The 70282-nt window shown below is 56.4% G+C and overlaps 1 protein-coding gene across 1 annotated transcript; it reads right to left on the bottom strand.

Moving 5' to 3' along the window:
• Positions 1–10316: 10316 nt before the first annotated feature.
• On the bottom strand, positions 10317–51542 carry WNT3A (Wnt family member 3A). Its single transcript, XM_046000204.1, has 4 exons — positions 51472–51542; positions 37722–37963; positions 17569–17834; positions 10317–12385 (listed from the first exon to the last, which is right to left on the bottom strand). The coding sequence occupies exons 1-4, from the start codon at positions 51540–51542 to the stop codon at positions 11906–11908; spliced, it is 1059 nt and encodes a 352-aa protein (XP_045856160.1). The 3' UTR covers positions 10317–11905.
• Between the last annotated feature and the right edge of the window lie 18740 nt (positions 51543–70282).

The following is a 70282-nucleotide window of genomic DNA, read 5'->3' as shown; positions in this document are numbered from 1 at the left end:
CTTCCCTGGCCTCCTGGGTCCCACCGTCCACAGGTCAGCTCCCCTCCTCACCCCTTAATTACCTTGTCGGGGGGCAGATGATTCTGGCCCTCCCAATGGCACCTCCTGGCACCTCTGCCTTCCCACCTTCAATAAAGTCCCAAACCTGCCTCTCTTCTTGGGGGCCCGGGAGGAGAGAGGGGCCTCTCCCACTTCCAAAAGAACTCTCCCTTGTTTGCTGCAGCTGGGGTGTGTTTGGGACACGAGGGAGTGGTCCCTGGGCCATCAGCAGGGCCCATGTCAGAGCTCCGGGCTCTGGGAACCAACCTTGCCATGACCCACCAGGGGACACAGATCTCCTGCACCCTGTGGGGCAGGCACGGGAGCCCAGACTTCCAAGCTCTCCGGGATGCCTGGGGGCCTGGGAGTGCAGCCAGGCCGGGCAGGAGGCCAGCTCAGCATTGAGCAGCTGCATGGCTTGGGATGGCATGGTGGAGCTCCCATCCTGGAGGCATGCAGGAGGAGGCCATGGGTTTTCAGCACATGGGAGCTGGTGTCAGGTAAAGCTTGCTCCAAGTGAGCTGGAGCTAAGATTCCATTATGTTGTGTGTAGAAGGAGGTCTGAGGTGGGAGAAGATCTTCCTTTTGTCCTTGGAGGAAATGGGGGCAGACCCTGTTTGGTGGGGGTCTCATCTGGACACAGTCGGCCGGGGTGGGAGACCTGAGGGGTGGCTGGGAAGGGCCCGGCACCCAGTGAGATGGTGGGGAGGGGAGGGAGGAAGGGGCCGGGACCCCACAGGTCTGGCCGGGGGACAGAGCATGGGAGGGGTACAGCCCCAGACTCCACCAGGAGGAAGCTGTTCTCTTGAGGTCCACTCCCCAGGTTGGAGGGGGCTGGTGCCTGTGCCCCGTGTCTCTGGCCCTTCTCCCCCATTTAAGCCCCAGATAGAGGGCAATGGGAGGGAGGGCCCTGCCTGCTGGGAGGCCCGGAATGCCCTCAGGATTCTGAAATCCCTGGCCACGGGCCCAGACCACCTGGCCCCATCCCCCTGGAGCTGGGAGAGACAGGAGGCACTCTCCTGATGTCTTCAGGGGAACAGGGTCCTACAACACCCTGCTGGCAGACTCCTGGTCTCTAGACCCAGGAGAGTACACAGCCTGCTGTCCTGAGTCCCCACACTGGTGGTGACTGGGCAACTACCAGCCCCAGGACCTTGGGCAGGCTTCTTCTCTTGCTCAGCTGGGACACAGGGCTGAAACGGTGGGGGCCCTTGGGATGCCCGTCTCTCTTCTCTAGGCCTGTGCACGTGGGGTCTGAAACAGGAGCTGCAGGGTGGCTGACCTCTTGCCATGGGTATTGCAAAACTGTGCTGGGAAAGACGGGCTCCCAGACCCCATCCCGGGAGCCTCAGGAGCACCTGTCGGGATGCACGAACTCTCTCGCGGACCCACACATGTCTCCCGTGCTGCCCCTCCTACAGAGCCAGGGCACAGAGACCACAAGCAGAATGGGGGGTCATGGGAGTCAGGTCCCTAGCAAGGGCCCTGTCCGAAGCCCCACGTAAAGCTGACAGCCTCTCCCTCCCTGTGCCTGTGGCTCTCTGTTGCCTGACACCCCCCAGCTCATTCCAATGTACAGGCCTCTGCACTTTGGCCCCCAGAGCTCTTCAACTCTGCCCAGGCTCCTGCCCCAGGGCCTTTGCACGGGCTGCCCACCCCCAGGAGATCTCCCTCCCTGCCTTGTGGGCCTGTGCTCCCCCACCTCCTGCCTCTGTCTGCCCCCAGCTCTGCTCTCTTCCCTTGCACACAACACACTGGATGCATTTATTTGTTTTACTTTTTGTCCCCCACTGACAGGCAGGGCCTTTGCCGTGGACATGCTATAGATGCTCGCTGAGTGCTTGTCTGCTGCCCCAGGGCAGAGGACCCAGGAACCGGGCGGGTCTCGGGGCAGCCAGCAGGCTCCGAGAGGGGCCAGACACAGCAGACAGGGCCTCAGGCCCTGGGGTGGCTGGGCAGAAGGCAGGCGGGCCTCCCTGTGCTTGGCTGCAGAAGGCCCACCCGGGCCCCTCCAGCCTGATCCCAGAGCCCCATCCCAGCGGCGGTCAGGTGGGGGCGCTCCTGCCCCAGCCACTGCCGCCTGTTCCGCCTGGGAACTCTCCACGCTTTAATTAAAACCCGCCCCTCTGCCTGACCCCACTCTGCCACCACATTCTCCACTTAATTGGGCCCCTTCGGAGCGGCCGAGGTTAATTAAAAAGCCCAGCTGAAGGCATCCCAGCTGAAGGCATCGTGGTGTCCTGGCATCAGCTGCAGTGCGGGGCCAGGCGCACACCCCACCTGGACCCCCAGAGGGCGCCCCCAACCCCCCCACCCCCGCCATCAAACCCTCCCCACCACCCACCCCCCGCCCCGCCCCCGACGCCTGTTGCCCCACCCGGGCCCTGGGGTTGCCTCCTTACAGCTCACCCCTCCAAGAAACCCTGAGACCCTGAGTTTCCGGCCTCAGCAAGAGGGCAGGGCTGGTGGGGACCCCGGCCGACCCTTACTGGCTCCTGACCCCAGCCCGGGGTCCAGATGCTGTTTCTGACTCCAGGACGGGTTGTTCTATCCTCTGCAGCCCCAACCCTCCCCTGCAGGCCCAGCTGTGCTCCTGAACATGGGGAGCCCCTTTCCTGGGAGGTGGGGGGAGTCTGAGGGCTCTTTCAGGGGACTGGGTGGCCCACGAGGGGTGCCAGACGCAGGGAGACCGGGGCCTCTGAGGCCTGCAGGTGAGGAGCCGGTGACGTCGGCATCTGGGAACCGAGCCTTGCAAGGCCTGGCTGCAGAGAGGGAGGCTGTACCGTGGGCTGAGGGAGGCCCAGTCCATGACAAACCTGGCCTTGTTTGGCCACTGGCAGGAGGACAGAAGGTCAGAGTATCACGCCGCTGCCCGCAGGATAACAACCTGCCTGCATGCCCTGAGCATGGGCCCCCAGGCAAAGTGCAGGGTCCAGGCCTGGAGGCCCCCGTGGCGCTGGGCTGGGTCTTGGGGGAGCCCGAGCAGGCATCTGGGCTCTGTTAGGAGGCCTGGTATTGCTTATGTCTGGAGAGAAATTGCCCCTCCTTGACTGGTGAGAAAAATCCAGAAGGAAGCACTAAGCATGGACCAGACCTGGAGACGGAGAGCACAGGTGTGATGAGGTCTTGTGGGGGCTGCGGCCAGATACTGCTGAGGGAGCGCTGGGGAGGTCCTGCTGGGTTTCCTGAGCTCAGGCGTGGCCCCACTCCCCTTAACCCGTGGGCTGCTCAGGGACCCCGAGCCCCCATGGGAGGGGAGGCAGGAAGTCAGCATGTCTCATCTCCACCTCACCAGTGGGCCTGGGCTAGGCTCGGCTCACAGCTGAGGGTCAGGCCATGAGAGCCGCGTGCTCCAGACTTAGGAACACATCTCAGCTTCTTCTGCCCAGCTGTGCCAGGCCGTGGGACAGGGAGAGACAGAGAGCAGGTCAGAGCCTCCCGAGCCTGTGTCCCAGTCTGAGGCCTCCCATCTGCACTCTGTGCAGCCCCACCTGTGGTGCGCTGCCTCACACTGCCCCCACCTGCCTTGTTCCTATGGGCATGGCACCTGCAGCTCCCCACCACACCTGTTACCCTCCCAGCTGTCTGCTGCTGGACGGCTCTCCTGTGGCTCAGAGAGGACGTGAAGGCCCTGGAGGGCTGAGCTGTGTGCTAGTGAAGGCCACATGCCCCGCCAGTCCAAGCTGTTTGCTGGGCCCAAGCCCCACTGGTTCCCTAACCCCGGCACCCCTCCAGGGCCAGCTGCCAAGCAAGTGCCGCAGGTCCAGCAGGTGCCCAGCACTCTGCCAGGTGGGGGACTTGGAGCTGAGGGGCTCAGGTGTTGGTCGGACCTGTTGCGGCTTGTGCGGGGGTGTCTGGGAGCCTGGGCGTGCTTCCCTGTCCCCACACTGGAGGATGTAGTCTGACCCTTCATCCTACCTGAGACTTACCCCTGACCTCTGACCCCAGGAGCCCTGGACACGACCCCTCCCTTGTGGGCTCCTAGGGCAAGAGAGACCCAGTGCGCGGACCTGTCCTTACTTTGCTGTTGCCTCTGAGGGGCTAGGACAAGGCCTGTTTCTCTGTTTGCAACGCAGCTGTCCCTCTGAGACTCGGACATCCTTCCTCAGGGCCACCCCCTAGGGAGGCTAATGGAGTAGCCACAGGGCCATTCCCCAGGAGGTGTGTGCACAGGAGACCCCCAGCATCACGGCAGGGCCAGCTCATGCTGAGACCATGCTATGCCGGTCCCCAGATAAGGGGTGTCCCTCTGCAAGGCCCCAAGGCCAGTACTGTGCCTTCATTTGGGCCCTGGCCTGCCTGGAGCTGGGGCCGGGGAGGGGGTATCTGTTGGGAGCTGGGTCTTGAGGTTGGCGGAGAACTGGGCCCCTGGAGCCAGGAAGGGTGTCTGTGGTGGAGCAGTGGAGGCAAGGCTGAAGAAAGGCTTGGTGGGGGTGGCGGGGAGGACATTGCAGGTGGGACCCAAGGTCATGACTTAAGGGCTCAGCGTTCCTTAGGACTCTGCTGAGGGCCCCTGTTGTCATGCCTTGCCTGGTGTCAGTTTCTCCACTGTGGGTCAGAGGACCCACTTCAGCTCCGGGGTGGGACGAGAATCAGACTGCAGCAGCTGTAGACTGAAACACACGCTGAACCCTGTGGGCAGTGGGGAGCTATGGAATGTTCTAGAGCAGAGGAGGTGCTGGCTCTGGGCTGTGTGAGCAGGAAGGTTGCCTGGCACACATCCTTAGTTCCTGAGGTTCTGGCCCAGACCTGGGAATTTCAAGGGTCCCCCCACCCCCCGCCCAGGCAAGGGGATTTACAGGGTTACCAAGCCGACTTCCTGCCTTGGCTCGTTGCAGGCCATGGGCTGGCAGGGCTGTGTCTAGCAGGAACCCCGTGGACCAGAGACGGGGGCGACCCCATGGATCGGACGGAGGAGGCCCCGTGGACCGTGGCAAGGGAGGGGGCTCAGATGTGCTGGGGGTTGTGCATAGGCTTGCCTACCTCTCTGTGTCCGGCTCTCCGCCGAGGGTCAGGCAGGAGGGGAAGTGCCCTTGTCTCCCAAACCTCGAATCCCACTACTCACCCTCTTACATGAAGGCTCGGGCCATCCCACGTTCCTGTCTTCCGTGGGGCAGATGGCTGCTGGGCTGAGGGGGACAGTGTGTCTGAGTGTTCACAGTCCTGACTTTGCCTTCAGCACTTGGAGGAGGCTGAAGGGGTGGGGGAGGCCTGGCCTGGGAGGGGACAGGAACTGGGGTTGGAAGCAGGGGTGCTCTGGGGAGCTGGAGGGTCAGGGAAAGACTTCAGAGTTCCTCTTTGGAGGTGCCTCTCTGTTGCGGAAGTCTCACCTCTTCCTAGAAACCCCCTAAGGTTACCTGCAATGTGCCAAGTATCAGGCAGCTCCAGGCAGCCAAGAATCCAGCTGGAAGGATGCAGTGCCAGTCCCCCACTTGGATGGGCAGCCTCCTCCTTCAGAGTAGGAGGGAGGAAGTCACCCCCAGAGTGGGGCTGCCCTGTCCCTGCCTTCCTAGGGCCTCCCCCCAGCCGGCATGTTTGGGTGGACGAGTCCTGGTCCTCACACCATAAACACCAATTTGCAGGGCCCCGAGAGGCAAATGACTGTTTACTATGTGCTCCAGAGACTCAAATAAAGCGAGCGAGAGGGAGACGTGATCGAGGTGCTGGCTTAGAGCTGAATGTCAATTAGCACCTTCTGACTTGCTCCTGTCCCAGCTGCCAGGCGGGTGGTGGCGGCTCCCTGGCTGGGGCCCTCCCAGGGCTGCCCCGGGGCCCTGGGCACCCTGCCTGGTCCTGGGGCTGCAGGGACAGACTCTCAGATGTGTAGGAGGCCTCAGGGGCCTGGATCAGGGTGCTGGAGCCCTGGAAACCACGGCCCAAGTGCGCCTTCTCCGGAAGGCCTCCCAGGTGACCCAGAAAGCAGTGAAGGGGCTGCCATCATTCAACCCTCCAAGGCCAAGGTCACCGGGCGAGGTGAGGGCAGGTCAGGTGGGAGGGTCGTCTGTCAGTGGCGGGGACAGGGAGGAAGGAAATGCGGTGGCCATCCCTTCATAAACTCACACTGGGGAGGGCAGCCTCACCCAACAGGACTCAGTTTACCCCTTGGTGCCTATGAACACAAGGGCGAGATGGGAGGGACACCATCCTGTCCTCCCCCAGCCGTGGATGGTGTCCTTGGAGGTCAGGTGCAGTCCACACTGAGCATACCCAGCTTGGGGGCAGCAGCCGGTTGGGGCCAGAGGCCAAGGGGCTTCCAAGAGGAAGGTGCTGACCACCAGGCAGAGATCCCAGAAGGCCCTGTCCTTGGGGTGGCATGAGGGTTTCAGGAAGGGAGATGGGGTTTCAACAGTGAAACAGATGGTAAGAGGGCTGAGCAGGTGAGGGAGAACCCCAGGCTTGGGGTGGAGGAGAATGGTGTAGTGGAGGGCAGAGGGAGTGGGGCCCCTCCAGGCCAAAAGACCAGACCCTAAAACAGACTGTTTCTCATTCCAGACGGCAGGGTAGGGTCCCGTCCCTCAGACCAGATCCCAGGGCAGAATCATGATACCCAGATCAGACTCCAGGGCAGAGCTATGCCCTCCAGGCCAGACCCCATAACAGAGTCATGTCTCCATACCAGACCTCAGGCAGAGCCATATCGCCAGATCTGACCCCAGGACAGAGTCATGATCCTCAGACCAGACCCCAGGACAGAATCATGTCCCCAGACTGGACCCCGGGCAGGGTCATGGTCCCCAGACCAGACCACAGGGCAGGGTCATATCCCTAGATCAGACCCCAGGGCAGGGTCATGTCCCCAGGCCAGACCCCAGGGCAGACTCATGATCCCCAGATCAGACCCCAGGACAAAGTCATGTCCCCAGACTGGACCCTGGGCAGAGTTACAATCCTCAGACCAGACCCCAGGGCAGGGCCCTGTCCCCCAGGCCAGACCCTAGGACAGAGTCATGTCCCCAGACCAGACCCCATGGTAGGACCATGGCCCACAGACAAGGGGCAAAGACCCAGCCACTGGGGTCTTGAAGCCCGTCCAGCCCAGGCTCTAATGAGGGGCTGGGGGTCATCAACATGCAGGGCCTGGGGACAGGGGTGTTTGTGGGGGAAGTGTGGGCTTAGCCCTTGGCGCCAGGCTTGGGGACCTAGAGCTGGCCCTGCACCTGCTGTTCTGGGAGGTCCCTAACCCTGGGACATTCTGGCCCTGCACAGGACAAGGAGTCAAAGGGAGGAAACTGAGGCCCCAGGACACAGAAAGTGGGAGTCTGGGGGAGGGAGAGCCAGTGGGGGCTCAGAGGAGGAGGCTGGCCACACCCCTTCCAGGACTTCAAAGCTGCTGTTCTGGGAGTGTGAGATTTGCAGGGGGCTGAGCCAAGGGGGGCCTGGTGGGGTGAGGCCCCACGACCTCCGGGCCTTTAATATGGTTATTCCTCTCCTGTGTCAACTACCTGTGAACAGGCCCACCGGGGCCCATTTCCTCCCTCTCCAGGGCAGCAGGAGGGGCTGTAAACTCCCTGGAGAGGCGAGGGGCCAGGCAGGGCGGTCCTGCTCTGCCCTCTGAGTAGAAGGCTGCGACAGGCTGCAGAGGGGTCTGGATGGGGTATCCCACAGCAGCAAAAGCCAGGAGCAGAGAAGCCCTGGGGAGAGCACATTCTTGCTCCGGAGGGAAACTGAGGCTGGATAGTAGAGTGCAGGGTTTGGGCTCCTCATTTGCTCAGGCCCTTTCCAGCCCCCCAGCCCATACAGCAGGCCAGCCCGTGGCCCCATCCCAGCCCCCTTCTGGCGGCGTTCTGCCCCTCTCCGTCCTTCAGCCATGGACAGCCGAGACCATCTCCCCGGTGATCTTGCTCCCAGGCCCTCAGGGGGCTCATGCCCGGCACCTGGTGGGCAGAGCCTGCCCAGGTCTGTCACATGCTGTGTGTCCTCAGGCCAGCTCCTGGCCTCTCTGGGCCCCTGGGGGACAGAGCCTGGATGCCAGGGGTTTGCCATCCTGTGCCACAGAGGTATGGGGCCAGACAGGCTGAATGCACCTCTGGTCAGCCCCCCAGGGTAGCACACCTGCTCTCCCTCTGTGCGTCCTCCCTTGTGGCCTCCTACCCCACCCACCTGTCTAACCCTTTCATCTGTGGCTCCCTCGGCACCTGGGTCTCAGCAGGTGCCAATTAGGGTGGCTCCTGCCTGGGCCCTGACTCAGAGGTGCTCGAGGCCACGCTGTGTGCCATGCACGGAGCCCAAGGGTGGAGTCGGCACCTGTCCCTCCGCCCCCCATCCAAGGCTTGACCCTGTGCAGTGTCCTGTCCGGCTTTGCTGCCCAGGCTGGCCTGCAGGCTGCACTTGAAGCTCCCCCAGGGCACTCAGCCAGGAGACTGGGGGCCTGGTGCTCCTGCCTCGGCCATGGCTCCTGTTCTGAACATCTGCCCACAGCCCACCTGGTCTCGCAGTCCCTGGGGCCCCAGTGCAGAGTCCCCAGCACAGGGGGCGACCCAGCCAGGAACCCAGCATGAGGTCATGGCCTTGGGGTCTGATGTGGGAGGGTCAGCCATGATTTGGGGTGTGATGGAAGGGGTACTGGAGTCCAGGGCCCAGGGTCTGGGTCCCGTTCTACTGCCCCACTGGGCCCCATCCTGCTCTGTCTTCAGTGGCTGGGAGACTCCAAGAAGGAAGGTCAGTGTGGGTGGGAGTGGATGGAGGGGAAGGCTGGGCTTTCCCAAGGAGCAAGGCCACAATCATCCCCCAACCCAGACCTGCATTTGCCTTCCTGGTCCTTCAGTGCAGACCTACTCCACACCCTCATGGATCTCCCAGCACAGGGCTCTTTTGGATTGGGTATCCATGTCCGCTCTAGGTCTGCGCTTCTTGTCCAGGATCCCCTCCCTGCCCTGGGTCTGTGCCCCCTTGTCCCCTGTCCAGGACCCCCTCTGTTCCCTACATCCATGTCCCTCTGTCCAGGATCCCCTTCCTTCCTTGGGCCTTTGCCCCCCTGTCCAGGCCCTGTCCAGCCAGCTGTGACTTTCTGTCCGCAGAGGGTGACTCTTCCTCCCTGTGCTCTTTGAGAAGCCATGGGGCCCTGACTCCCATTGCCAGTTGTCTGCGCTGGGCTTCTCTCCTTCTGCCCTGGTGAGGCCTCCTCCTGCCTGTTCCTGGCCCACTCCCTTCCAGCAAATGGCCTCTGCAGGGTGGGGGCTGGGCCTTCAGCCCTCAGCGTCCTGGTCATCTTCCTCCCCTCCCCCACGGAGCCCAGCCTGTCCGCCCCCCCCCCCCACCCCTGGCTCCTCAGCCCTCTCCCTCCCTCTAGGTTGATCTGACTGGATATCATGGCAGGGCACAGAGCTGGGGCACCGAAGGGCAGAGAGAAGAGCAGGGACCCTGCACCTGGCTTGGAGAGGTGATGGTGCGGCCTCAGTTTCCAGAGGCTGCAGTCAACCCTGTACAGTCCACATACCCCTGGATCACCATGGAGGGGCTGTGGGAGACTTCAGTCAGCAGGGCACCTTGCTTGTCCTGGAGGCTCTCCCTGCCCGGCCAGGAAAGGCAGGTAGGGGGCTCCCAAAGGCAGGGCCAGCCCATCCCCACCGTGAGGTCCTGAGCATGGTGCCCACCATACACTTAGAGGCTGCCGAGCCCTGCCAAGCCTTGCACACTAGTTATGCCCTGCCACAGAGGGAAGGCCAGGCAACCGGGCTCGGCTCTGACCCCAGGCCTGAGCTGGATGAGAACCGGGAGGAGACCCTGGGAGATCCTGGCCTCACGTGGTGGCTCTCTCCCAGTAAGGGATGTCCCTGTGGCCTTCACGCTGGATTCCACCACGAGCCGTGACTTCTGTTGGCCTTGACCAGAGGCTGGAGGAGGCCAGGCCCAGAAGAGCCCCCTGAGACCCAGGCTCTGTCTGCACTGGCAAGCCTTGGGTTGAGGGGCTGTGTCTTACCTCCCAGCCAGGCCAGGCTCTTGGAAAACCCTGGGCCAGGCCACGAGGGGGACCCCATCTCTTTCCCTGGTGACCCTCCCCCTTCCCCTGGTTTCTGGCCTCTGGGGGCCACAGGAGAGGCCCTGGGGGTCCTCCTGTCTTGGCCCATGGACATCTCCCCTCCCAGAGGGCCACCACCCATCCAGCCCCTGCATCTCACCAACACCCTGCCAAAAATCCAGTACAATCCAGTCTCGTTTCATAGTTTCTTCTTTGTTTTTTACTCCCCCCCCCATTGTTTGCAACTCACAAGCTATGACTGCAATGATTTCTTTCATAGAAAGAAAAGGAAAACAACAACACAGCTGTTTGTCTCGCTCCAGTGTATGGTGGCCGTAGCAGCATTGGAAATAACATTAAAACCACAAATGCAGAATTCCAGGCCGAGGGAGGTGGTGTCCCCAGAGGCGTGCAGGTCATGGTGCGGCACTGTTTGCTCCCCCTGCCTGGGTGAGGGCCTTCCGGCCGGGGCTGGGGGACATTTCACAGTGGCAGAGGCTGGGCAAGGAGAGGTCTCTGCCAGGCAGCCCCCGGAGGAGGTCCCTCTGCCTCCTGTTCCCAGGCAGGGTGGATGAGTCAGAAGGAGAAGAGCCGACAGCCAGAGGCTCCTGGACACCACAGCCACAGCAGCAGGCCCTGGGGGGTCAGTCCTGGCCATGGGTGGGGGATGGGAGGGAGACTACCCCTCTGGGGACCGAGGGGCCTTCGCCCGCAGCATGGGTGTGGACTCACCGGCCTAACCCTCCCCAACAACCCAACCCAAATCGAAGTGAGCCTCCGAGGCAGGGGGTAGGGCAGGCCAGGCCATGAGACTTTCCATCAGTGGCAAAGTCGAGATCTGGGCTGGTCAAGCCGAGGGCAGGGCCGGGGGAGGGGGGGGGGCACTGCACCACAGGAAGAGGGCCCAGGGGTCCTAGGGCGCACATCAGCAGGCCAGGGCCAGGCCTCGGGGTCCAGGCCCCTCTGCGACTGGGCCCCACGTGCTTTCCCCAGGCAGGACTGGTTCAACCCCGTCCAGGTTCCTGGGGCTGGGCGGGGTGACGGCTGTCTGGTCGGGCTCCTGCTCGGGGCTCCTGGTTGCGGCTCGGGCAGACGCCCGGCTGACGGAGGGGTGCCAAAAGGCCTCCAGACCCCTTAACTGTCCCGGAGCACCCGACTTGGAGGCTGGATCACAGGGCCCAGAGGAAGGGCTGGGAGGAGATAGGCCAGCCGGCCGGGGTCTCCGCTCCGCGCAGGCCAAGTGGCATGAAATCTCACAGGTGTGCTGGTGGGGAGGAGGAAGGCCTCTGGGAGCCCCGCCCCCAGAGATGACCCCTCCCCACGCGGAAGCCCCACCCACGGAACCCCGCCCCCCATCCAGAATCCCCGCACCCGTGTAGAACCCCAGAGCCCTACCACAGGGGACCCTCCTCCCTTCCAGGAGTCCCAGTCCTGGAACCCCGCCCCCAGGGAGAAGCCCCGTCCCATTCAAGGAAGAAAACAGAACCAGCCTAGGGACACGGCCCCTGTACAGGTACTCCCCCCGCCACCCCCGCCCTACTAGGGAGGAGCCCACACCCAGCCAGGAACCCCACCCGGAGGCCCGCCCCCAGAGAGGAGCCCTGCCCCATCCAGGAAGGAAATCAGAGCTTTCAGGGCGGACCCTGACCCCATCCGCGTGCCCCACTTGGGGGCTCCGCCCCTGTCAGGAGGACCGTCGCCCCTGTCCAGGGAGGATTCCCACCCCTGTCCCGGGAGGAGCCCTGCCCCTGTCCAGGACCGCAGCTGGGGAGCCCTGTCCCTGTCCCGGAGGAGCCTCTACCGCGTCCAGGACCCTAGCTAGGGACGGCGCCCCCATCCCGGCAGGAGCCCCGCCCCGCCCAGGACCCCAGCTGCTCACCCGCCGCTGTCGGGCGGCCCCGCAGCGCGCTACTTGCAGGTGTGCACGTCGTAGACGCGCGCGCACTCCTGGCAGCTCACGTAGCAGCACCAGTGGAAAACGCAGTGGCACTTCTCGCGGCGCCGCTCGGTGCGCGCGTTGTGACCTCGGCCGCAGCACAGCAGGTCGCAGCCGTCGATGCCATGCGAGCTCACGTTGCACGTGCGGTCGCGCGTGCCGAACGAGCCGGTCTCGGGGTTGGGCTCGCAGAAGTTGGGCGAGGCCTCGTAGTACACCAGGTCGCGCTCCGTGGGCACCTTGAAGTAGGTATAGCGCGGCCGCAGTGTCTCCACCCAGCCGCGCGACTCGCGGTGCTTCTCCACTACCATCTCCGAGGCGCTGTCGTACTTGTCCTTGAGGAAGTCGCCGATGGCACGGAAGTCGGGCTGCGACCACCAGCAGGTCTTCACCTCACAGCTGCCCGACAGCCCGTGGCATTTGCACTTGAGATGCATGTGGCTGGCGATGGCCTGCGGGAGCGCGTCGGGGGGCATCAGGGCGGGCCCCACGCACCCCCCCTCGCTGGCTCTCGTCATCCGTGTAGGGACCCCGCTCCCCAGGGGTGCGCTCCCTGCCTGCACCGCCCCCCCCCGCCCCGCCCCATGTGCTCCTGGCAAGCCCAAGGCAACCTGTCTCCTCCATAAAGGCCCTTCTCGCGGGTTCCCGGTGCCGCCTCTTCTCTGCGCTGCAGGTGCTCGTGTGGGTCCGCACCTTGGCCGACCCCAGATCCCCGGAGGGCAGGGCCTGGGAGCCTCCCCTGTCTCCTGGCTGGGTCTATTTCTACAGCCTGTAGGACCACGTGAAGGAAGGAAGGGACAATGACAGTAACTGATGGTCTGGTCTGGGCATGCAGGAGGGAGGACATTAATGCTGATCAGGAGAGCCTGACACCACAGCCCAGAGGACATATACCTGGCGGCAAGGCCAGGGGCTGACCTGTACCTGAACATGACTAATGGGTGTGGCTTGAGCAGCCCACCTTCAGGGTCTGGGAAGCTGGGTTTATGCGGCTGGACGGGAATTCCAAGAGGAGGGAGGTAGTGTGGAGGGACGAGGCTGGGGGACTCTGGGGCCCTGGCTGAGGAATACAGTTTTTCCCTTCTCTGTTTGAGGGAAGGGGTGGGTTGGGGAAGAAGGGGCGTGTAACTCAAACCTACCTGTCCAGTGTTGCTTAGACCACTGTGGTGGATGCCTGCCACCCACGAGCCCTGGAGATCCTCAGGCAAGAGGATATAAACTACCTCCTTCACCAGCTTAATAGTGATGGTGATCATTACTGCAACGATACCGTGTTGGTTGGTAGATCCGCCTTGATAAAATTTAATGTTAAAGCTAATGCCACACGATTCCTTCTTCATTGTGGCTATGGGGAAGTGTATAGCTGTGTGCGTGAGTCCCATTATACTCCTGTTGGCCGGTGTACAGTGGGCTCTACATCCAGATGCTGCCTCTCTTCTGTTTCTTTTATGCGTCCCTCTCATGCTGGCCCTTTCTAGGCGTCAGTACTATCTGGCATCCCTTCCCCCAGTTCATTTCCATCTCATCTCCATGTTCTCTTCTCCAGAGGACAGACCTCTTCAGTGTCTTCAGGTTGACTTTTATCAAAATTACATATGCTAATACCCTGAGGAGTCCAAGAGTCCCTGAGACTCGCTCCCACACCCACTTGCACACAGCACCCTCCTGACCAGCCAAGGCAACACTGTGCCTCTTGCACATCGAACGGAATGTTTGTCTGGATGCTTCTTGAGCACTGGGGACTCCAGTAATGTGTCCCTTCTCACCATGGAGGGTGGGAAGTCAGCTCCTCACCATCAGCCCACCGCTCCAGCACACACCTGCCCAGCCCCCTCAACCCTAAAGTGGAAGCATAATCCAGCTAGAGCGATATCCAGGACTGGCAGTATTGGGACTGTGTTAAAGTCATACCCAGCCAAACCCCATGACAGGGTAGGATTCCTTTCCTTTTTCTACAGAATTTTATTGTTGCTGTTTTTTACATACTTATTACAGATTCTGACTCAAACCCTCCCTAAATCGTCTGAATATCCTCTTTGAGATGTTCAAACATGCGGCATATTCTGCGATTTCAGCTTCTTGGAGACATCTTTTTCAGAGGCTCTCTATTAGATTTTGTGAAATATGCATGCCTGAAAACACATCTTTTCTACGTAAAAAGTGGACAAGATGGTTGAGCTGGGTATAAAATTCTTGGCTGAAAATCTTATTTTCTTTAGGACTCTGGAAGCACCTGCTCCATCTTTCTTCCAGCCTCCATTGCTATTCTTGGGAGCTTGGATGCCACTTTGATTCCTGATCCTTTCCATGAAACCCACAGCATGGAGGGCTTCCCTGTGAATTTCAGGGTGTGATAGGTCTTGATATGGGTCTCTTCTCTCACATGCCAGGGTCACTTACTGGGTCTATTTGGTCTGAAACTTGTGATCCTCAGTCCTAGGAATGTTCCTGCCTTCTTCGCCAACATTCTCTTCTTCATGTTCATCATTTTCCCTCTTGGACAGATCCTCCTTGTTCTCCATTCTTTTCCTGTTTTCCATCTCGTTGTCTTTTTCCTTCTGTTCCATGGAAGTGTGTCTCAAGTATCTGCCAACTTTTGTGTGGGGAGTTTGGTTTCTGCTATTCTACTTTTATATACAGCAGCTTTTTTTCTCTTAATAACATTTTCTTTTAATTTAACACCCTATTTCATTTTTATGGAAAGAGTATTTTATCTCTCCAGGGATAGTGGCAGTTTTTATTTTCTTTGCCTTTTTTCAATCATTTAAAAAATATTTAAGTAATCTCTGTGCCCAGTGTGAAGCTCAAACTCATGACCCTGAGTCACACACTGTACAGCTGAGCCAGCCAGGCACCTGGAATAGTGGCAGTATTTGAAGTTTTCATCTCTCCTTACAGTGTCTCTTCCTCACAAGTTCTGTTTTCATTTGTTTTGGTCTTCACCTTTGTGGTTGTGAGCGGCTTTCCTCAGATGTCCTGGGATTCTTGGCTGGCTGCTCATATTTAAAAGGAGAATGCTACACATCCTGTTGGGGGCTCATGTACTTGGTGGGGGCTTATCAGCATGGGCTCTCATTGTAGAGTGACCTGGCCCCATTACTTCATGGGGGAACCCCAGGTCAGTACGTTTGAGTCTCTTCTTGGGTTGGTCCAATCCCCAGGGGAGAGGGTCATCAAGATTCACTGTGGAATACAGAGACTAGGAAGAGAAAGATGTGTGTAGATGGAGACAACTTTCTCTTGGGAAACCTTACCTTCTCCAGGCTGTCCTTGGTGTCCCTCGGTCCAGACACACTGTGCTTTGCCCTTCCTGGAGAACAGACCTCCAGACTTCCACCATGGTAAAGTGTAGGGACTTTGCCTGGTTGCAAGGAGTTGGACAGAAGATCTGGTGGGTTATAAACTGCTTTTAAAGTGGATTATCAGCCCATCTTCCCATGTTTAGCCCCATTATTGATCTCTGATTTTCAAGATACCTGATACTAGTAAGTCCAGGGTTTGTTCTCAGAGTTCTCCTCTACTGGTTTAAGGTTCTACTTTCTTCTAAGACCCAAGTATTCATGGATTAGTTTCTTAGTCTGAAAACCTTTGCTGCCACGTTAGCCCCTGGTTTCCATTGTCAGGTGTAATTGTGTTCTTATGTGTTGTAACATTCATTCGCTGTCATTTTAGTTGAGTTCCAGGGGTGCAGAGGGATGCTTCTGTTTTGGGATTCGTCATAGCCCCTTCAGTCCTACAATGGCCATGTGATTCTTTCCCAAGTATGTTCTATGACTCAGTTTCTGGTTCCCTGCTGAGACATTCAGACTTACAGTTTGGCTTTGTAAACTTAAGGAAGCATATTTCTTTGTTTACAATCTGCTGCTCGAATTCCAGTATCTGGAGTCCCTGCAGACTTGTCCCTGTGGGTTTTGCCAATGATCACTCATTGTGTCACCAGTTCATGTGACAGGCTATCCTTCTTGATTATGTGCTGAATGCTGTGTTTGAGAAATTAGTTGTAGAAACATATTTCTGACTTGAAAAAGGCGATCCTCCTCCAAAGAGGATTTGCCTGCCTTTTCCAGGTGTGTGGGAAAACCAGCAATTTGGGATCACCATAATCTGCTCTCAGATCCTGAGATTTTTCGAGCCTGCACATGTGAGCAAGGGCTGGTCTCCTTCTGGTTTTCCTTTACTTCTCAGGGTCCCAGCCTGAACTGAGGCACGGTTTCCTAAAGATAGCACTCTTGGTGGGCCCATTGGCTCTGGGAGAGTTAGGGTTAGGGTTAGTATATATGCTGTAAGTGCAAAACCGGGCAAAAGTTCACCAATTGCCAGCCATTGAATACCTGCTCCCCAGAAACTCCCATCGTGTCCTCTTCCAGCTGCATGGAGTCCCCTGTTCAGCCTCTGACACCCTTATACACATCCTTTCATGAACCCACGTTCTTTACTTTCATGCGGTCCACATTATTGCTACATGTTTCTTTCCTTCTGAGAGATTTTTGGTCCTGTTTGGGAGACCGTTGTCGACTCCAAGGTCACAGAAATGTTCCCTAATGCTTTCTTCCTACCATGTTTCTTTGTTGGCTTTACCTTTGCCACCTGGTTTCATAATTGACCTTATATATGGGGTGAGGTAGGGGTCAAGGTTGGTTTTTCTTTCCTTCCCCCACACAGTGATCCAATGGGCCAGCACCTTCACTGAAGACCCTATTTCTTGTCAGCACTGCACTGACGTCCCTGGGATAAGTCAGGTGACGGGCAGCCCATGCTTTTAATAGGACACTTCCCGCATTGCGTCCTGTATTTGTCCTGTCTCTGACGGAAAGATGAGTCAGTCACATCGTCTTTGGCACTGGCCGTCAAACATCTCAGTGCCCTGCAGTCCCAGGTTCTAAGGCCAGCCCTATCGTTGTACTGATGAATCTGCTGGGGCCCTCTGGGCTCCATCGGCTCCCCGTGACCTTCCGAAACACGCTGGGCCCCGTGTTTCTTCTTCCTCTGCTCTCCTCTTGCTGTTCTACCAGATGACCTCACTCACAGGCAAGCACTGGGGCTGCCCAAGGGTCCTGGCTTCCCTCCACCTAGAGAACTGTGTTCCTTTGCATGCACTGTTTTCAGCACCACTGCCAGCAGAAGGCTTTTTCTTGAGATGCCAGCCTGGGGTGGGGTCCCTCTGAGGTGCCCACGTCACTTTGTGTGTGCCCTTCCTTATCACAGAATGTCCCACGCAGTGCCATATGGGCCTCGCTGTCTTTCTCCCAGGATATGCAGGCACTCCTGCAGGGCAGGCCTTGAGCCCAGCACCCTGTCACCCTGTAGGACTACCCTTGACCCTGGTGCAGCAGCTGGACTGGGCCACTTCAGACAGCCCTGGCACAGGGGAGCAGCTCCCCAGCCTGGCCACCACTGACAGCCCTCCCTTCAGGGGACCAGGGCACATGTCCAGCTCAGAGAGCTTCTGCTTCCCCAGGACCCTCAGGAATGTGGTCAGAGGGTGCACCCCAGACCCCATTGTGTCTGTGCCCCTGCAGGATGCACAGGGCCCAGAGGGATGACCCCTCTGCGCCCCAGAACATGCAGACCAGGAGCCCCAGGACAATGCCGCACTCCACACACCCCCAGAACCCGCCAGGAGCTGCTAATGTACCTGGCGGCCGGCCTCGTTGTTGTGGCGGTTCATCGCGGAGCGGGCGTCTGGCCGGTTCTCCCGCGCATCGGCAAACTCCCGAGACACCATGCCGCCAAATTCGATGTCCTCGCTGCAGCCGCCCCACTTCCAGCCCTCGCCCGGTGAGCCCTGGTGCCGGCTGCTGCAGCCACAGATGGCCGCCGAGCCCTCAGCGCACGAGCGCGTCACAGCGAAGGCCACGCCGGCAGAGGCAATGGCGTGCACAAAGGCAGACTCCCGCGTGGCTGTGGAGAGAGGCGACTGGGTTGGCAGGCCCGGCAGGGGCTGGGTGCTGGAGCCTGGCCCGGGGCATTACGGCCCCTTGCTGGGCTGGGCCTGGGACCCCGGGGTGGGCATGCATCCTGGACTCACAGTCACCAAGTGGCCAAGTAGGGCTGCCCCTGGCACAGAACACCCGTGAAGGAGGGCGAGTATCAGGAGAAAGTACCTGGGGGCCAGCCAGCCCAGGAGTCTAGGAGCAGTGCTGGACTGCGCTCCCTGAGACCCCAGCCATCCGCAGGCTACCTCCAGCCAGTGCTGGCCAGGACGTGCAGGATCTGAGCCCTGAGCACTGCTGGGTGCAAAGGGATTGGGGCTGCGCCTTTGACGGTGTGTGACCTCCTCTTACAAACAGACGTCTCCCCTGTGGCCAGGCCATGCAGCTAGGTATGTACCCCAGAGGACACCCAGGTGCTTGCGGGGCCCAGGAAGCAAATGGCACAACCACTTTATTGGTAAGAGCCCTAGTCGGGAGGCTTCAAAACATCCCTCCGCAGGTCAACGGGTAGAGATCCGTGGCCTGAAAAAAGTCCGTCCTGGGGATGTGATGTGCAGCCCCCCAGTCGGGGGGACTTCTGGGGACCTCTGTTAACACATCTGTCTCATGTGCTTGGAAGCTGCTGAGAGAACGGGGCTTTGGAACTCCCATCCCTAGACCGGCAATGGGAACCCTGCGGGGGGATGGATATCAGCCAGACCGGGTGACCATTGTGCAGTGCCCACATGTACCAGACCCTTGCGTTGTGCACCGGGAACTGAGCATCTTGGGTCAGCAGTAGCGCACTGCCAAAGGGAAACTGGAATTCGGCCCAGCAGGGACAGAATACAAAGCATGGCAGATACAACCAGTAAACCTCCTCCTTGGACCCCAGCAGTGCAGAGTGGAGAGCCCCTGACCCAACGTCCAAGCCTGAAGCATCTGGCAGCCTAATGGCCTGTTCGTGGCAGCTCTGGCCCACACACTGTGCACTGCATCTCTCGTTCTGCCTGCACACCTTCCTCTTCTCCACCCCTAGCTCCAGGAAGGGTCACCTCTTCTGGGACCTGTTCCAGACCGGTGGCCTCCACAGCACTCAGTGCCCTGTACCGGCCCCCCGCACCCGGTCCTGGAAATGCTGAGGGCCTCAGCATCCAGGCTCCTGCAGACCCCAGGGGCTGGTCTGGAGGCTGCCCAGGCCCCCAGAGGCAGGGGGGAAACTGAGGCTGGGGAAATGGTTTTGCAGAAGAGCCATGGAGAAGGGCTGGAGCTTGGGAAAGAACTAGTGAGGTGGGCCAGGAGTGGACAGAGGCATGTGGGGGGCGTTGAGGGAGGCGTGGAAGCACAGGGCATGTGGGGGCTCTGCAGAGGCTGGACCCAGGCCTCCTCAGACTCTGTGAGTGCGCTGCACCTGTGGGTCTGTACAAGTCTTCCATGCTGGGCATGGGGTGGGTGACCTGCATGTCCCCAGATTCCTCCTGGGCAGCAGCTGGGACAGTGCTGGGGCTCCCAGTGCCTCCCAACACGGGGTGCAGCTGCCTCCCCATCCACATCCGTGCCCGAGAACTTCTGTTTGGGGACGGGGGATGAGTGGGTGGGCTTCCTCCTGGAGAGGGAGGAGAGGCCGTGAGCTGCGGCTGTGGGCTCCTCCCCACGCCTCCTCAAGCTTGCGAGCCCCAAAGCCCAGGCAGGTAGAGGGAGGGGAGTAGCAAGACGGGCTCCAGACAGCAGCATGTACACACTCAGACTCACTCAACACCTGACACACCTGTCAGGGAAAAGCACACATTTACCATCCCGTGCCTCTCCCCACCACCCCCGCTCCCCTCAGGCCTTCCCTGAGTCCAGCCCTCAGCATCTGTCCCTGCACCATCAGAGGCTCCTGGAGGGAACCCAGAGCCCCAGCCTGCAGCTTCCCCCACCCACATGTCTGCAAGCACACACATACTCACAAATACACATGCACACACCAACACACCCACACACAGGCAGGTGCATGGGTGCAAACATGCGTGCACAGGTATGTGTACACACAGGCTGAGGGCACAGCCCTTTGCTTCATGACCACCTAGCCCTGCCTGGTCCCCTCTGAGTTCTTGGGGTTATGTCCTTGCTTGACCTGCACACAGGCCTGTCCCACCTGCTGCCCTCCCAGCTCTGGCAGCTGCTCCCTGGCCTCCAGCCACACTCAGCCCCCGTCTTCCCCTTAGGCAATTTCCAGCTGCTCCTCTGTTCATGTGCACCTGCCATGTCCCCTGTCTGCTCCTCAGGCTGGGGTCCAGGTCATGGCATCTGGGTGCGGTCAGTGCCTGGCCCGGGGAGTTCTTGCCTCTGTCCACTCCCGATTTGTCCTCTCCCCGGCCTGGAAGCTTGCTGAAGCGGGGACTGTGTCTTGTTCATCTTTCATTTCCAGGGGCCCTGGGCTGGGACGGAGGATCTGCGGGATCTGAGTCCATGGGGCTGGCCCTCCACCCCTCCCCACTCAGTACCCTTCACTACCCCCTTTCTCAGAGGCCAGCCAGGCAGCCATTCCCCCAGATGCTGGACTCCCTTGCCTCACTTTGCTTCTGCCACACAACCTGTCAGTTCTCAGGCAGGCATGGTCTAAGACCTCCATGAATAAATGCCCGTGTGCCCTGAACACGGACACCTTGTCCTTCTGTCCCTCCCTCCAGCAGAGCCTTGCCTTTATTTTGTCTTCCCAAGAGAATGTTCCCTTCCGGGTGGGCTTGGCGCCTTGCTTGCTCACCCTGCCAGAGTCCCGGCCTACAGCCTCCCCTGCACCCCACGCAGGGCCCTGCAGTCTCCTGGGGCAGGCTGGCATGTCCTGGGCACGGCTGGAACCCAGTACCCACACCGGTGCCTTTCTCCCTGAGCCCTCGGGCTGCGCCCAGCTGGCTGGGGCCCCTGATGGCCCTTCTCCAGGCCCTGAGTGCCTGATCCCAGCCCAGGGGGCCAGAAGCACTCCAGCTGGAGGAGGCTGCCTCTGCCTCTGCCCGCTTTCCCTCCTCTGAGATAAGGGGAGAGCCCGCGAGCCTGGGGCCTTGCCCCTTCCCCGAACAAGGGCTTGGCTGCTTATCAGCCTCAGGCAGACAAGCCAGGCCGCTAGACACACTCGAGGGGAAGGGCGTGCTTGGGGTGGAGTGGGGAGGGACCCCTTGAAATTGGAGGAAGCAGAACTTGGCCCTGCCCTGCTCTGTCACCAGCTGGCTGTGTGACCCTGCCCAGGCCTCCCTCCCCCTCAGGCCTCCATTTCCCCTTCTGCCCAGAGAGGAAAGGGCTCCTCAGACACGGAGTCCCAAAGGCTGAGGACACCTTGTCGCCTGTCTTTACCTTGCTCCAAAGGAAAAGAACCCTCTGAGGAGAGGCCCCAGGACCCATGGCCAGGAAAGTGTGCGGCAGTTTGTTCTGGCAAAGGAAGTCTGTTTCAGTGGAGCGCACAGCCTCCACACAGGTTGGGAATGCTGCTTCCTGGCGTGGCGGACGCCTGGCCTGCCCCATCTTGCTGGAGGGGTCAGGGCTGTGGACACCCCAGGGGGAAGGCGGTGGACACCAAGTGGCCTTGAGCAGATGCTCCAGGGACACCCATGGAGGCCCTCCACCAAAGAGTCAGGAAACATCAGGCCAACCCAAAAAGCCTGACCAAGCTCCTCCTAGTCTCGAAGGCATGAGAGGCAAGGGCCAGGCGGACCTAGGACGGGATCCCAGACAGGTGGTAAGATGGGTGAATCTGGGTAAAGTCCAGAGTTCACACTGGCAGAACTTTGTTCTGACGGATGTGGCTGCATCTGGGGCTTGTCAGCCCTGGGGGTGGGGGGGTGGGGGGGGGGAGGGGAGATGGACTCTGGGCACCGTGCCCGCGATGTTTCTATATGTCTACAGTTGTTGCACAACACAACATGGAAATACATGCTGGGGTCACGCAGGAGGAAGACCCCGGTGTGTCCAGGTGATGCCCCACAGTACTGGGGCCTCTGATGTAGGGTCTCTGGCAGCCCTTCCTATGAGCAGGAATCACAGGGCACGCTAGAACACTTGTGGGTTTTGTGTGTGTGTGTGTGCGTGCATGCACGTGCACATGCTTGGGTAGAGAACCCATGGCTTTTATGGGATTTTCACAGAGGGTTGAGATAAGAAGGTTATGATCAGACTGGCTGGGGCAGCCTCAGGCTTCGGAGGAGGTGGGACAGGGCTCCCCTGAGGCCGTGGATGGGGAAGGTACAGTGGGGACTCAGACCAGGGTCTGGAGCCCTGGCAGCTGCCCCAGTCACAGCAAAGTTCTTAGCCACCGACACCAGCTTTGTCAGAGGTTTCTGCTTCAGTTTACGCAACAGAGGCAGCCAGGGAGTGGGAGAGGAGCCCTGACACCGTGGGAAGGGAATCACGTCTTTGAAATGAGATTGGAAACACCCGTTGTGGTCATGGCAACGGACTCCAGCATGTCAAGAGAGGATGAGAGCACTTGGGTGCCTGGGATAGAGTCGGCCAGAGCCCTTGGAGCTGCTCAGGACTGCCCTGCTGGCTCCAGGACACGTCTTCATACTGTGAGATGGGCTTTGTCTCCCTGGGTCTCTGCACTCCAGAACTAGACCGATCTTGTCTCCAGACTTGGATGTCACAGGCTGGTCAAGTAACTGAGACCATTGGAGGACTGAACTAGAACTGCCAAGGTTGTCACTTTTCTCTGAGAGGATAAGACACATGGAAAATGACTGTCACAATTTCATAATTGAGGTCGGGGTTGGGAAAAGAAAGAAGAAAGGGAATTGGGTGACAAAGTCGTTCTGTGAGGTAAGCATCCTCCTTGGGGAGGGCCGTCTTTGCCAGAAACTTGACATGGTTTCATTACCAATTATTTATTGAGATCCTGCAAAGTATTAATGATCTATCTCTCCTTCCATTCATCTACAATCTTTCCATTTATCTTTCCTTCCAACCATCCACCAACGATCTATCCATCTACCATCTATCGTCTATCCATCCACCATCTCCCCATGCACCCATCCATGCATGCACCCATCCATCCATCTGTCCAACAATCCACCATTAATTTGTCCATCCACCTTCCATTTACCTATTCACCATCCACCATCTACCGACCATCCATCCATCCATCCATCCACCATCCATTTATCCACCCACTATCTATTAATCCATCCATCAAACCATCCATCCATTTGTCCATCCATTCATTTTTTTATCCACCATTCATTTATCCATCCACCATCCATCCACCCATCCATCCATCCACTATCCATTTATCCACCCACTAACCATTCATTCATCCATCAAACCATCCCTCCATCCATCATTCATTCATCCACCCTTCGATCCATCTATCCATCCATCATCCATCCACCCACCATCCATCCATCATCCACCCACCATCCATCCACCCTTCCACCCATTCATCCATCCATCCACCCACACCCATCCACCAACCATCCATTCACCCTTCCACCCATCCATCCATCCATCCACCATCCATCCATCCATCATCCATCCACCTACCATCTATCCATTCTTCCACCCATTCATCCATCCATCCTTCCACCCATCCATCCATCCATGATCCATTTATCCACCCACCCATCTATCCATCCACCCACCCACCATCCATCCATCCATCCTTCCATCCAGGATCTGAGAGTCTAGGCTCAGAACTAGGAATATAAGGTGGGTAAGATGTAAAGTATCCATTCTCAAGAACCTAGGTAAGAAATCTGCAAGACAATGGATTGCTGCTCTATCTGATGGAATTTCTAACAATTCCGGTTTTCAAAAGTTGAAGGAACTACCCATCCAATTGTTAATTAAGGAGAATCTGGATGACCCACTCTCCAGTGGAAAGAATCCCTGTAGTAGAAAGGAGGAGAGTGAACCAGGGGAATCCTGCCTCTAGTGAAAGGCTCTGCTGTTGTGGATCAGGTTCTTGGTTTTGAGCTGTGTCAGGTCACCTGCCTGACATTCATGAGAGATAGAGTAGGGGAAATAATGATACACAATGAAGCTTGGCAACCTGAACTTGGGCAGGATTGGAATGGATAGATGGGTAGATGAATGGATGAGTGGCTGGTTGGCTAGCTGGGTGGCTGATTGGGTGGGTGGGGGCATGGATGGGTAGGTAGATGGATGGATGTGTGGATGGGCAGATACATGGATGGATGGATGGTGGATCACAGTTAGATGGGTGGATAGATGTATATATGTATGGATGGATGGTAAGTGGATGGGTGAGTGGATGAATGGATCAATCGATGATGGATGGTGGATAGATGAATGTGTACATGAATGGATGGATGTGTGGATGGGTGGATAGATGGGGGGATGGGCAGATGGGGGATAGATGGGTGGGTGAATAGATGGATGGATGGATGAATGGATGGATGATGGATGGTGGATAGGTGAACCTGTAGATGGATGGATGGATGGGTGAGTGGGTGGTGGGTAGGTGGGGATATATGGTGGATGGACGATGGATGGATGAATGGGTGGGTGGGTGGGTGGATGCATGGTAGATGGGTGGATGAGTAAAGTCTGGGACAGCTGAGGGAATCCTGACTAGCGAGAGTGGAGTGTCTGGCAGAGGGCAGGGAGAGCAGCCCCACATTATTCCACCCCAGCTAGTCTAGTGGAATCTTAGGCGTCACCCATGAGATAGTCTTCAGCAGTAATTCTGCCTCCTTTCAGAACTTGAAAATTAGAGGGATCTTAACAAATTCCTGCTTCCAGATTTGAGTTTCATGGGCTTGTCAAGTACCAGAGAGCATTTGAGGACTGAATTAGGATCACCAAGTGTTGTTACTTTTACTTTTTTGTGGGAGAATAAGACATACAAAAATAACTATCGTAATTTCAGAAAAAAAAACCCTTTAACACACACAAAAAGATATATTTCCAGGGTACTTTGTGTTGAAGAAAGTTCATCTTTCACATTTCACCATGACGTTGGCAATTGGCAACTGTTAATTGAGCACTGACTGTGTTCTTAGTGGACAGAAGCCTGCAGCTTCTGTTCTGGTGCTGACCCTCCTGCAGAGAGGTCATCCAGGAGGCTGTTTCAGCATGGACCAACAGGTCACTCTGCCTTGGGTCTGGCGCATCCTTTATCACTGCTGCGAGAACTGACCCAGACAGGAAGACGGGCACTCCTCTCTGCCCAGCACTGCCATGGGTCCTGCAGGCCCCCTCAGCCCTAGCATGCTCAGAGTGGGTCAGTGACTGACCCACAGCTGACCACAGTAGTGAATGCTGAGCCCAGGGTCCGGGAGATGCTCCTGCACCTCCAACAAGGGGTCCTGAGACTCCATCAGGTATGTTTGGTGGCCTACCCTTCCTCTCCTGGGGGAGGACTGTGGGGTCCCACACTGGATGAGAAGGATGAGACTAAGGGGGTGCTGGAGTGGCCTTTCTGAGAAACACGTGTGACCTCGCAGCAGAAGATCCTGGAAGGAGGCTGTGGTTTGGATGTGACCACTGATCAAAGAGAAGGAGTTCCTGGGTGGACCCCTCTGGGAGCTCTGCAGAGAGGAGGGCTAGGGGCCAGCAGTCACCCCAGGCAGTGTATCACTGCATACACAAGCTGGGCCCTGGGGCCACTGTTCTTGGAGGGACACCTATTTCTCCAAAAGGTCCCCAGGTGATTCTGATGCAACCCTGAGCTGAACCCCCAGGCTCTGCTACAGCCCAGGGCACCATGACTGGCAGACCCACCCCTCCAAGATGGAGGCCAGACTCAGGAGACCCCCAAATGGTACCCAACAGGAGAGAGGAGGGAGCATGGGGAGGGGGCGAAGAGTCTCTGATACAACCTCCTTAAGATGGGTGTATGAGGTTGGTAGCATAGAGAACTTTCATAAATCCCCCATCAGAGTGACAAGGGGGAGGGTTGATATGGGGAATCTCTGACACTTCACCCATCAGAGGAACCTGGGGTCTAATATGGGGGAGCTGACCCTTCTTGCCTCAGAAGGACATAGAGTGATTATTATCGGGAAGTGAAATCTCCACATCAGTGGGGCATGGGAGCTGTGTTGGGGGATCTCTGTCATTGCCTCCTTCCTGTTAGTGGCTGCAGACCATTTGTTGGCCCCTACCTGATGGCTGGCCTCCAGTTACCAGCTTTTAGGACTTGGGGGTCTGTCTCTAGTCGGCTGGTGGGAGGCAGAGACCTAGACCCAGGGCTGGGTAAGGGGCAAGCTCTCCTGAGAGCTGCAGGTCCAGCCTACCAGAACTTTTCTTGGCTGACCAGTGGCTGTGGAAGGACTGTCCTTCCGCTGAACTTGCCTCTGGAAGGCGCCTTGGGACCCCCTGCTCAGTCTCACCTCTGGGCAGTGCTGACCTTGGGGCAAGACCTACAGGACAGTGAGGCTACTGCAGTGCAGCCCCAGGTCTTCAGAGGGCTGCCAAGGGCGGGGGTGGGGCACGCGCTACTTCCTCTGTGGAGCCCCTTCCCTGGCCTCCATGGCATTGCGGGTAACCACAGTGCCCTGGCCAGGGCAGGGGTTTCCAGTCTGCAGCTCCTTCTTCCCCAGCACCTTGCAAGGAGGCTGGCTGGACATCCGGGCTGTGGCTGCCCTCCCCCAAGGCGTGTGGGGCGAGTCCCTGGTCCGACAGGCCAGCCCTGGCGGCCCGGCCCGGAGCCTTTCTGAGCAAAGAGCACGCTCCTGTGGCAGCTGCAGTGCCTAAGGCTGGATGGGCCTTCCGGGCTCCGGGCTCCTGCGGGTACCAAGCCTCCAGGCTTCTCTGCGCGCCTGCCCACCGCGCCTAGAGCATCCTAGGGATGCTCTCAGCACGCGGCAGCCCCCCACACAGGACCCGACGACAGGGTGGCCTCGGCCTCTCTGTGGCCTCCCAGCGCACTCCCACCGGGCCGGGAGGGGCAGGGGGAGGCAGCTGCAGAAGCAGCGGCGAAGACGAGAGATGCTGGAAGCTGTCGCAGGCGCAGAGCCCCGCAGATGCTGGCCGGGGAGAAGGGGAAGGCTCTTCCAGAACATTCTGCAAGCTGGCGCGCCCTCCGCCCTCGGGGTCCCCCGCGCGGAGCGGCCGGAGGACGGCCGGAGCTCGGGCCCGGCGTCGGCGGCCCCAGAGCGGGCAGAGTCCGGGAGGGGCGGCGGCGGTGGCGGCGTCGGTCCACCCCCGGCCGCGCCCCGCACAAAGGCGGAGCCCTGGGAGCGGAATGCCGCCCGCGCCCCGCGGCGGCCGCGGCCCCTGGCACCGCGCGGCCGGCGTCCCGGTCACCCGCTGGGGCTAATGAACCCGCCTTTGTGCGGCACTGTCACGCCGCGTTAGGCCCACAATGGCCCGCGATATTCTATATGAGCTTCCCCCTGGTCGGCGATTAGGCCGTGGCCCGCCAGTCATAGCAACCGGGAGGTATGCGCGGCCGAGGGGCCCGCGGCGCGGGGGAGCGCGCTATTCACACGCGGCGGCGCGCGGCTCTCCCGAGGGCGTGTGAACCGCCCGCGGCCCCGCGCCTCCCCTGCGCTTAATCTTGTCCTGGTCGCGGGGACATTGTGCTCCGAGCCGGGCGCCGCGGGGCGCCGCCGGGGTCTCTCCTGGTCCCTTACACCCCCCCGCCGGGCAGAGTTAATGATAAGCGGGGAGGCCCGAGCCTGGCCGGCCCCCCCAGCCGCCTGGAACCGACACACTTTCGGACGGGGGTCAGGGGTCGCAACCTGGATTCGGGACGCCGCTTCCCCCGGGGCCTGCGTCCCCTTCGCCGCCCTCCCAAGCCCTGAGGCCTGCGGCCTGTGCCGTCCTGGCCCCCGCACCCCCCCCCCCACAGGGCGCCTACAGACCACCCCCCACCCCGGGAGCCCGGCCACGGGGAGGGGCTCTTCCAGGAGGGGCCCGGTGCAGCGGGTCCCAGTGACCTCCTCCGCAGGGCAGGGCCTCAAGGGGACCGACCAAGGATAGAGGCAGTGGGCTGCGAAGGAAGGCCACCGTCTGGGGGAGGGCACAGCCCTGCTGAAAGCTTGATTGACACCAGCAGACCCCGCCCCAGAGGCTCAGGGAGTCCTGCAGTAGGGACCGGGACTGGGCCCCAACTCAGCTGTCCAGTGGGTGAGGTCCAGGAGTAGACTCCCGGCAAGGGGCAGCCCATCTCTCTGCACCAGCAGTGAAGTCCCCTCTCCACATACTGCAAGGGACACCTGCTCCCTGCTGCAGAGGGAGAGGCCCAGCATCTCTCTGGCACTGAGACCCCACGGTAGCAGAGGGAGTACAGCCCTGTGGCTCCAGGCTCTGAGGGAGTGGGCAATGCAGTTGGGGGCCAGGGCCTACACTCAGTGCCCTGCCCTGCTGGGGTGCTGAGGGGAGAGGCCGCATGGATCCATTTCCCTCTTCCTGTGGCTACATGCTGCCAAAAGCCCATGGGCCTGGACCTGGGCCACGGTGGCTGCTGAGCTCCCTCAGGGGCACATCCTGGCTGGGCCTTCTCCAGGCTGGCAGTGGGCCTGTCTGCTGGGGCCTGGAGCCCTGGGACCAGTCTTGCTTGCCCTGGGTCTTCCCCACCCCCTCAGCTCCGGAGTGGGGGGGTGTCAAGAGAAGGTGTTGGCCGGCTCTTGGGGAAAGCAGGCCCTTCAGGTGCCTGGGGGCCTGCCTGGAGGGACAGATAGCTGCCATGCACTCCAAATTCTTCAAATGCTTTCTGCCCCATGATGCAAGTTACATGAGCCTGCTGCCTTTTGGAGCAAGGGCAGAGGGCCTTTCCTCCCAGCCTGGACTCACGTCTAGCACCCAGCCCTGTATTCTGCAGCAGCGGCTTCCAGAGCTCCTACCCAACGAGCCAGCCCCAAGCCCCATGCTGGCCAGCCAGCCTCTCATGCGTGCACGTGCGCGCGCGCACACACACACACACGTGTGCATACATCCACACACGGCTGGGCCCCTCTCCTCCCTTGGCTGGGCAGCATTAAGCTCTGTTCAAGAGGCCGCCTCAGCAGGGGTGGCCAGACACCCTGTGGACCCTGCCACAAAGCCGGGGTGACCTCTGACACGATTAGGGTCGCCCTGACCCTAATCCAATCAGATTGATTACCACAGGCGCAGCCCGGCGAGCAGGGGGTGGGGGGTGCTCCACAATGGCTTCCCGGAGATGGATTCTCTCTCGGGCACCTGACGGCTCCTTCCTCGAGGGCCATTCAGCCCTTGGGACACAATGAATTCTGCCATTTCTCAGCCCTGGGCAAGGGGGAGAGGGGCCCTTCTCTTCCCATTAAAGCCAAGTGGTGAGAGCCTGGGGGTTGAGACAATTTTCACCAGGCAGAAATGGGAGAAGGCTGAGGGCAGAGAGAACAGACAGGAGGGGCAGAGGCAGCAGAGGGCAGAGAAAAGAGTGTGCATACGGGGAGGCGACATGGGGGTCGTGGGGGAGTGGATGGGGGAGGGGACACAGAGGAGTGGACCTTCGGGTCACGGAGTTGTAGGGGAGGGAACATGGGGAGGGGACATGGAGGACATAGGTATAAGTGGACACCTTACAGGAGAGGGGCCAGGACTCAGGCTTCCGAGGAATGAGGAGGTGCACGGGAGGACGGGGCTCTCTGAGACCATAGCCCAGAAGACAGGGGATTGTCTGCTCCCTGAGTGCCCACTCCCTAAGTCCCGATGGGCCTGCTGTGCCCCGCAGAGAGCTCTGCTCTCCTCCTAACCCCACCAGGTATACTTGGCACCCTGTAGACCCGCACACAGGAGTGCCGGCCTCACCCCTGCACCACTCCCCAACATCCTCACTTGCAACTAGAGCAGCAGTTTGCTGGATAGGTGTTATGTCCAAGCTCCTGCTGTGTGTCAAACACTAGGCACAGCCCCAGAAAGCACCATACACATGTTCTCAAGAAAGAGAACAGCTTTGGAGATCCAGCTCAGGCATCACCTCCCCTGGGAAGGTCACCTGTCTGCTCGGCACCTCCTTCTGAAGCACCAGAGCAAACTCTTGGCAGTGCCCTTGCATCTGCCTTGCCTTCATGCTGGACACACCCACTGTGCACCTGCTGTGTGTGACAGGGGACCCCAGTGGACGTGAGGGCACCCTGCAGGGCCTGGTGCTTGTCCTGGGAGAGTGATGGTGGGCACAGAGTCAGGAAACTTGGAGCTGCTCCGGGGCCTGGGAAGGGGGCTGAATGGAGAGAACGAGGATTGCAGGAGCTGAGCCAGTTTCAGACTGGCAGTGGGGAGTCTGTGGGGAGCAGTGAGGACGGCCTGCAGAGGCAGGCAGCTCTGCATGGGCAGGGAAGTCTGTGTGCATCAGTGAGGTTTTAGGCAGGCGGGGAGTGCCTGTGGAGGGGGTGGTGGTCATGCAGAAGGGCAGAGCAGCAGGACTGGGTGCAGAGGCCAAGGGCCCTCGGAGGCTACCCTGACTGAGGAGATTGTGTCTGAGCATACCTGGAGGGTTGTGAGTTGGGCCCTGGGACGATGCGGCCCAATGTATGAACATATGGGGGAGAGGGTGAGGCTGCATCCCAGTGGGAATGATGGCTTACCCCAGCATTCTCCAAGTCAGGTCTGTGTATCCTGGGAGGGTGCATGGAAATGGGCCAGGATCCTTGGACAACATGGGTGGTTCCAAGGCACCCTCCCTTCCTCCCTGCCTGCACCCCTACACCCACCATCTCCCACTTGTCCCAGGTAGGGACAAACAGGCTTCCAGGCCATGATAATAACAACTGGGCCATGGAGCTCTGTGCAAATCAGGTCATCGCCAACTCCTTGTTTTCCACAGAGTGAAAGGAAGACCCAACTGAGACATGAGTGGACAGATTTTACAACTTTTTGATAATAGATTATTATGTGATTTTTGTCATATATAACTCAGAAAAAAATCAAAGAATTGAGAGTCACATCATATCAAAATTCTCCCGTGTCACGTATTCATTGGTATGAATGAAGATCCTGACACCTGGATCTTTAAAAGTTAAGAACTGTATACCCAGCGGTAAAAGACTGAAAGCCACTCCTGAGATCAGGAGGAAATCAGGGGTGCCCATTCTGCTCACTACCACCCAACATTGTCCTAGAGGCTCCAGCCAGGCAAGGAGCAAGAACAAGAAAGAAAGGGTATCCAGATTGGAGGGAAGAAGGAAAACTGGTCCTGTTAGCCAATGATATGAAAATCATATGGCATGCACAGAACATCCATCAGAACTGATAAACCTTCAGCAACATTACAGAGTATGAGCTTGACAATAGAAACCAATCATGCTTTTCTATGCACCAGCGATGACCAATCCAAAAGTGACATTAAGAAACAATTCCACTTATAACAGCATCAAAAAAGAGTAAAATACTTTGGAATAGATTTGGCAAATGAAGTACAAGGTTTGTATGCTGAAAATTGCCCAATGTCATTGAAAAAAGCCTAAATACATGGAAAGACACCCCATGTTCATGGATTCGGTGGCTTAATATCATAATGGCAATATTCCCCAAGGTAATCTGCATTCAACACACTCTAAACATGCGAGCTTTTGTTTTTGCAGAAACTGATGTGCTGATCCTAAAATCCACACAGAATGGTGAGGGGTCCTGGATAGTGAAGACAGTCTTGAAAAATCAGAACAAAGTCGAAGGACTCACACTTCCTGATTTCCAGCTGTACAACAGAACAGGCAGAGAACAGACATGTAGACCATGGGGCAGAATAGAGCCCAGAAGTAAGCCCATGCTTCCTTCCCTGGCTTCCAGGTGGGGCGGACCTTGCCTAACACTGCCTTCCTCCACCACCCATTTGGCAGCCTCTTCAGGTAGGTCAGGCTCCTGTGTGCTTCCTGAAGTCCCTCACACTTCTTCTCACCTGGGGGAGCAGGAAGCCTTCAGGGGTGTCTAGGGCCTGATGGACATGCCTCCTCAGGTCACAACACCACAGGCACAGCAGAGGACCTATGTGGATGGCAACCACACCACACGAGTGTGTTCACATGTGTGTACATACACCTGTGCAGATAAATGTGTATATTTGCTCACATACACTTATGCACACATATGCATATACCACACATGTACACCCACCCACCACACAGATGCACACACACATTCATGAACACCATAACACACACTCACACACACACACACACACAGGCCCTCACACAGCTGATGTACCACAGTGTCCTGTGACCCTAACTCTTCCCACATATGGCAGCAGCTGTCCTTGTGGGGACTACCATATAATTACCCCAACCAGCAGCTCTGTGAAGTCAACTCAGTGGCAATTATTCTCCCATTTTATAGACAGGGACGCTGACACTCCAGGAAGTCAACTGACTCACTAGTCAAGGTCACATGGTGTGATCCCCCTCCCTTCCCTACATGGCCTGTGGGCATGGCTATGACCACCTTAAATGGGGGAGCCTCAGACACTTGAACAAATGTAATCTGGCACTGCCAACTCTCCATGCAATGCTTGGTTTCATTCTCAAACCCCTCCTCAGCTGTCTTCCCCTCCATGCACACCACCAGTCCCAGGACCCAGTGTCTCTTCCTGCCAGACATCTCTTGCCCCTTCCTCTGCATTCTAGAGACAGCTGAACCAGTGAGTGTTCTATCCTTCATTTTTGTCTCCCTAGGGTACCTCGGTATGCCCTGAGGTCCCCTACCTTAGAACACAAGTGGGCCTTCATAACTGCCTCCTCTAACAGAATGTGGTACTGCAAGGCCTCTGAGGCCAGTTTGGAGAAGGTGGTATGGAGTGACATCGGCAAAATGGCCAAATGAGGAGCTCCAAGGGCCCATTCCTCCACAGAAACCTGGAAAGAATGGAGCAGAAACTGTCAGAGCCCTGGAGGTGAGTTCAAGGTTTTTAGAAACCAAGCAAATGGTGAATCAAGAAAAGGTGTCTCTGACAAGTTCTAAGATCTTGGAGGCATTTTCACTTGGTCACACCACCCTCCCTGGCCTAGAAAAGTCTTGAGGTGTCAGTGTGCATTTTTCCCATATGGTTGGATAGTTCCAGAGGCAGCAGAGTAAATGTTGCTCCTCAAGAAATTGTCTGTTTGACTGGAAAAACTGATGCCTACCTCAGAACTCTCTCAGGATGGAACAGTGGCTAACTGAAAGTGACACTGAAAATCAAATAAGCAAGTGCTGCCAGGTGGGACAAAAAATTATAGAGGCCATGTTGGGGAAAAGTGTTGGGGAGAGTTGCTTTGGGGGTTAAGGATTTGAAAAGCTGCTGTGTGTACCAGGAGAGTTAAAGTCATGTTCACACCAAGGGCAGAGAGCGTGCTCAGGAGACACCGTAAGCTTTCGTCCACAGCTGATCTTCAGGCCTAGTGCAGGCAGGAAGTGAGGGCTATGGCAGGGCTGTGCGCAGACTAGCTGATGCTGGAAGCCTTCACTTCATGACACAGCCAATCTGCAAAGACCAGAGGAGTTTTCTTTCTTTCCTTTGTTTCCTTTTTTCTCCCTCCAAGACATTAAGGAAATTTTTGCCAAGTCGCTCGTTGATCACAAGCTAAAGACAAGTCACTAAACAAACAAGCAACAACCACACACAGTAAGCACACCAAACTCTGAGGAGGGAAAAGATTTCGATTTCTTGCATGACCATCTTATAATGATCAAAAGGCATAGATATCAACAAAAAATTACAAGGTGGGGCACCTGGGTGGCTCAGTGGGTTAAAGCCTCTGCCTTCGGCTTGGGTCATGATCCCAGGATCGATCACTACATCGGGCTCTCTGCTCAGCAGGGAGCCTGCTTCCTCTTCTCTCTCTGCCTGCCTCTCGGTCTACTTGTGAACTCTGTCTGTCAAATGAATAAATAAAATCTTTAAAAAAAAAAAAAACCCCAAAAACAAAAAATTACAAGGTATGCAAAGACACAAAGAAGTACAGGCCATTCACAAAAGAAGGAAATTAACAGAAAGTATCCCAATGAAGTACAAATATTGGATGTACCAGACAAAGACTAAATCACTTATCCTAACTATGGTCAAAAATGATAAAAGAAACCAGGAGAAAAAAGTCTCAACAAAGAGAGAATATCAGTAAAGAGAAAGAAATTACAAAAAGTAGCCAAATAGAAATTGTGGTGCTGACAAGTATGATAACTGAAACAAAATATTTGCTAAAGGTTCTCAACAGCAGAGCTGAGCAGCAGAAGAAAGAATTGGTGACCCTGAGGATAGTTCAATTGCAATTATGCAGCCTGAGTAGCAGAAAGAAAAAGGAATGAAGAAAAATGAACAGACCTGTGGGGCACCATCAAATGTAGCAACAAACACCACACGGTAAGTGTCCCAGGAGAGAATAGAGGAGAGAGAGGCAGAAAGAATAGTTGAAGAAATAATGGCCAAAAAGGTTAAAATTTGATAAAGCACTTGAATCATTATTTCCAGGAAGCTCAATAAACTTCAAGTTGGATAAACAGAGAGAGATCCACGCTGAGACATATTTTAATTAACTCTCAAAAGACAGAGAAAAAGAGAATCTTTAAAGCAGTGAGAGAGGCAACTTGTCATGTACAAAGAATTCTGCATGAGATTAACAGACAATTTCTCATCAGAAACCAGAATCAGATGGCAGTGGGATGGTATATTCCGGGTACTGAAGGAAAACACTCTCAACCAAGAATTCTACATTTGGCAAAACTATCCTTCCAAAATGTAACATTGACCTAGATGAAATGGATACATCCCTACACACACACACACATACGCACACACATATCAGAACTGACTTAAGAAGAAATAGAACATCTGAACAGACCTATAACAAGTAATGAGATCAAACCGGTAATTTAAAACCTCCAAGGAAACCAAAACTTCACTGGTGGATCCTACCAAACAATTAAAGAAGAATCAACACCAATCCTTCTCAAGCTCTTACAAAAAGGAGAAGAGCAAGAAACATTTCCTAACTCATTCTCTGAGGCCAATGTTGTCTGATACCAAAGTGAGACAAAGACTCAACAGGGAAAGAGAACTACAGACCAATGTCCCTTGTAAATATTGATGCAGAAATCCTCAACAAAATGCTTGAAAACCAAATCCTCCAGCATGTTAAAGGGATTATTGACCATGACCAATGGGGATTTATCCCAAGAATGCAAGGGTGCTTCAGTGTAGGAAAATCAACCAATAATAACACATCAAGTTAAGAGAATGAAGGAATAAAACTACATAGGCTTCTTAATTGGAGCAGAAAAAGCATTTGATATAATCCAACATCCTTTCAGGATACAAAAATTCAACAGATGAGTTACAGAAATGAATTTCTTCAACCTGATAAAAGGCAGTTTTGGGAAACACACAGCAACCCACTTAGTTGATGGTGAAAGACTGAAACATTTCTCCCTAGGATCAGGAACAAGACAAGGGTGCCCTCTTTCACCACTGCTACTTAACATAGTGCTGGAAGCAGCAGAACAATCAGGCAAGAAGAAGATATCAAGGGTATACAAATTGGACAGGAAGAAGTAAAACTGTCACCATTCATAGGTGACATGATCCTCTATATAGAAAACCCAAAGAAACCTACAAAAAACCTCTCAGAGCTACCCCAAAATTAAACAAAGTTGAAGGATACAGGATCAAAACAAAAATTATTTGTATTTTATATAGTAGCAATGAATAGTCCAAAAAGGAAAATAAGAGAACAATTCCATTTACAATAGCATCAAGAAAGAAAAAAATACTTAGAAATGCATTAGTGAGGGAAGTACAAGACTTATATGCCGAAAACTACAAAAACATTGCTGGAAGAAACCAAGGAGGACCTCAATAAACAGAAAGTCATCCCATGTTCATAGATTAAATAAATGTAATGCCCACGACAATCCCAAAAGCCCTTTTCACAGACATGGAGAAATTGATTCTAAAATTCATACAGAATTACAAGGGTCCCAAATCACCAAAACAATCTTGTAAAGGAAACCCAGAATGGAGGATTTGATTGGCACTTCCTGACTTCAAAACATAGTATAGAGTCATCAAAATAGTGTGGAATTAGCAAGATGATGGTCATATAGACCAATGACTGGCACTGAGTCAAGAAACAAATCCACACATCCATGGCCAGTTGATTTTTGACAGGGGCACAAAGACCATTCAATGGGGAAAAAATCATCTGTTCAACAACAGATGGTGTTGAAATAACTGGATTTCCACATGCAAAAGAATAAAGTTGGACCCTGACCTCACACCATACACAAAAATGTATTCCCTATAAATCAAAGATTAAATGTAAAAGATTAAAGTATAAAACTCTTAGAAGAAAACATAGGTTCAAGTCTTTGTAACCTTAGATTAGGCAGTGCTTACTTTAATATGATGTTTCAGTAGATAAATTGGACTCCAACAAAATTTAAAACTTTTGTGCATTCTAGGACACTGTCACAACAATGAAAAGACCACCTATACAATGGGAGAAATTATTTGCAGATCATGGATTTGATAGAAAATGCAGCATCTAGAACATATAAAGAGCTCTGACAATTCAACAACAAAAAGACAAGCATCCCAATTAAGAACTGGACAGGGGTGCCTGGGTAGCAGAGTTATCTGGGCATCCATTGCCCAGGTTTTGGCTCAGGTCATGATTTCAGGGTCCTGGGATTGAGCCCAAATTGGGGTCTGTGCTCAGTGTAAAGTCTGTTTAAGATTTTCTCTCCCTCTGCCTTTCCCCTCCATGTGCACTCTCTCTCAAAGGCATAAATAAATCCTTTAGAAAAAATTGGGCAAAGAATATGAATAGGTGTTTCTCCAAAGAAGACATACAGGTGACTAACAAGCCCATGAAAAGATGCTCACCATTATCAGTCACCAGGGACACACGAATAAAAACCATGAGATATCCCTTCATACCCACTGGCTGGATAAGGAAACAGGCAGAAATTACACGGTGGTGAGGATGTGGAGAAATTGGAACCCTCACGCATTGCTTGTGGGAATGTAAGACGATGCAGCCCCTGTGGAAAACTGTGGTGTTTTCCCCAGATCTTACACAGAACAATTGCATTCCTAGGAATATATGCCAAAGGTTTGAGAACAGGTATTCAAACAGATACTTGTACAAAAATGTCCACAGCAGCTCTGTTCACAGCAGCCACAAGGTGGACATAAGCCAAATGTCTGTCAGCGACGAATGAATGCATCTTAAAATGCAGTGGGTCTACACAGAGGAATACTATTCCCCCCATGGGAAGGCAGGAGCAGCTGATACCTGCAGCATGTGGACCAACGCTGAAACCATCCTGCTGAGAGTAACGAGCCTTTCTCCCTCCGCAGCCACCATATTGCAGAGGCCACCTTCAGGTGTTCCCACTGAGTGGGAGAAAGCGGGGACCAGCTGGGCACATGGCCCCGATGCCCTCTGATTTGCAGACGTTGTGCAAACCACTCTCTTTGGTGAAAATCTGCTCTTCACCCCAAGTTCACCCACGCCCAACCCTCACCTTCTAGCTCTTCCTAAAGTAAAGCCCTGCCCCCAGCACCCTGGACAATTCCTGAGGTGTGCATCTACCCTCCCCTACCCCGTGTTTTTTTTTTTTTTTTTTTTTTTTTTTTCAAATTGTATTTTCTCTTCAAGATGCCCTGAAGTTCTGGTTCCTGTGGGAAGCCTGTCCCCCTGGAACGGCACAATTTCTCCTGGGGAAGGGGATGCAGGAGGACTCTTTCCATGAAACTACGGCATTCCCAGCTCCAGGAGCCCCCAGGACGGGTGAGCATGGGAGATGGCCAGAGAATGAGGTCTGCGTAGCTGGCGGAGCTCCCCGTGATGCTGTTCCCAGGCAGAGCGTCGGGGATACAGCTCCGCAGACCCTGGCAGAGCGGCCCCTGGCAGAGCGGCCCCTGATCCTGAAGGGCACTGCTGGCCCCTGCAGCACCCATGCCGGGATTGCCACCTGCCCCCGAAGGCCGGCGAGCGCACCCACATACCTCTGTCCAGCACAGGGCCAAAGATGGCCAGGCTGTTGTCCACAGTGGTGCAGTTCCAGCGGCGGCCGCGGAACTGGTGCTGGCACTCCCGGATGCTGATCTTCACGCCCTCCGCCACACTGGGCATGATCTCCACGTAGTTCCGGCAGAAGCGCAGCTGCTTGGGGACCAGGCCAGGGATGCTGGCGCACAGGATGGGCTGAGTGCCCAGGGACGAGTACTGCGGCCCGACGGCCAGCGACCTGGGGAGGAGGAGACCGGTCAGTTGGGGGGCCGCTTGGCGGAGGGAGTGACCGTGGCCCAACGGCCCGGGCAGCAGCCAACCCATCGGGGGACGACCACAGCACAGGGATCAGGCAGCCGCCAGCCATGTCCGCACCCACAGGAGCAAGGGTGGACAGCTGGTGTCCCCCGCCTCCCTCCGCCAACCCCCGCTGACTGCGTTGCAGGTGCAGGGGCCATGGATGGGGCAGAAGCCAGGGTGCAGGGTCCTCCTGAGCTCAGGCTGGAGACTGACTGAGGGGTAGGCGCGGGAGGGAACATCTCCCGTCGAGGCTCCCACTAACTGCATGCACCTGTGACATTTAAATTACGTGGAACGGCAAACCGAAGAGAGAAATTTGGTTTTTCAGTCCATCAGCCAACAAGGCCACGGCTGCCGAGGTGGCTGGTTAGAAATAGGACTTTCCGGTCCCTGTGGAAGGTTCTCTGGGCCGTGCAGGGCGGGGTGATGGGAGCGCTCTGTGATGCATGGGGCTGGTAGTCACGCACGTGTCTATGTGTCTGGAGTGACCAAACCTTGTCCATTTAACTGTATGTAATTCCACCTTGACTTCAAGGAAGAGGCGCCCGGTCCTTTTGTGGAGCTTCCACAACCAGACGGGTGACAAGCTGTAACTCCCGCCGGCTCCCCTGGTGATGGTGGGTCCCTCCGCTGTGGACCCCCCGCCCGCCTCCCAGGTGACCCCGGATCCTGCCCCCTGTGGATGTCCCCCGCCCTCTCCCCTGGGTAATGGTGGATCCCACTGCCCATGGACACCCCCACCACCCCCACCCGCCTCCCAGGTTATCTCATTTACAGCCACTGTGGACAACCTCCCCCACTCCCCATGTGACCCCAAGTCCTGTCCCTGTGGATGCCCCGTCCAGTGCCACCCGTAACCTGTCTCCCTGGCGCTCTCCTCTTCCAGCCTGCGGAGCCCATCTGTCTCCTCCACTGCGGCTGCCGGGTATGCAGCATCCCAGGCCCTGGGCCCCTGACGAAGGTCTCTGCATGGTCGGTACTTGGCCTGGTGGCCTGCAGGCGGAAGGCCTGTGTCTCCTTTGTGGGGAGAAACCGAGTCTGTGCCAGCGGTGTTAGCCTCTGCGGGACCCCCAGAGGTTCTTCTGGTGGCCCTAGGAGGTTAAGCCCCCACAGAGAAGGAGGGACAGAGGCTTCTGGGCTCTTCAGCAGCCCTGCCTCTGTGTTTCCACGGTGACCTTAGGTAAGTCCTACCCGGAGTCTAACCCAGTTCCATCCAGCTGTGGTAAGAGCTGCCGGACATGAGGATTCACCGTCAGAGAAACCAGCCTACCCTCTGGATGTCCAGAGGAAGGAGATGCTATCATCCTTCCGCCCTCCTTCCCCCAAATCTTCCAGGCCAGACTGCCTGGAGGCTCCCAGCCCAGCCCTGCAGCACCTGGAGCTTCCTCATTGCTGTCCTGCCAGAATCTGGCTCCGGTGGCTTTCCCTGCACACCCTGCAGGCCCCGGGCCGCGGCCCCACCTCCCTGCACCTTCATCCCCATCAGCGGTCCCTCCACGGACACAGGCTTTGTCCCCCCATCCTCCTGCAGCCCCCTGCCCCTGGGGGCAGGTCACCCTCCTGGCTTTCCCTCTGCAGCAGCTCTGCCTTGCTGCAGATGCCAGCTGGGGCGTGGGCGGTCCCCCCTCTGTGCATGCTCTCCTGGCCAAACCCCCCGACGACGTGTGGTTCCCCACATTCCTGGGCATGCCACCACGTCCACCGTCTCCTCGCCTTCCCCTCCTCCTGCTCAAGAACATCTCTTAAGAATTAAAGCCTGTCTTTCCCCAGGACTACACCGCAACTTGCAGCCAGGTGTGTGAGTCAGGCCGCCTTCCTGGAGGCAGTGGGCCCGTGTGCCTGATCATTCACGCCCTCAGACCATGCTCCTGACATCGTGGGTCTCTCCCACACAAGCCCCAGTATCTAAGACCCCAGCCCTCTGAGCGGTCCCCATGGGTCCCACCTGTCCGCACTCCTGTGCCTTGATGAGCCGCCCCAGCCAGACCTGACCTCATGTCGCACACCGGAGGCCTCCCCGCTCCTGAGCGAGTGTGTGTCCCTGGCGTGGCCTTGTTGTGGGGCTGGTTCCTCCTTTACGGGGTTGTTCCCTGGCTGATTCCTTTCCTACTTGCAGACCCTGATGAGTGCTGGGTGCCAGGCCAGACCGATGCTCCCCACGTTTCCTCCACACCTGCTCCACTGACCTGTGACTGCCACACTTTCCAGAAAGACCAGGTCCCCACCTCACCCACCGGTGGGGCCTCACTTCTCTACAAAGGGTCCTGTGGTCTGGGCCTTGTTCCCCTCCCCTGCCCTACAGGGACAACTCTGAGTGGAGACCACAGGGGCTGCCCCCGTGGGGATCCCCGTGCTTCTCCATGGACCAGCAGAGCAGGAGGGTGGCAGGATGGGAGGGAAGCCGGGGCCATGGGCTACGCGTGGGCGGGGAGGTAGCAGGAGTGCAGGCCCATATCAGGGTTCTCTAACCTTGGGGGCCAGTGGGCTGAAGTGAGACATCCGGGTTGAGCAGATGGGCCCCCTGGGCTGGAGCACAGGGAGGGGGCAGAGGGGTCTGGGGAGGCAGTGGGACAGTGTGGGGGGCGACTGGCTGCATCAACTCTGTGGGACCTGCTGTGACTCTGGCTGGAGGTCCTGCAGAGAGCCTGTACACACAGAGCAACCCCCCACCCCACTGTCCTTCAGAATGTCCAGAGCGCCCTGCCAGGTGAAAGGCCTGAACCCCCCAAGCTGCCCCTGTCACGGCCCCAGGAACCATGGCCTGATGCATGGGCCACGTGTGGAAGGCTCTGTCCGTACCAGGCCACCACCAGTCATCTGCCTCCCCCAGGAGGTCTCCCTGGAACTGAGCCCTGCTAGCCCCACCTCAGACATCCACCCAGCCCAGACCAAAGCTGAGGACTCCTGGCCCAGTGCTCTAGGGGCACACACGGACCCAGGCAGCACACCCCATCCCCACACTGCATGACCAGCTGTGACCTGGAACAGGTGGCAGGAGCAGTTGGAGCGACACCCCTCTAATGAATGCAGGGACCCAGGGGGAGGGTCCCCGAGAAGCGCTAGCTGGGTGGCCTAGTGAGGGCCAGCACTGGGCAGGGGCTGGAGGTGGTGGGGTTCGGGATCCTTCCGCAGCTTCTATGGCCTTTCCAGATGAGAGTCCATGCCTGCCTCCCTCCAGGTGGCCTGGCTGGTCACTCGCCATGCTCCTTTCTGCCTCCGACAGAGGCAGGGCTGCCATGGCCGGTCCTGGAGGCCACACAAGGCCAGGGAGGTGACCATGGGGCCAGGCCGATGCAACTTCGAGCATCCAGGAGCCCCGGGACAGGGGCTTTGGGGGATGGCTGGTGGGGCGAGGCTGGGGGCCAACGGTTCCAGTTTGCATGGGAGTATGAGCTGGGTCACTCCCGTGAGCCTTCCCTGGGCTGCTTGGGTTCCTCCGCTCTGTGAGCCAAGAGGCCTCATTGGGGTCACACGGGACATGACTTCCCGCAACGTGGAACTTTTTTTCCGGATGAGCCAGCCCGCGTGCTCAGGGACGTGAGACTGGGAGATGCAAGGGTGGGAGGTTGGCTGTGGGACGACCAGGCAATTAGAGGTGGGCCCACGGGTGTTCCTGGCCGGGCCCCGTGTCTGGCAGCAGGACATTCTGGGATGGCGCAGGGTTGGGGGGAGGGTCTCTTGTCATGGCTTCCCGGGGGCCTGGCTCCTGGGGGGGCTCCCTTCATGCCTCCCTCCTCTTGTCTCAGCCCCGCTCCACGCCTGAGGGGACGGAGAACTGACCCAGAAGGAAGTCCACGCATTTGATCATTTCTCTCTTGGCTGAAGGTGCTTGTTGACTTGGAGACTCGAAGGGATGGCAAAGAAAGATCACATGTCAGTGCAGAGGGGCTTGCTCCCTGGCTCCAGACTTGTCCTGGGTGGGGGCTGGCAGGGGAGCAGGTGAGCCCTAGAGCCCCACACCTGCAGCAGAGAGCGCAGAGCCTGGCTGGCGGGGGAGCCCTCAGGGTCCAGGTCAGAGCAGGGAAGAGCAGGCTAGTTTCCTTCGTGGCCCCAGCCATCCACCAGGCGGGGACTTCCAGGCTCCCAGCCCCTGTTCCCCGTGCTGAGTCAGCTTCTGTGTGCCCCACCCCCCAGCACCTCCACCTGGCAGGCCCTCCTCCTGGGCAGGCCCCAGCTTGCCACCACCCCACCTCCTGGAGCCAGCAGCCAGGCTGCCCCAGCTGTTCCTGTCCCCACCAACCCTGGCTGGGCTCTTCTCACACCCACTCCGGCCCAATGCCTGACCCCCCCCCCCATGAGTGGCTTCGGAGAGACGTTTCCCCGGGGACCCAAGGGGGCCTGGATGCTGCAGACCCTGCCTGAGGCTAGGGGGCCAGTGTTGTGGGCCAGAAGACGTTGAGGGGGCTGGTCGGGACACTGGCTGTGGCTTGGCCTCAAAGGCACAACGGAGCCAATAAAGAAAAATCACACAAAAAGTCAAGCTGGTGCTCACCAGCCTTACTGTGGGGATCACGGATAACATACACGTATCAGGTCGTCACGACGTGCACCTTCACGTGCTGTCACGTGTCAACAAAGCCGGGCAAAATCCAAACGGTACACTATTCCCCCACCCCTAGGACCCAAACTCCTAAACAGCAGGTTGATACTCTGGCCCGCCAGCACTGGGAAAACCACAGTCTGCAGCTCCCTCCTCCCACAGCCCTCTGGGAGCAAGTGGGGGCCCTTGGGGTGAGGCCAGGGGCAGGACGGGATGGCAGGGAGGGGCTCCAAGCAGAAGGGCTGCGGCTGCCGGGGCCACCTCTGGGGGATGGTGAGGCGCAGGCCCATCCACGGGTCTTGCCAGGGACTGGAGGCAGGGAGGAGGGGAGGGGTGCCATTGCCCCTGTGTCCTGAGTGCTATCTGGGCTCCAGAGTCGTGTGCCGGAGGAAAGGACATCACCACAGGGACAGTCCCTGGCCTACAGCAGGTACCACCCTATAATGTGAGCCTCACAGGCTGGGGACAGGTGGAGAGTGGATAAGACTTCCCTGGCCAAGCAGAACCATTGGAGGCAATGGGACCAACACAGATATGCAGCAAAGAGCCAAGGAGGGAGGGCACACCATGGCTACACAGGGTCCCAGCCGTGCCCCAAGACACGGGCTCTCTGCCTTCTGCGGGTGACTGTGCCCTTGGTCGCCATTGCTCTAGCTGCTGCCCCTGGGGTGCCAAAAAAGGCGGTCTCTTCCTGTCCCGGGGGCCCCCAGAGCGCCAAGCCTGCTCAGGACCTTCCAGGAGGGGACACATGGTGCTGAACCCTGGGAGGGAGGCCCCCACCTGGCCTGGACTCTGCCAGTCTCCCTGGGACTGTCCGGGATGACAGGACACGCTTACAGACTGGAATCCGGATCGCCGAGGCCTATCACCCTACCACACGTGTGCCTTCCTAGCACGACCTGTGCTGGGCGCACAAGTCAGAGACGTGGGGGCGTGCTGGGCCTGAGCTGCCCAGACGTGCGAGCACAGCCCGCGGTGGGCATGAGCCCCTGGAAGCCGTCCACCACGGCCACTGGTCAGGCAGCCCAGACCCTATGCCTGCCACTACCGGCCCTTCTGGCCGCTGCCCCGGGGATGGGCCTTCCTGCTGGACTCAGTGTCGGGCCCCTGACCCCACGGCCCCGCCGCTGCGGCCTCTGTGCCCCCCTCCTGTGCTCCTCCTGCGCTAGGGTGCTGAACCCCCGCCTGCACCCACCACTCCTCCCCTGCCTCCCACCCCAACCCGAGGCCCCGCCCCCCACTGCCACTCCTTCTGGCGCTGCCCCCCCAACCCCATCCCACCCCTCCGCTGCCCGCCATCCCTCTCCTGCCCGCCCTCCTTGTGCCGTGCCTCCCAACCGCCCCCCCCGCCCTCTTGTCCCCATGCCGTGTCCCCCCACCATTCCCCTCCCCAGTCTTCAGCCTATCCCTTGTGCAGCTGGCGGCTTCCCCATCTAGGCTCCTGCCTCTGCCTACAATCAACCACTGCCAGCTTCCCCACCCTGCCCCGCCGTGTCACCTGTGTGGCCGTGGGCTTAGCTGGCCCCTCCCTGACTTGCTCCAACCCACATGGCCTTGTGGACCGAGCCCTGGGACTTCCTGGACCGGGCATCTGGGCTCAGGCGAGGACACCCGGCTGGCGTTCTCATTGTTCATAGAGCAGGGGTCTTGTTCTCCTTCTAGGGATACCACTCCTGTTGTGGGACCCCCTCCTAACACTGTCGCTGTGAGGGTCAGGCTGCCGTATGCAAGTCTGGGGCCATGAACGTGGGTCTGTGAGAAGTCCCTGGTGTGTCCTGTGGCCAGCACCAGCAACCCCAAGCCCCACAAGTCTCCTGGGCCCCATACAGCCCCAGGTCCATTGCCGATGGGTCTTGGGGGTCAGTGTGAGTGGCGGCCTGCGCCTGCCCCGGCCGGCTGCGTTAGGGCCCTTTGTGTCCCATGACCCCACTGACACCCCCAGAGTCCCTCCAGAGGTGGCCGGAAGGGTGACGCTGCACAGGGGCTGCTTGCTCCCAGGCCCCATGGAGGCGGTGCAGAGCCTCCTGCCTTATACCAGCAGGGGGCCGTTGGAGGGTGTCCCAGCACAGACGAGGCCTCACAAAGCCTCGGGAGCCCACACTGAGCTTCGGGTCAGTCCCTCCAGCGCCCCCCTGCCTCACAGGCTTCCCAGGTGTCCCACGGTCCCAGAAAGGGACGGGAGGCCCTGGCTTCGGGCCACTCCCTCAAGGGGACGTGGGACTGGGGCTTGTAGCCATCATCCATCTGCCTGGGTCACGGTGAGGTCTGACCCTTCTCGATGGCTGCAGGGAGAGCATGGCAGGGACCTGTAGTCCCCAAGGCGGGGGTCCTACGGGTCTGGGGGAGCAGGCCCGCCCCACCCTTGCTGCACCCACTTCCTAACCCTGCACCTGGCGCGATGACTCAGCCGGTGAGGAATCCAGGGCACTTCTCCGCAGAGCAGGGTGCTGTCCCAGAAAACGCTTGCACTGGCACCCTCCGCCCACGTCGGGCTGGACGCCTCGCCGGGCACCCCCCAAGCCCAGAGCACCCTAACCCTCCAGACATGGCCCCTGTCACCCTCTGAGCCCCAGCCCCAGAGTCCCAGTCCAGAGAGACCCAAGAGTCCACACGGCAGGGGGGCCCACATCCCGGAGCAGGGGCTGTGGTCTCGCCTGGGGCCTGGGAGGAGGCCCAACATGCTGACCATGTGCAGCCGGGAGGCGAGGCAGGCAGGATACGACCTCTGTGCAGGGCACAGCTGTCACCCCAGGATACGTGTGCAGGAGGCAGGCCATCACCTTCCACCCGGAGCACGCACATCCACAGCCCGGAGAGTGGCCCCGACTCCAGTCCCAGCCTGTGGCTGCGTCCACGTGAGCCACACCCGCCGCCCGCTGGCTCTAATGGTTTTCTCCCTCCCCGGGAGCACCCTGCAGGCGGAAGGCCGGGCACAGTGCCAGGCCGTCTCACTCAAGGTGGAGCGGAGGTGCCGGCCGAAACACGCAGGGGAAGGAGGTGCCCAGGACCCAGGCTGGTCGTCATCACTGCCGGGGCTTCGCCATGACTGTGCGGCGGGGGGCTGGGGGTAGCCCTCTGGCCTGGCTTCTGGGCACAGAGCGGCAGACGGAGGGGACACCTGGGCACTGTTCCCCCAGGTCTCAACAGGGCGGCCGGCTCTTAGGTGTCTGTGGAACTTGCTCGGTTTCCGTGGCAGCAAATCTCAGCAGGTGTGGGGCTCTCGTGGGCTGTGGGCACCGCTCTGCCTTCCCCGTGGCCGCACCAGGGCAACCTCAGCCGTTCTCACAGGGAGAGGGGGTCTGTGGGTGGCACCTTGGCTGGCAGGGGCAGGTGGGCAGGGGGCTGGGCCGTGGGCCTGCTCCACTTAGCGCCTGGCACCCACAGCCCTGCCAGCTGCCTGCTCTAGGCCCCACAGAAGCTTGCCCCTCTTCCTGTGTGTCCTCTTACTCGAGGTGCTGCACCCATGCGGCAAGATCCCCGTCTCGTCCTTCAGGGACACAGAGTGGGCACAGAGCTGCACGCGGGCCCCAGGGGAGCAGGGAGGTCAGGGCCCACCCCCCTCAGGGGTCTTGGCAGAGGAGGACCCGGGCTGGTCCCCCTCGAGGACAAGGTCTGAGGTCTCTCAGAGACATGGGGCTCCGGTGGGGCTGGCTGGTGGTTCTGTGTGTGGAGGGCTGCCCAGCAGGGTGGGTGGGCTCTGTCCTTCCGGATGGGGGCCAAGGGCTCCAGCAAGGGTGCTGACCTGCCTGCCCCCCACCCTCCCGGGGCTCTTTCTCTCTCCAGCCTCTGATGGGGGGCCCACGGGGAGGGTCCGGGCCTCCAGGCTCCTGCCCCCGGCGGCCTGGAAGAACCCTCCTGGGATCTGGTGCACCCTGGGCCCCAGAGGGCACGTGCTGGCCCCCCACCCCACCCCCACACGGCCCCCTTACACCCGTGCTGCCCCGCTGGCTGAGCTGGGATTACTGACACATACTTCAAGCGAGTCCTGGCAGGTGGGCAGAGGCTCCCGTGCCCGCGGCCATGCATTTGCCCGCTTCCCTGGGCGGCAGCGGCACGTTTCGTTGGGGAAGGAATGTGGACGCGCCAAAGCGCGAGACACCTCCAGGGTGTCAGCTGGGGAGGCCGGGAGGGAGACCAAGGCCCTGCTGCCCCGTGTGCTGCGGGGACGAGGAGCTCAGCCCGGGGAGCAGGCACGCTCCGTTGTGTCCTCCTGCCCCTCCCGCCAGGCTCTGTGTTTCACAGGAGAGACGCCATCATTCATTCCTCACTCACTCCTTCCTCACTCATTCCTTCACTGGGGGCAGGGTCTCGCTGAGCAGCTGCAGTTCTGACAGGGGGACCAGGAGCAGGACGGACCCCTCATGGGATGTAGGCACCAGCCTCCTCTTGGCTCTGCAAAGGGAGGGTCAGAGCCTGGGACCTCCGCAGCCTGTGCCTTCTTGGGGCTCCGCTCCTGTCCCTGGCCATGACGGGCTACTCACCACCTCTCATCACCATGTGGGCTTCCTGTCACCCCCAGGAAGCAGACCCAGAGCCCACATCTGCCTCCTGAGTCTTCTTGGTCCTTCTACTGAGCTTACAAGGGGCAAATGCAAACTCTCCATGTGGCCAGCCCATGAAGGGATGGTGATCCGCGGGGAGGTCCTTGCTCAGGCCAGCTGGCTGATGTAAAGGTATGTCTTGACCTCACAACACGAGTTTTAGGGTTTATAAATTCCCAATCCAGTATGATAAAGTATGTAAAGAGGTTGCATGACAAAACACAGACACCACGTCACACCCAAGCGTCCCCCTGTCTTCCGCTTCTGTTCCTATTTCTTCATGGACAACGGTCCCAGGATGGCTCTGGCTCGGGGCCATGTCCAGTGTGACTGGGACTTTCATGGCCAGTGTGGTTTCCAGGCTCTGCTTTCCTATGCTGGGACGGGGACAGGGTGCCTGCCGCCATGCAGGCCTAGTCTGCACACAGGACCCACCATGGGAAGTGTGGCCTTACAGCCCTTTGCTAAGGGAGACTGTTTCCTCCCTGATTGTGTTAGCTGCCTGGTCCTCCCACCTGCCACAAAGGACTCTAGCAGGGTTGTGCAGATGCTGCAGAAAATCATCTTATGAATGAACGAGTCCAGTGAGAAGCAGGGACCACGGGGGCTGGGAGACACGGTCTTGAGAGTGTGGGCAGCCAGGCCAAGGGGACCCGGAGGGGTGGGGGAGACAGGTGCGCTGTGCTCTGGAGGGACGAAGATGAAGCCTGCCTGCCTGGTGATTCTGGGAAGCCGGTGTTCTGACCATGTCCCTGATACAAGGGTGGCCATGGGTGGCTCTGTGGGGGGATGTGGCTGCCACCACCTGGAGCTCCGCCAGCAACAGAAGGGTCATATGCAGTCTGGAGTCCTCTGGTCCCGTGACCCAACTGCCGTCCCCACCAGCCTCTGGGCTGCAGAGAGACACAGGGAGACAGAGACATGGGGACAGACAGACACAGACAGCCAGGCAGAGGGAGCAGGGCTGCCCTGAGGAGGGGCATAGGGGTGCAGACTCACTGAGGGCAGGGCAGCTGGGCGGGGGTGGGTTGGGGAGTCTCATGCATGGGCCCCTGCTCTCTGAGAAGATCAGGCCTCAGGTCAGAGTCACCTGACACAGGTAAGTCCTCACCCCAGCAGCTCTCCCTTCTCCCTCGCCCCCTTGGGGCTGGAGCCACAAGGGCACACCCCCACCCCGTGAACTCGAGGTGCACCTGCACCCCACAAACAGTGGGGGATAGAGGGGTGTCACGGTGTGGGGGAGGGCCACGCAGAGAGGAGGTTCTGGGAGGTGGGTGCTAGTAGGGCCCGGGGCCAGGCCTTGTCTCTTAGCTGGGAGTCCTCTGCTAGTGAGGACCTGTGCAGAAGGTGGTGGGGAGGGCAAGAACAGGGAGCAAAGCATGGGGAGCACGGCCCAGCCTGCGGATCTGACCTGGGGTGACCTCGCAGGGGTAGGTCTTGGGCCAGCCCAGGGAACATCTGCACTCTGTGCTGGGGAGCCTGGGGTCCAGCTGCGACTGTCAAGGGGGCAGGCAGCTGTAAGTCCAGAGCAGTGAGGGTGTGGGGCGGAGGGCCAGAATGGGCAGGAAAAGGTGGGAATGGGGCAGAGCTCTTGGGTGGTGGGGAGCGAAGCGGGGTGAGCAGGACAGAAGCCAGCTTGGCCTGCAGGGCCTAGGCAAGGCCCAGGGTTACTACTAGGTGCCCTAGTCTGGTCCAGACTCAGACACAGGAGGAGGGGCTCAGAACATGCCACAGGAGCCCTGGAGCCTACCGGGTTCTGTTCCCAGTGCTCGGTGTGTCCCCTTGACCCTGCTGCCATCCTGTGTTCCCAGGGGCCTTCCTGCAAGGCCTGCCTTCCTGGGGGACAGGGGAGGGACCCACTGCATGCCTATCTGTGGCCTCCCGGGTCCCTTCTCTGGGGACCCTCTCATCTGCTGCAGGAGGGGCCCCCAAGTTTCACTGTCTACACAGGGGTCTTGGGACTGTGTGTACGTCTCTCTGAGGCTTGGCTGGGACCTGCCCTGGCAGGGCGAGGGACGTTTCTGTAGGCATGGGGGAGTGGGGAGCGGGTGGCCCTTGGAATTCCCGCCGGGCAGCTGCCAGCAGCGCCAGCCCCTCCCCCTTCCCCCCTCCCACTGGGAGACACACCAACTTCAAGAGCCTAATTACTCCCGATTTGGGCTGTTTCCTCCCTGTTGCCTGCGGCACTCCCGCAGGTGAGAAGGCCCCCGTTACTTTCACTTTTATATGCAAGGTGTGGGGAGAAGCCCCCCCCCAGCTGCGGGAGGGAGGATGAAACAGAACAGCCAATTAGGGAGGCTGGGCGTGAAGGTGAGAAGTTATAAAGAGAGGGTCCCTGGCCCCAAGGGGGGAAGGGAGGGCAGTGGAAGGAGGAGCAGCGGTGGGAGGCTCCGCCAGGTAGGGCGTGAGGATGGAGAGGCCTTCCCCTGCTAGGAAACAGGTAGGCTTCTCTGTGAGCCCTCCTGTGTACTCTGCATGCTTGAGGCGTGGGGACATGGCTCCTTTCCCTATCCAGCTGGTCTGCGGGCTCCGAGGAGGGCAAACCGCCCTCCCCAGGGGGCCCTGAGTTCCTGTCTGCTAGACAACCTTCCCTCAGGAAACAGAATCACTGAGTGGGGGTTCCATGGCACCCCTTCTCCATGGGGCCAAGGGACTGCTCTAGACTCTTGCTTGAGTGGATTGCAGAGTCGAAGGGCCCTTCCCAACGGACCTGGAAAATGAGGGGTTACCTCGGAGCATGTGCGGGTCCATTCACACGGACACAAGTGGCCCAGGTGCATACCTGTGTGTGTCGGGGGAGGTCAAGGCCAGGGAGCCTCAAGGCCAACAGGACAGAGATCCCGAGGTCTAGGGTAGCCAGGAGGGTGGTGGCAGGACCCTTCCTTTCGGGAGCAGTGCGGGGGCGAAGGGAGCTTCCTCTTGCGCCCCCGGAGCGCTGCAGCGGCGGGTTCTAATTAGAAGCCTGCGCGGAAGTCGGTGGCCGCTGCGCTCCCTCGGACATGTCCCCGGGCTCCCCGCGGCCGGCCGGGCGGGCGTCGGTGTCCTCGCGGCCGAAGGTATTGCCGCCCTGCCCGCGCCCCAAGGCGACAGGGCGCTGCAGGTGCGGCGCGCGCCGGTCGGGGCGGCCGGTGTCCCCGAGGTGCGGCCCAACTGCCTCTCCAGGTCCCTGGACCAGCCCCGGCCTCCCCTTCCACCCCGCCCCGCCTGGCTGCGCCTGGACCTGCGTACCCACCCGGGCGCCCATGCTCCTGAACCATGCCGACGAGAAAAATTATTATCGGATTAGATGTACTTCAGCTCGCTCGGTTCCCCCCGCTTCCCCTCCGCGTAATTATTATGATTCCGGGCAAGCCGTCGGAGAAGGTTCCTGTGTGTGCGTGTACGCGCGCGCGCGCCCGCAAGCATGTGTATGGGGAGGCTGCTCTCCAACTCCGGTCTTCTGGCCGCATCCCCCCGACTGTGTTGGTCAGATCGTGGGCTTCTCAGAGCGCAACCCCACACACCGCCTCCCATGCTTCCCCGTCCCTCAGCTGGGTGACCTTCGCCGGTGGGGGCTCGGCCACATTAGATACCCAAGGGAGGGTAACTCTCACTGCCCCTCATTCTCCCAGCCCCCCGATATTTGTGTAGTGGCCCCGCGGGCCCCTCTCTTCGGTTTATCTGCGTTCCCATCGTCAGATTTCCAAGGGTCTCACTGAACCGGGCCTCCTCTGGGGGGGAGGAGGCAGCCCCCAGTCTTCTCAAACGTGGGCCTCACCCAAGAGCCTTCCAACTGGATGCCTTGTCTCTGTTCCGCGGCAGCCCCCCTTTGCCTCCCGCTGCAGAGAGGGGCCGCGGAGAGGGCTCCCCCGACACCCACTCACACGGAGTCAGCCCGAGAGGCGGCAGGGACTTGGGGCGGCGGGTCCCGCTGTCCTTACGTAACTGAGCTGCCCCAAGCTGTTCAGTCTTGTCTCACCGACTTTGTTTTAAGGTGTGCGTGTGCGTAACACACTGTACTCAAGGAACGTCTCCCTCTCCCCCGAGCTGCACCCGCTGGCCCTCCCCGCGTCCTTTGGCCGCAGGCACCCCAGCCCTTGGTGCCATCTGTGCGGACCGTGTTCCCACCTCTCCCCAGCCGCTGCGCCCCTTCAGACGCCGGGGGACACTCTAGGCCTGGGACACCAATGTCCCCGGAAGCTCCGACACCCGCGTCCCAGCCCTGGCCCCAACAGGTCGAAAGTGGCCCAAGGAAAACAGCCCGCCGGCGCCCCCGGAGCCGAAGGGGCAGGGCGCGGGCTCCGGGCCACCGTGGGGCCCTGCCCGAGGGGACGGCGGCTGGCGGCATCTCGGAGCGAGACCAAGGCGAACGCGAGGGAGACTCACCACCAGATCGGGTAGCTGCCCAGTGCCTGCTCCAGGCCGTAGAGGAATAAGAAGTATCCGAGCAGGGCCATCTCCGGGCGAGAGAGAGCGGAGGGCCGGGAGTCCGCCCCGAGAGCACGGGCGCCGGGGCGGGCCGGGCCCTGGGAGTGGGCAGGCGGCGGCGCTGGGCCCTCCTGCAGCCGCGAGGTGCGCGGGGAGCGCGGGTGTGCGCCGGTGCGCGGGCTCCGAGGGCGGCGCTGCGCCAGGTGGGCTGGCGGCGGGGCGGCGGGCCGGGGCCCGGGGCGGCGCGGGCCGGCGGGGCGGGGCAGCGCCGCGGGGGGCGCCCGCCGGGGCTGGGGCCAGGGCCGGGCCGGGGCGGGGCGGGCCGGGGGCGGGCGGGGCCCTGGAGCTAGGGAGGCGGCGGCGGCGGCGGCGGCGGCGGCGCTGGCCCCTCCCGTGGCTGCCGGGCGCACTGGGTGCGCAAGGATGCGCCCGCTCCAAGGGCCGTGCTGTGCCAGATGGGCTGCTGCTCCGGCGGCTGGGGCGGGGGGGGCGGCTCGGGGCAGCGTGGTCCTCAGGCGCTCCCTCCGAGGTCCAGGGCCGCGCTGCCCCGAACTCCTGGGCCGCGCGGCGGTGTGGAACCCCGCGCGCCCTGCGCTCGCGGTGGGACGCAATGTCCCGCTCTCGCTCCCGCGGCTGCTCTGTCCTGCGCTCGTTCTCTTGCTCGCACCGCGGCGGGGCTGCTCTCCCTTTCTTCCATCTCTTTGCCTGGGAGGTCGGCTCGTCTGGGGCCAATCCCTCGAGCCGCTCCTCGCTGGTCCGCTGGGAACGGAGCTATCCGCTCCGCTGCGGAGCGCGGCGGCGGTGGTGGAGGCGGCCTGTGGTGCGGACAGTGGCTGGGTGGGCGGCCAGGCTGCGGCTTCTTACCTGAAGGTCTGCATTGGATGCGGGCTGTCTGGAGCGCAGGTGTGGACGCCTCCACTTTCTCCCGCACACACCCTCCAGGAAAGATGGGCCCCAGTCCCTGGCGCTTCCTAGCCAAGGCTGTGCAGCCTGCATCCCTCGCTCTGGCACCTCCAACCTCCGGGATGCCCAGCGCTGCTAGTCTCTTCGTCCAGAAGGGATTTCTGACCATTTAGGTAAGCCTTATGATTTAGTTGATGGGGAAAGGGCAGACCCGAGAGGGAAGGTGACTTATCCAAAGTCTCAAGGAGCAGCTAGCCAGTACCCACGACCTTGAAGCCCTGCTTGCACCTTCTGGGGGTGGGCGAGTGGGACACCAAGGGAGTTTGACTGGGGAAAGGAAGACCAAACCCTGAAATCTCCCCAGCTTCCCCATGGTACATGGTAACAGGTGAGAGAGTCTGTGCCTGCCTTGACGGTGGTGGGAGACCAGTCAGTCTCAATGGTGCCTTGTGATAAGCACGGCAGGAATTCATGACATGGTTTTGGAGTTGAGGGAGCAGAGCTGCAGCTAGAAATCCCAACTCTGGGTTCTTCTCTACTGTCTCTTGTCTTGTGGACCACCTACTCCCCCCACGGGTCCCCTCCAGCCAGGCATTACTGCCTGGTCTGCAGTGTGAGGGGCCCCATGGAGAGGCGGTGAGGTAAGCATGTGACCCCTTCTCTGGGCAGGGGTGGCAAGCCTTCAGACATGGTGCTGAGAACCAGAGGTAGACCGCACCCATGGCATGCCACCCCTGCCTGCCGTGGTTTCCCCGTCTGCCAAGGGAGCCAGCCTCAGGGGTGGGTGACCCATCAGGATCTCTTCCTGGATTGGGAGGAAGAACCCTTCCCTTTCAAGGAAACTTTCCTCCACACCTCCTTGGGATCCAGTTAAGTCTATGCATGCCCAGACCCTCTGCCCACCCCCCTCCCCCACTCCCCACAAGCCCCCCACCTGCATCGGGAAGGAGGGAAGGTTCTGGAATGAAGTGGGGAGGGCGGGTGGAGGGCTGGCTCATCCTCCTCTGGGCTTCCCCCGCCCTCTCTCTGCAAAAATCCCACCCAATTATCGCATTACCAGGGCCCTGGGCTGTGTGTATGTGTGTGTGGGGGGGGGTGAGCTGAGGCAACAGGCTCCCACCCCCTCCTCCCCAGCTGTGGGGCCAGGGGTTAGGGCCTTTATGGGGAGCCCCAGAGGCTGGTGGCTCTGTGCACACAAAGGGGCTAGCTACCCAGCCAGCCATGCTCTGAACAGAATGGAGTCAGTGGGTACAGTTTTCTCACTTGCCAGGAGCCTTGGGGCTCCCTCTGCTCCTGCCTCTGCTGCACAGAGGATGGGGAGGAGGGACTGAGCTTGGCAGCCCCTGTGCTGCAGGAGGAGGGAGAGGGGGGAGAGTTCCCTGAGGATGTGCATCTCAGCATGTCTTTGTGGTGGTCCTGGGCTGGGAACTTCCAGAGCTCTTCTTTCCCCTGCTGTGGTCTTGGTGAGAGTCTTGGCCCCTCTCTTTGAATGCAGAGACAAGGGGAACAGGACCTTGGAAGGAAGGCTGACCTGCAGGGGCATCCTGGGTCCGGATGGCAGTGACCACTGGCCTTCCAGGGATCCTGGGAAGCTCACATAGAGGAGGAATGGGGTCCTGCCCTATTTTTTGGGCGTCGTTGAAACTCAGGAGTCTGTTTCCCAAGACCCCAGAAGCATGAGGTTGGGGTGCTGTTCTTTCCGGCTTCCTGCTTTTCAGCTGGAAATTCTGCCTCTTGGCATGAGGGTAGAGGGCAGGCTCCAGAGTCTTCTTCCCGTGCCCCTGCTCTAGCGGTTGCCTGGGGCCTGGCTCCCTTGCGCCTGGCAGCGCCCCCTGCTGTCATGCAGGGCAAGCTTCCTTGGCGGACTGCAAAGCAGGTCTGCCAAAGTACTCCCCGTTTATGGATGACCTGAGGGGGGGAGGGGCCCACAGGGAGCTCCCAGAGGCCCCAAAACAGGTCCCAGAGGGACCTCCCAGAGGGAAGAAGACACAGGCCCAGGAGCTCTGGGAGGCCCGTTGGGAGGGCAGTTTGCTTGTGAGGTAGTGAGCTCCCTGTCGGTGTCAGGTATTCAGGGGCTCATACTTCCTGTCCTGGGGAGCAGGCGCCAGGACTTCAGACCCCCTCCAGTCTACTCAGTTGCTTCCTGGCAGGGGAAAGACTGGGCAGCCTGTAGGGCTGTGAGCTCAGAGGGCTGCAGGCAGGGCAGGAGGAGGGCCTGGGGTCCTGCTCTATCCAGGGATTGCTCAAGGACAGCTGCTTGTCACAGCGAGAGGCTGGCCCTCAGAGCCAGACCTTCTGTCCATCACCAGCTTCCGCAGAGCCCAGGCCCAGAGCAACACCTCACCGCTCGGCTTAGCAAGCGACTCATGCCACACAATAAATGTGGTCATCAGCAGGTCAGAAAAAGTCTGATTTGTAACTCATTCTCCCGTCACTTCACCTCTGGGGTGTCGCTGATGGGGACTATGGGTGTCTGTCTCGCAGATGACACAAACTGCTGTGTTGGGAGAACAGGAAATATCCCCTAACACCTGGGGATTTGCTGGGGAACCCCAGGGTGCCTTGGCACACTGTTTGGGAACCATGGCTCTAAGGGCTGCGGTGGGGGCTGGGAGAGATTGAGGTCTGCCGTCCCTGCTGGCCAGGACAGGGGTGGGGGTCCCTGTGGGTTACGTGTGCCACAAAGGCAAGTCCCTCCAGATCTGAGTGGGGGACAGAGAGGGTGTGCATGGGGTGTGCTCCCGTGCACACAGGATCCATGTGCTTGTCTTTGTGTGCTGGGGTTCTCTGGGATAGGGAGCTCGCAGGTGTTGGGGACAGTCCTTCTGAAAACCAACCTATCCATCTCAAGCTCTCCCCCATCGTGGGGTCTCCCCCAACCCCTGGCCCAGGCTGGAGCTCTGGATCAGCCCTCCATGCACGGAAGAACATGGTGAAGGGTGGGGACAGGGAGCCAGGGGTGTCTGGACCCCTCCTCCAGGGTCTCTGTGCCCTTCTGCTGGGGGATCATTAGCCCCACAGCCTGCACCTTTAGGTGTCCCATGGGAGGCTGCCATCAAAGGCCTGGAAAGTGAACACCCACCACCACCCAGACTCCTGTGTGAATTCTGGGGTGTGCAGCCCTTGCTCAGGTGGCTCCCTAACCTCCTGCCCCAGCTCCAGTTAGGGCATAGCCACCTAGCAGGTGTGGCAGACCCATGCCCCTCGCAACTTGCATTATTCTTGAACCCGCTGTCCTAGGTCAGTCGGATGGATGGAAGTGGGCTGGTGATGTGGGAATTTGGGGGTAAAAGGGTGGAAGCCCAGAATCATGGAGGGGGCACCAAGTTCTAGCTCCCCAAGTAGGAAGCTGTGCGTTGTCCATGAAGGAGCAAGCTGGCATCGCCCAGCCACAGAGTCATGGGACCCAGAGCAGCTGGGAAGAAGAGCCACTGGGTCTTGGCATCGTCTGATTCCTGACACAGGAAGCCACGGATTGAGAGTCTTAGAACCATAAAGAAACAGAATGTGGGGGTAAACAGAAGCAGTGTGGAGTTCTATCATCCTGTCCCCACCACCGTGGGGACAGTAAGTTAGCTGTTCTGGAGTTTTTGCGTCCCGTGGGGAGGCATTCACTCACCTGTAAAATGACTTTGGTAGCCCAGCCTTTCTGCCCATCATGCTGGTTGTGACAGCTGTGATTCTGGGCCAACAGTGCCACCACGTGGAGAGGCTGAGGGAGGTGTTGTGGATGAGGTCCCAGGGGTCACTTCCAGGTCTCCCACCTGAAGGTGTCTGGGGTCAGCGGTGGGTAGAGCATGCCCAGCCCCTTGTCAGACCTCAGCTTGCCTACCCCCAAGTGCAATGACTCCTCCTGGAACAGTGGTCCCCACAGCCCTGGCCAGTCTGCATTAGGTGCAGAGGGCAACCTGCTTGTCCCGAGATGACTCGAGATGGTGGTATCACTACCCTTAGGGCGTGAATCACAGCTCAGGCCCCTCAGGGGCCAAGATTGAGGCTAATGGGGTGGGTGTTTAGAGTGTCCAGTAAGGATATGGCCTGGGTGGTCGCGTCCTTCCTGCACTGCCCATGACCTGCCCACAATCTGCAGCTCCTTCCCCACCAAGAAGCTCACTCCTTCTGTGCACCCCCAGTGCCACCTGTGGGTTCCATCAGTGAAGGCAGAGGAAGCATGCATCCCTCGCCACCCCTCCCCAGACTGAAGAAATGGGGTGTCAGCTCCCCACATCTCCTGCTCTGCTTCCCCATCAGCTTCTCTCCTGCCCAAGAGGACAGTGTTTCCACCAGAGCAGCTGGTCCAGAAGATGCAGGAAGGCACGTATTCCCATGTCCCAACTCAGTTGGCCTCCCCTGTCTCTGAATCTTCCACCTGCTGTACAGTCCAGTTCCTTCCTCATAGTCTAGAAGCTAGGTGGTACTCTAAATGTGGGGGTAAAACTTAGTTCTTCTCATTTCCAGTTCCATTACTTGTTGCTGCTATGAAGAAATACCATTGATTTTAGCACATTGAATATGTATCGTTCCTAAACTCACTTTTTAGTTCTAGTGTTGTTTTCTTTCTTTCTTTCTTTTTTTCATAAATTCTGTAGGACTTTTCTGTGCAGACATGGTGTCATCTGTGAATAGAGACACTTTTACATTTCACTTTCAATTCTGGATATTTTTCATTTCTTTTTCTTGCCTTATTACATTGGCTAGAAATGCTAGGACAATGCTGAATAACAGTGCTGAGCGTCAATAACCTGGTTCTCTTCTTGGTATGGAGGCACCAGCAGGTGCTGCTTCATTTAGTATGATGTCAGTGACAGGTTTTCCATAGATGTCCTTTATCAGGTTGAGGAAGTTCTCTTGCATTCCTAATGAGCTGAGTTTTTATCCAAATGTCAGAATTTTCCTACTGATTTTCTTCATCTATTGAGACAATTGATGGTTTCTATTTTTTTAGTCTGTTAATATATCTAATTGTACTAACTGATGGTCAAAATATCAAGCCAACCTTGCATTACTGGGATACATCCCATTTCATCATGAAGCACTGTCATCCATTGGATATGCTAAAACTTGGTTAAGAACTTTTGCATCCACGTTCATGAGGAATATTGGTTTGCTATTTTCTCTTCTTATAATATCTGTCTGCTTTTGGCGTCAGGATAATTCTGGCTACATGGACCCCTTAGGAACATTACAACCTCTTTAATGTTCTAGAAGAGTTTGTGGAGAATTGTTAGTATTTTTCCTGAATGATTAGTAGAACATGTGCCGATCAGCCCTTAGGGATGACTTGAGGGAGCACACTGCAGATCTTAGGAGTGCCGTCCATGTAGTTCTGTCCTCCCTGGTGCTCTGTCTTGTGAGTTCCAGCCAACCTGGATTCCTAAGCTCCCAACACTGTCTCCCTAGCTCCGGGAAGGCTGCAGATCCTTCTGTGTCCTCTTCCCTATAGCAGTAGGGACTCTCCCCAGTTGGCCTGGCAGTTGTAGGGCTCACCTTGCTTGTTTTCCCTCTTTTAGGGATCACTGTCCTGCATTGTTTGACATTCACTCTCTGTGGTTTCATCTATTTCCCTATTCCATTTTTGTTCTTTGTTGTTGTTTTATATAAGAAGGTAAATCTATTCCCTATTACTCTGCCTTGGAAGGAAGCAAAATTCTCGATGTCAGTATTGATTTTAGTTCTGCTAGTGGATGTGAAGTGGTAGCTCATTTTGGTTGTCAGTTGCACTTTTTCTAATGACACTTGTGTATTTTCTTACTTTGAAGTATCCATTTGAGTGTTTTACATATTGTTTTATTGAGATTTTAACCTATTTTTTTATTTGTAGGAGTTCTTTATACATCCTGGATGCCAGTCCCGTGTGTGTGTGTGTGTTTTCATGAAGTCTTACCACAGGTGTAGAACCACCACTATAATCTTATGAAACTACTCCACCACCTCAAAAAACTCCCTATGTGGCTCCATCACTGATGTGTTCTCCATTCTCAATAATGTCCTTTTTAAGAAAGACTTTATTTATTTATTTGAGAGAGAGAGATGAGAGAGAGTGAGCACGAGAGGGGGAAGGTGAGAAGGAGAAGCAGACCCCATACTGAGCAGGGAGCCCGATGCAGGACTCAATCCCAGGACTCCAGCAGCATGACTTCATGCTGAAGGCAGACACTCAACCAACTGAGCCTCTCAGGCATCCCCATTATTGAGAATAATGTCCTTTTAAGAACATCAGTAAGTGGAATCATGTGGTATGTGACCCTTTGAGACTGTCTTCTGTCCTGTAGCACAGGACCTTTGAGCTTCATTCACATTATTGGATTTATCAATAGTTCATTCCTTTTTGTTGCAGGGAAATATTACACTGTATGGAAGCACCATGTTTGTTTACCCATTACCTAGTTTGTTTACCTGCTGAAGGAATTTGGGTTTTTACCTGTGTTTGGCAGTCATGAATAGAGCTGCTATAAACTTTAGTGTACATGTTTTCTGGGTGAACAAAAGTTTTTTTTTCTCTCCCAGGAATAAATATCTAGGAGTGGGATTGATGGGTCACATGGTAAGTGTGTCATTAACTTCCTAAAGTCTGCTAAACCATTTCCCAGAGTGGCTGCACTGTTTTGCATTCCCACCAGTACATATGAGTTCCAGTTGCTCTACATTCTTGTTAACACCTTGTATTTCATTGTCAGGGTTTGTTTTTATTCTTCACTGTTTTAATAGATGTGTAGTCATTGTTCCTTGTGGTCTTCATGTCCATTTCCCAATGGCTAATGCTGGTGAGCATCTTTTCATGGACCAATCTCCCTTCTGGGTATCCTCTTTGGTGATGTATCTTTTCAAATCTCTTACCCATTAAAAACACTTTTTATTTAAAAATAAACATAGATCAGGGTGCCTGAGTGGGTCAGTCTGTTAAATGTCAGACACTTGGTTTCAGCTCAGAACCTGATCTCAGGGTTTTGGGATTGAGCCCTGCATCAGGATCCTCACTCAGTGGGAAGTTTGCTTTCATTCTCTCGCTCCCTCTGCCCCTCCCCCACTCATATGCATGCACACACACACACACACGCATGCACACACACATGCATGTGCATGCACACACACACACACAGACACACTGTCTCTCTCAAATAAATAACTCTTTAAAAGTAAATAAGTAAAAAAATAACCATAGATCCACAAAAAATAGTACATGAGGTTTCCCTGTGCCCTTCATTTACTTTCCTTCCATGGCTACATTTTACATAATTAGAGCACTGTGTCAAAATCCGGGAATTGCCATTGGTATGATGTCTGTTAGCTTTTCTCATTTCATCACCACCATCACAACCAAGATATGGATCTCATCCACCACACAAAGCTCCCCTTCAGGTTACTCATTTATAGACCCACCCACCCCTCCCCTCAAATCCCTACTCTGGCACCACAAGTCTGTTTTTCATCTCTATAATTTTTTCATTTCACAAAATGTGCACGTGGAATCATATGGCATGTGGCTTGTTCAGATTGGCTTTCCCACTCAGCATAATGTTCTTGAGATCCATCAAAGCTGTTGTGTGAATCAATAGTTTTTTGTTTTGTTTTGTTTTGTTTTGTATTGGTAAGTAGTACATTGAATGGGTATACTAGAGCTGCTATAAACTTCACCTACTTAGGGATTTTTTGTTGTTGTTTGCATTGTCTTAGGTGTTACAAATAAATTTGTAACCATTTGTACATTGAATGGGTATACTAGAGCTGCTATAAACTTCACCTACTTAGGGATTTTTTGTTGTTGTTTGCATTGTTTTAGGTGTTACAAATAAATTAGGCCATTTACATTTAATGTAATTGTTGATATGTTGTGGCTTATGTCTGCCACTTTGTTTTCTTTTCTGTTTGTTCCCTCTGGTTCTCTGTTTTCTTTTTCACATATTCCTGTGGGTTACTTTGAACACTTTTTAAAATACCATTTTAGTTTAGCTACTGTGCTTTTGAGAGTATGACTTTGTAGCTTTTTTACTGGTTGGTCTAGGTATCACATTTTTGGGGGGGATATAACATCACATCAGTAGACATCAGTAGACATCTTTCCAGTTTGCATACGGTATAGAAAACTTATATTCCTTTACCAGATATTGTACTGGTTCAAGAACATCCTTTTGCCGTCCTTCATTTATGATATAATTGTCTTAAATATTTCATCTTCAAACTTTGAGAACCACACCACACAATCTTCTAATTTTTGCTCAAACCACCAAACACAATTTAGAAAACTCAAGAGGGGTTGGAAATCCTATTGCATTTGCCAAACTTTTACTCTTTCTTCTTTCACAATATTCCTTGATTCCTTCCATCATTTCCTTTATGTTCCATGAACTTCTTTTAACCATCTTTCAGAGTGGGTCTACTGGGGACACATTCTTTTCATTTTCCTTCCCCTGCAATGTCTTCATTTCCTCTTCATTACAGAAGAATTTTTTTTTTTTTGGCTGACTAGAGAATTCTAGGTTGACAATTCTTTTCTCTCAGTGCTTGGGAAACGTGCTACTTCCTTTGGCTTCTGTGGTTTCTAATGAGAGATACACCAAAACGTGAATGGTTTTCCTTGGTTGGTAAGATGTCTATTTCCTCTTGATGCTTTCAAGATTTTTTCTTTGCCTTTAGCTTTCCAATTTTGACTTTGATGGGTCCTGGTGGGCATTCTTCCCATTGATCTGGTCAGGGTTTGCTCAGCCTACGAATCTGTAGGTTTTTGTCTGTCACCAACTTTCTCAGTCTGGACCTCTTTTCTCCTGTCTTTCTAGGATCCCAGTGACACAGGAGACCTTCTGTTTTCCACAGGTCCCTTGGTGGCTCTGCTCTTTCCTTTTCTGTCTGTTTTCTTTCTGCTGTTCAGATTGGGTGGTTTCCATTGTTCGTCTTCACATTCCCTGATCCTTTTCTCTGTTCTCTCTGTTCAGCTGTCAAGCCCATGCTTTGAGATTTTTTATTTAGTTGCATTTTTCAGTTCTAAAATTTTTTTTCAGTTCTTATTTATATCTATTTCTTGGCTGACAATTCCCTCCCCCCATTTATTTCAAGTGCATTTGTAATTGCTTGTGAAGCACTTTCTGATGGCTTTATTAAACTCCTTGTCAAATAAGTTTAATGTCTCTGTCATTTTGGCATCTGCTGATTGTTCATTCAGGTTGAGGATTTCCTGCCTCTTGGCAGCATGAGTGTAGTGTGCTACATTCAAGTCTCTTGGCCCATTGTAACACCAGCCAGTAGGGATGGGAGGTGCTGCCTCACTGTTGCCAGGGGGTAGACATGACTCCTCACCACACCCCCACCCTGCTCTCCACAGGACCTCTGCATGCGCTGAAGGGATGTGGTGGGGCCTCAGAAGCTCTGGACACTGATCTCTTGTTCCTGTTCTGTGTCATCATATCCTTAAGCAGCATGTCATGCTCCTTCTGCCTCAGATAGTGATGGAGTCCAGTGGCTTTTGTTCTGACACAGCTGGTAGTTCAGGTCTGAGGGCTCCAGCCCTGTCGGGTAGTGTGAGCTGGGAAGGCCAGAGCCAGACCCAGTCTGGGTCGATCCACGAGTCTAAGAGGATGGCACAGGCTGATCCCCAGAGCATCAGGCCCAAAGCCAAAACCACAGGAGCCACTGTGCCTGCTGTCACTCCACAGTCTTGTGTGGCAGAACAGACACTCAGGGAAACACAAGGCCAGGAGCATCTGTCTCCACCTGCCAAGGGCCCCAGGTTGCCCACACCTGCTCATGTTCTCCCCACCCAGAGCCCTCAGGTGGGCCTGAGATAGGTTTACCTATGTACACCAGAAGCAGGGGTCAGGGTCCACAACTGGTGTCTGTGCTCCAGGGGCAGGTTTGGATGAGGGAAGTGTTCCTCCGACCTGATGATGAACCCAGTTGGTAAGACTGCTGAGAGCACCCCCATTGCAGGACCTCACTGGGGTCACTCGCTGCCTGCTGCAGAGCACCCAAGGGGCATCAGGGCCTGGTGCTATGCTGGGTGATCCCGAGAGCACCTGCAAGGCAGAGTTCAGCTCTGGGTCCTGGGCCATCAGTAATGGGGCCCTGGTGGTCTTTGTGGAGGTGGGGCAGAGTAAGGGCTCGAGGATGGAGTGCTCAGGGCAGCCTGGGGAGAAATGCTGCTCCCATGACCTCTGCCTGCTGGAACGCTATACAAAAATCAACATGGACAGTCAAGTGTGGAGCCCCTTGACTGAAGCTCAGCACAGATGTGTCAGTTTTCTGTTGACATGTCACAAATCAGCACAGCAAAGCTGGTGCATCACACCAGTCTCTGCCCTGGGTCTCATCAGGCAGAACCAAGGGGGCAGGTAGGCTGTGTCCTCTTCTGGGGGCTGGACTGGGGAAGGAGCTTCCCCGAATCCCCCTATGTCACTGGCAGAGCCGGCGTCCTTGTAGTTCAAGCCTGAGGTGCCTGTTGTCTCAGTGCTCTCAGCAGTGAAGAACTGTCCTCTTGTCCTGGCCCTCCTGGCCACTCACACGCCTCTACTCTCTGTGACCTCTCGGAGGACTAGTCCCAGCTACCAGATCACCGGATTGAATGAGACCCACTTGGACACTCAGCCTTCTCAAAGTCAGCTGGTTAGTAACCTCAACCCATTGCACTCACAGGTTCACCTCCTCCACGTATTGGGGCCTCAGCAAGGCGTGCACAGCTGGGGTTGGGGATCTGAGGACACACTGGGCTTGGAAACCGATGCTGCTTGTCTATGTCAGAGTGATGCACGGGGCTTGGACCTTTCAGGCAGGAATGGGTTGTGCCACTGGGTGGTTTCTGACAATGATGTCCCTGGTTCTAAGAATCTGAGGACAAGTTTTCTCAGAGCAGGTGCTTCTGCAGTTGGACATGCAAGGCTCCTGTTGCCTCTCCCTGCCACCTTGGGGCAGCTAGGTCCAGGCCTCTTGGGTGCTGGTTGGGTTCTGTGGCTGTGGTGGGCTGCACTGTCTGTCTCACTGGCTGGGTTCTGTGGCTGTGGTGGGGTGCATGGCCTGTCTTGCTGCTGGGTTCTATGGCTGTGGTGGGCTGCATTGTCTATTTCCTGCTGGTGTCCTTGGTCTCTGGAATCCAGGGCTGACTTTGTGATGTGGGGACTGCTGCTGGTTCTAATTTGCCATGCCAATGTCTGTCCTTCCTCATCCCCAACCTTGATGTGGATGACCAACCCTGCACCTCACACGTCCCCTCGCTGGGCCTCCCGTCTGAGCCAAGCAAGGGCAGCCCAGCCTCAGGTCACCTGGCTCTCAGCCTCTCGTGCACGTGCGTGTCGTGCATGTTGGGAGGCCTGCCAGCAATTCCTGCAGGGCTGGCTGGAGTTTCCCGGCTTCCTGCTCCTGAGCTGGCTCTGCGGTCTGATCTCAGGGCTGCAGCCCGAGCGACCCCTGACGAGTGTGTCCACTCTGCCTCCCTGCGGTCTGACACACCCCTCCTCCAGGCCTCGCTCATCACCCTGCTGACCTCCCGACATGCCCCACACCAAGCCTGCGCAGAGCTTGCCCCTCACCTCCTTCTGGGCTGCAGCAGGTGCCACTGTCCCAGAGACACTCACTCTGACCCCTGACCACTTTTCCCAGGTCTAAGTGTTCTGTGACGGGGGTCCCCCATCTATTGTCTATTGATCTTCCTAGATACCGATTGATCTACTCATCTGTCCATCTGAATCATCTATCCTCTATCTATCTAATCATCTATGGGTCTATCTATCTATCATTGATCTATCAATCTATTTATTATCTATCATATAGAGATCTATCATCTGACTCATTATCTGCCTCCCCACAGTAGAGTAGAAGAGGGTGATCCCTGCTGGATGGCCAGCACCTGGCACAGGCCTCAGCCCTTGGCGTGTGATCCATCCTTGTTGACCAAATGAGCAAACGCATGCAGAGCAGCACTGACCGGTCGGACTGCCCGCTGCATGCTCTGATCCTGGACTTCTCACTGCCATAGCCACTGGCCACATTTGCTCCTATGCCCCTGACATGTGGCCAGTGCAGCTGAGGACCTCAGCCTTTAGTTTTAGCTAATGTTCATGAGTTTTAACTTTCGTATAAGTAGCCTCAGGCAGCAGGCGGCTCTAAGGTGCTTGGCCAGGGCCTGGCATGCCAGCAGTTCCTGCTGAAGGTCTGCTGTCCCAGCATGAAGGGTACAGTCAGCACTTCATTTGCTGTGACCCCTGGAGATTTGGCCCCACCCCACAGGCTGCAGAGCTGCTCCCCAGTCCTGCTGGAGGCCCTTTGTCTACTGTGTTCTTCCATGCATGCCCAAGAGGAACCCCCAGCTTTGTGGGAGCTGTACACCGGAGCACACATCAGCTTGCTGGGACCCATCTGTGGCCCGTGATGGGTGCACAGGGAACTGTCAGGTGTGGGGTTGTCAAGCTCTGCCAGGAAAGGGGGCCAGCTCTTCCCCTGGGACATCTCCCCCTGGGGTCTGAGGCCCTAGGTCCCTGATCGAAGCACAGGCTCCCTCAGCTGGCTTTGGTTAGCCCATCTGTGTTCACTGGTGGGCCTCCCAGGTCTGGTGGAGGTGCCAAGCACACAGCAGGGAGATGCCTGGCAGGACCTGGGCTCAAGGACGTTTCTGTCAGAGGATGGTCTCCACCCGCTGTCGATGCTGCTGGGGTGCGATGGGGAGCACAGACACCACTGCCACACCCTGGCGGAGTCTTACCCTCCAAGGTCTGCCCTGTAATAGAGAACCATGGAATGTCAGCTCTGACACCTGGGCCTCATCCTTGCCGGTGGCGGCCTGCGGGGCTTGCCGACAGAGGCAGCAGAGTGTGTGGCCTGGGCCGTGCCCCCTCCTTCCTCCCCTGGGTCAGGGCCCTCCAGTGGCCTCAGTTTACCCAGATCACCTCTTTCCTGGCTGTGTCTCCAAACATGGTCACAGTCTGAGGTCCTGCAGGCGATGAACTTTGAGGGTCACAATCCAGTCCCTCTGTGGACTCTGTGGACTCCAGCTGTCTCCTCAGCTTAGGGGTCTGCTGGGTCCCACCCTGCTCACCCACCTGTTTTCTTTCTTCCCAAAGTCCACTATAATCTCTGCCCAGCTTCTCCTGATAACTCTGTCCCATGGGTCTTGTATCTTCTCATTCATTTAGGACCCTTTTTGTGAGGCCTGAGAAGAGGAAGAAATCAGTGTGTGAGCTCCAGAGCCATTTTCAACCAGAAGTTTTCTTGTACCTTCAAACGGTTAAATTCTCCTGGAAATCTTTGAAAACAGATTTCCTCTGGGGGACATTTATAATGCATGCAATTTTTAATATTACAAACAATGCTTTGGTCACGATCCCTGTCCAGAATATTTGTACATCTCTGTTGTTTTGTAGCATAAATGCCTACAAACTGGGCCAGCGGTTTGACAAGGCTGAAACTGACAAGGCACGTTGCCAGATGGCCTACCAAAAATGTGTAGCGTTTTGCCCTGTCACCACTGACATTTCCTTCTTACGCTTAAGAAAGTCTTTCTCATCCTGACATCAACAGAAAGTTCTGCATTTCATTCTCATTTTATTAAGGTTTCTGACACCCTCTGAACATTGCTCATGGCAGAACTAGGGCTGCAAATTTCTCATTTTGGAATTGTTCATTCATTCCCTTTAGATTGGTTTTCATCCAGCACAGCCCTGCTGGACATTTGTGGGTCCTCCCCTCTCCAAGGGGATCACCGCAGGACTGCATATGGGAGGGATGCAGATTTATAGCACTGAGTGTTTACATTAGAAAGGAGGGTAGCGGGGTGCCTGTGTGGCTCAGTGGATTAAGCCTCTGCCTTCAGCTCAGGTCATGATCTCAGGGTCCTGGGATCGAGCCCCGCATCGAGCTTGCTTCCTCCCCTCTCTCTGCCTGCTTCTCTGCCTACTTGTGATCTCTGCCTCTCAAATAAATAAATAAAATCTTAAAAAAAAAAAAGAAAGGAGGGTAGCCCCCCTCCCCCACAATGCTCTCCGTTCTTGCTTCAATGAACTAGAAAAGAAAGAGAAAAATAAAACTACAGCAAGAGGCAGGAAGGAAAAAATATTAAGAGCAGAAATGGGTGAAATTGTAAACAGGAAAATAGAGAAATCAATTAAACAAAAGTTGGCTCTTCAAAAAACTCAATCATGTTTATAAACCTCTAGAGACTCTGAAGAAGTTAAAATGGAAGAAGACACAAGCCACCAAATCAGTATGAAATAGGAGGCATCACAACAGATCCCAGGACATCACAATGACCATGAGCTAATGCTATGAACAACTTTATGCTCAAAAATTCAACAAGTTAGAAGCAACAGACCACTTCCTTTCAAACTATAGATTACTGAAACTCAACCAGGATGAAAGGAACCACCTGGATAGTCTTATAACTATTTTAAAAACTTGTGTACATAAAAAGCTCTTAAAAAAAGAAATCTCCAAGCCCAGTGGATTCACCAAAGACTTCTATCAAACATTTAAGGATAAAATAACCCCAATTTTATACAATTTCTTCTAGGAAGTAAGAGATGGAAATAACTCCAACTCATGTTAGGAAGCTAGCATAACCTCCTGATGCCAAAACCAGACAAAGACAGTACAGGGAGGGAGAGAGTGAGAGAGAGAAACTGGCAGACTAATTTCCTTATGAACTTAGAAGAAAAATTCTCAGCAAAATATTGGCAAATTGAATTTAGCAATGTGTAAAAAGAATTGCATACTGTACCAAGAGGGATTCACTTCAGATGTGTGAGTCTGGGTCCACATTTGAAAACCAACCACTGTAATCCATCACATCCACAAGCCAAGAGAGAAAAATTATATGATTACATTGATTGATGAAGAAGAAGCACTTGAAAAAATCCAACACTCATTCCTGACAAAAATGCTCAGAAAACTAGGCATTCAGGAGAACTTCTTCTACTGATATAGACCATTAAAAAAAGAACACAAATCAAACCCTTCTGACAACATATTTAATGGTGAAAAACAAAAGATTTCCCCCTAAGATGGAGTACATGGCAAGGATATCTGGTCTCTTACTCAACATAGAACTGGAAATTCTGTCAGTGTAGTGAGACGGAAAAAGAATATTGACATATGACACGATTATCTACATAGGACATTCCAATGAATTTAAAAAAAACCCTCAAAAACCTTCTAGAACTGAGTGAGCTTTGCAGGGTTGCAGGTTACAAGAGCAACATACCAAATCAATCTCAAGTCTGTATATTTACAACGAACATATGGATAGTCAAATATGATTTTAGGGGTGTCTGGGTGGCTCAGTAGGTTAAGCATCTGCCTTTGGCTCAGATCATGATATAGGGGTCCTGGGATTGAGCCCCATATCAGGGAACCTGCATTTCCCTCTTCCTCTGCCTCTCTCCACTGCTCGTGCTCTCTCTCAAGTAAATAAATAAAATCTTTAAAAAAAGGAAATATGATGTTAATCACTCCAAGGAAAGAAATGCTCATTGACTAACTTAACAAAGTATGAGATCTGTGTGCTGAAATTACAAAACAATGATAAAAGAATTCAAAGAAAAGCTCAATAGAGACATGTTCATGTTCATGAGTTGAAAGACTCAACATAGCAAAGATTACAGTTCTCCCCAAATTGGTCTATAGGTTTAATGTAATCCCTATAAAATCTTAGTGAGGTTTCTCTGCCCACCAAGGCACAGACAAGCCTATTCTAAAATTTATACAGAAAGGTGCAGATCCTAAACTACCCCAAAAAATCTTGAAAAAGAAGAATGAAGTGGAAAAAATAGTCTCCCAGTGTTAACGCTTGTTATCTACCTGAAGAAATGAAGGTGCTGTCGTGTCCGTGAAGGTACACTACAGACCCTGGGATGTTACGTTTGCAAACCAGGCATCTGACAAAACAATCATGCCTACGATAGATTAAGAGCTTTCAAGCCTCAACGTCAAAAGAGCCAATCCAATTAGAAAATGGGCAAAAGATGAACAGATCTTTCACCAAAGAGGAGATATAGATGGCAAATAAAAATCATTAATGTTCAACATCATTAGCCATTGGGGAAATGCAAATTAAAACCACAATGAGACACAACCACATGCTTATAAAAACATCTAGAATAAAAAAAAAAAAAAACAGTGACAATCCCAAATATTGGCAGGGATGTGGAGAAACTAGATCTCGTATATGGTGCTGGTGGGAGTGTACAATGGTGTAGTCACTCTGGAAAACAGTTTGGCAGTTTCTTACAAAACCAAACATGCAACCACCATATGACCTAGCTGTGGCTCTCCTGGGCATGCATCCCAGAGAAATAAAACTTTTGTTCACATGAAACCTTTCCAAGAATGTTTACAGCAGTTTTTACTCATAATAGTCAGAAACTGGATGCAGCCCAGGTGTCCTTCAATGGGTGTGTGCTTCACAGACCGTGGTTCATCTGTAGAGTGGAATCTCACGCAGCATAGAAAGGAAGGAATGTACAACCTGGATGGATCTCCAGGGAATCCCTCAATGCTGGGTGGATTGATTGGATGGCTCCACCCAGTCAATCCACTGAATTCTGGCTCAGTCCTCAAAGGTCACACGCTGTACGCTTCTATGCGTGTAGCATTCCTGTACTGAAAGTGATGGGTGGACTGAACACAGCACGTGATGAGGGCACGCACCATGGTCGCTGGACTGTGTCAGTGACAGTTTTCTGGTGTCATATTGTCCTAGAGCTTTGCAACAGTTTCTCCACCAGGAGTATCCAAATGAAGAATACAAGAATCACCTTCATTGTTTCTTACAATTATATGTGAACCTTCAGTTTTCTCTTAACAAATTTTAAAACCTTGAAACATGTTAAGAAATGTTTATTATGCACCCAAGTTTCTCAATACACCTCTCACAGGTGGCAAGGTGGTGTGAACAGATTGTGTCCTACTGTGAGGAAAAAGCTCCATGTCCACTGGCATCTGTCTGAGGACAGGTGCTGTGCTGGGCACTGCCTAGAGGGTGTGTGCACTGGCCAGGATGCCGGCTGGGATGGTGGACTGGGCACTGGCTATCTTGCTGGATCAGGATGCTTACTTGAGATGTTGGATTAGGCACTGTCTGGGAGAGCGGACTGGGCACTGGCTGGGACACTGGGCCAGCTGATCTGCAGGGGGCAGCCTGGCCACGTAGGGATGGGCTGTTGTAGAGGCTCCACTGGGCTCAGCTTCCCAGTCCCAGCTGTGAGAGCACCAGCTTTCTCTTCCTTCCTCTCTCTCTCTCATGAGTGTGAACACACACACACACACACACACACACACACGAACATGAGCACACATACACGTGCCCCATAGCCCATGAGCTCATTCTGCCCACGGCTAGCAGGCTGGGTGGGATCATTTCTCCTTGAGCTCTTTGTCCAGCTTAGTTTCAAATGACTCATGAGTGGCTTTCACCATCTCCCCCAGGGAGACCCCCTGCTTGGCCCCATAAACCTTCCCAATTAGGCAATGTTTCCTGATAAGCAGCTGCTTGCTGGCTTCTTCCAGACCACCCGGAGAACTGTACCCCCTCCCAGTCCAGGCAGTGGCTGGCAATCCCTCCCCACGCTGGCCTTCCCAGAGTCTCCCAGATCTCCACCCTCGTTGCTGTTGACCGGGAAACTGAGGCTCACAGGGGGGTAAAGATTGGCCAGGTAGCAGCTGGGCAAGCAGGCTTCCTGCTGTTCTCTGTCCCCTCCATGGCTCTGTCTCTCATCTCCTAGGGAGGAGGGGATAAGGCTTTCGAGCACAGACTCATGAGCCTCTGCCACCGCATCCGGATGGGGCCTTGGAGATGTCGAGTTGGCCTGTCCTTGCCCAACCTGCCCTGCCCAGTCCTGGCGGGACCCTGACTTTGCAGGCGTCTGCTACTCTATGAGTTCTGGCCAGTCCCCTC

The sequence above is a fragment of the Meles meles genome, chromosome 3, assembly GCF_922984935.1.
Source record: "Meles meles chromosome 3, mMelMel3.1 paternal haplotype, whole genome shotgun sequence".
NCBI classification, from domain to species: Eukaryota; Metazoa; Chordata; class Mammalia; order Carnivora; family Mustelidae; genus Meles; species Meles meles.
This window is presented reverse-complemented; position numbering and strand designations above follow the sequence as displayed.

Bases quoted from the DNA above. Each gene is read 5' to 3' on its own strand.
- WNT3A (XM_046000204.1), bottom strand. From the start codon at position 51,542: ATGGCCCTGCTCGGATACTTCTTATTCCTCTACGGCCTGGAGCAGGCA. The intron at 17,835-37,721 runs GTATGTGGGTGC...CTCTCTCCACAG, and splicing joins TGGCCCTGTGCTGGACAGAG to CCACGCGGGAGTCTGCCTTT. The intron at 12,386-17,568 runs GTACATTAGCAG...GCGCTCCCGCAG, and splicing joins ACAACGAGGCCGGCCGCCAG to GCCATCGCCAGCCACATGCA.